Source organism: Chiloscyllium plagiosum, chromosome 42, assembly GCF_004010195.1.
Source record: "Chiloscyllium plagiosum isolate BGI_BamShark_2017 chromosome 42, ASM401019v2, whole genome shotgun sequence".
Taxonomy (NCBI): domain Eukaryota; kingdom Metazoa; phylum Chordata; class Chondrichthyes; order Orectolobiformes; family Hemiscylliidae; genus Chiloscyllium; species Chiloscyllium plagiosum.
The window spans coordinates 12,608,913-12,679,594 of NC_057751.1; the positions used below are offsets into that span (position 1 = coordinate 12,608,913).

At 41.5% G+C, this 70,682-nt stretch overlaps 1 protein-coding gene across 1 annotated transcript; it reads left to right on the top strand.

Annotated features, from left to right (window-relative positions):
• The first annotated feature begins 2,332 nt into the window (after positions 1-2,332).
• On the top strand, positions 2,333-33,941 carry LOC122543138 (golgin subfamily A member 7-like). The gene is made up of 6 exons (XM_043681484.1): positions 2,333-2,627; positions 13,706-13,831; positions 15,783-15,935; positions 19,051-19,152; positions 26,529-26,593; positions 29,579-33,941. Exons 1-5 carry the CDS (start codon positions 2,619-2,621, stop codon positions 26,574-26,576), a joined length of 438 nt encoding a protein of 145 aa, XP_043537419.1. The 5' UTR covers positions 2,333-2,618; the 3' UTR covers positions 26,577-26,593; positions 29,579-33,941.
• Positions 33,942-70,682: the final 36,741 nt, after the last annotated feature.

The window sequence follows — 70,682 nt, forward strand, 5'->3', positions numbered from 1 at the left end:
ACTGTCCTGGGGTCATTGGGAAAGAAAATGAACCACTCTGATTTCGCACAGATTCATCGGTCATAGCTGTGGGTGTACGACTGAGAGATCCCACACAGCTCACTGGTTGAACCCTGAAAGGAATCAGTAGCACAGAAGCTCAGAGTGACAGTCACTTTCACAGCCTGTGGAAGAGGGTGGTCTCGTACTGCTACAGTGCTCAGTTCCCACTCCAGCATCTGGCACAGTTCCATTATTATGCCCTGGAACATCTGAAGCCCATGTCGACACTGTGCCTCACTCATCCCTGGAAACAGAGTGGGAGTGAAAAATCTCTATTGCTCTTGCAGACTCACACATCTTGAGAGACCTTGCAACAGTAACCTCTGCCTGAGCTGGCCATGGTTCACCTGGATCTGCCTTCAACTTCATTAGTGACTCATGCCCCACCAGTGGGCAGGGAGCAGAACTCTCAGTGGAAATGAAACTACTTTGGAGTAGAAGGACATCTGAGAAGAGTCAATGGTATAATATCCTGCAGAAGAGGGCTGGTCATGATTTTCCCTACCTTCTGATAATACATCTCCATCATCCATCCAGTTCCAGGCTTAGCCTGTATAGCAACTTGGTGAAGATGCCACACTTTTTGAGTGAGCACCCAATATCATTGGAGAGGGAGCTCTGATATTGCTATCTATCCCAGACCGACATCCAACATTGAACTTTTCACTATTCAGTACAGAACATTTTTACGCTTACATGACAGATGATGAAGAAATATTTTGTATGTTTTTCCCCTTCAAACAGCTTTGGCATTTTGCAATGCCATTATTGCTGTCCTACCTTGCCTTCCAATGCTGTTCCACATCTCCCCCACCATTCACCTCATGTTATTCCCCATCAGCATCCTCATCCACACCACCGTAAGTGTCTTTGCTTTCCCCTGCTAGCCTTGACTCTCCCACTCCTTTTGGCAGTGAGTCCTTCCCTTCACCCACAGAGCCCCCTTAGACCCTCCTGAAGCATCAACGAATGATGCCGTGGGCTTCATTTGCTCCAGATATCTGACCAACTTTAACTAGCAGCTCCGAGATGTCACTGACCAGGCTCCTGAGTGCAGTCCTTATAGCTCTCTGAATGACAGTGCCTGACAGCTCATGATGGTCCTACAGGACTGACTGCTGCCCACTCCCCGAAATGTACTGCGACAGATTCCAAGACTACGAATGTCCTGAGCCCCTGGAGTGTGTGCGGATTGTGCCCCTGACTGATTGACTGACTGGCCAATAGTGACCCCATCCTTGACTGAACTGAGAATCTTTTGGTTGAATAAATGGATCACATGTATACCAAGTAGACAGCTGGCAAAAACTATGGCTGTTGTGGTTTGCCATACATCAAGATGCCCCCAACCCCCTGCCTCCCCAGACAGTTTCCTACTTATAAGCATGACAAACTGTCTCTGTGCGTGTGTGTGTGCTCAAGAGTACCTCAATAGGGCAGTCCTGACAGCCTTTGGTCCAGGCTGACCACCCAGCAGTCTAACAGTAATGAAAATGACAAGGTACAGCAAGGGATGATGGTGCAAGCATGCAGGTAGGTGCTAAGTGATGGGATTTAATAAGAGCGAGCAAGCAGTCCTGAGATGCAGCCTGGTCCAACTGTTGAGCTGTATGCCTGCAAACGTTTCCTTGCTGCAGACATGCAAGGCTAGTTTCCAGTCTACCCTACAATGGAAGTGTGTGCCAGCTAGTGTCTCAGAGGGAGTTGCACTAATGGCTGTGGGTAGTAGGTAAGTGGTCATGGGTGAAGTTTGGGTGTGGATGATGCCTGTGAATCATGCCCTGAGATGCAGATTGGCTGTAACAGGTCTAGACAGGTTACATGCAGGGTGGAATTAGGGTGTTGAGCTCAATGATCAGCTATGATCATGTTAAATAAGGGAGCAGGTCGCCATGGTCAAATGACCTCCTACTTTTTATGCTCCTACATCAGCAACCTGGAGGCCCTTTGGAGCAAACAGGGATTAAAATCCACCAGGTACCCGCTCTGATTTCCATGTCATGTTTTCTCAATGTCTCGATTGTATGGTGCATTAGAGAAGATAGAAAGTTGAATATTAATGAGATGTCAGCAAGCAGTTCCACAAACAAGAATTTCCCTTCAATATGCAACTTTTTTTCATGAGTTTTTTCCCTCTAGACAGTCACGCCGAATGGTCTGTTTCAGTGCTGCTCAGAAAAATGTTGTGTATGTTGTCACTCATATAGGAAAGTGTGTGAAAGTTAACATGTTTGAACAATTTGTACCAGTCTGGAGTGAAAACTGAGAACAATGTTAATTATATAATCTGCAAAAAGTTGGGGGTTAGGGTTTTCTAAAATGGGCTGCATAGGTTTTTGAAGAGTTTTGCGTGATTATCTTCCTCCAGACTATTTTCCTGATGTAACACATATACAAAATGTAAATAAAATAAAGTGACCGAGTGAGAATGACCAGCTCATTGATGAGCTTTTTGATATGAAGGATTAAACAGTGCAGACTGCACAAAGGTTGTGGGTTCTCTGAGAGGGACCTTTTGTTCCAGGCGGAACTCGGATCGTGGGACCCAGCAACCCGGAAGCAGGCGGCGGCACAAGATGGCGGAGGTAGGAGGAGGCGGCGGATCGGAGGAAAGGCTTCTCGGGCTCTGCGACTGAGGGGGTTTGGGAGCTGGGGGCTGGCGAGAGCGGTTCTGGGCGAGGCCGAGAAAGGGAGTGGGGAGGTGGCCGCGACCTGGTGCCCGCTCGGATGCCGGCGGCTCCCGTGGTTCCCCCGGGAAACCTGTCCGCCTTCACTGCCCCCCCACCACTACCCTTCACCCTTCCAGGAGGCGATTTGTTTATTTGTGTTTTGTCTGCCTGTCATAGGACAGGGCTGCTTACTTCACTCACCGATATATTCCGAGGGTTTTCTGGGAAAGGGACGGGGTGCTGGGGTTTGGGGGGAGGGGAGGGGGCAGGAGAGACAGACAAAGGGCGAGGGAGGGGAAGAGGGTTTGGCGGAACAGAAAGGATCAGGTTGGGTGTGGAAGAAAGGGGGAAATGTCTGGTGGGGGGGACGAAAGTTTGGACATTGGGTGAGGTCGCAGAAGGGAGGGGCTGTGTGTTTCCAATCACATCCGTCATCACAACTTGAGCATTGAACTCTCTTCACCTACCCCCCCCCAAGCCTTTTGGCTGAGATATAAAACAGAGGCTGCCCCTTTCCAGTGGATATCCCAGATTCCATGGTCACATGTTCAAGAAGTGGAGAGCCCTGAACCCAGAAAGCCGGACAACAGTTGTCTCTCAGCTAGAATTCCTTGAAAGTAAACGTAGCTGTTTGTTACTTTTTTGCTTGTCCTTGGAAGCTTGCTGTGTGTAAATTGGCTGGTATCATTTTAAGAATTATCGAAATAACTTCACTTTGAAAGTGACTGTGAAGTTGCACGAGTGGCTCAAGTTTGTGGAACGCACTCTTTTCCTTTTTGTTACGTAATTCTTTTATTACTATGGGCAAGGCCAGTATTCGTTGTCAGACCCTAATTGCTCTTGAGCTGAATGGCTTGCTGGGCCATTCAGTGGGCAGCTAAGAAAGAACTACATTGCTGTAGGTATGGGATCACCAGGCCAGATTGAGTGAGATTCGTCGATTTCCTTTTTTAAAGGACATTGATGAATGAGGTGCATTTTGACAACACTTCATGTTTATATTTGTTATCAGTCTGAAGATGAGCTTTCAATGGCAGATCTTTATTTTTTAAATTGAAGGTGAATTCCTCCGGTTGCCACTCTGTCTTCACTTGGAGCCTGGATTACTCATCTACTAACATTTGCGCTCTGCCAACCTTTTTCCCCCTTATTAATAACTTCCTTGTTTTGTATGCATTTATAAGGATGGAACATGTGTGAGGTCACTGAGTGTCATATCACAAGATTTTAGTTTTAAAAATAGGAGCACCAGAAGGAAAAGTAGACAAAAAGTTTTCCTCATGTTAATCAGCTTTATGAGGTTACAGTTGTTTCAACAGTCACTGGCAGCAGTGGATTCCAGATGCTGACATTTAATTCAGAGCTTTTTTAGGGAAAAAGCTTTACTTACATTTTGTTCCTGTTTTATATCCATGATATTTCTGGTCAAAAAATTGTTTTGTGCTGAAGATGCTGTACTTCATGTCAGAAAATGTGTTTATTAGATGTATTTATTTCTTTGAATTATTGAGACTCATTCAATCTTAACCCAAGTGGATTCCTGACTTTCTCTTTGGTTTTAGAGATGGATTCAGATGCCACTTGAACACTGACTGTTGGTCCAATGCATCCTCTTCTGAAGAGTGTTGCATTTCGCAACTGAATCAGATGTTATAATCTGCTCAAAGGGTGTGCAATTGTAATTGTCCAGTCCCTTCTGCATTTCTACATTTCCCCCCTCTCCCTCATTCCCAGCAGAATTCTGACCTTTTAACTGCCAGACGCACCAAACACTCAAGGCTGAGATTTGTTGGGCATTTGCATTCATTTGCTGGCCGCATGCCATCCTTCATATCTAGTCAGCAGTCATGGTATTGTTGCCTTCAGACATGACAGTTTTTGTAATGTGTTCATAGCACCATTCTTCATAGGTCCTCCTGTACTGTGAATACCAGCAATCATAGATTTAAAGTAACTCACCTAAAGATTACTTGGAACCTTGTGAAATATTTGGCCATAGCTCTGTAAGATTTTACAGTCTGCAACCACCAAGTCATGTTTTGGTGTTGATACCTTTGAGTGCATTCTATATTCACAGGAAATGGTCTGAACTCTTACTGTAGACTTAACTTTGTTGTTTGCTTAATTCTGTAATGTGATCATCTGTCCTTCTAAGCTGTCTGCACTCTTAGAGTGCTGCCATCCTGCACATTGCGTGTTTGGCACTTCAGTGATGGCACTTGGAATACCTGAGGCTGTCTGTTCTGCAATTCACTTCTATTCCTCTCCACCTACTTAAATCCCCTTCGTTGAAAACAACTCCTGAAACCTACCTCCTCAACAAAGCTTTTGGTTGTCAGTATTAATATCTCCATATGTGGATCAGTGCTAAATTTGATCGGACATTTCTGTGAAGCATCACAGGATATTTTGATGTGCTAAAACCTAAAGCTACTGGCTATTGTTAATTACCTGGGTAAGCTCTGTTACCTCTCCTTCAGTAGAACATAAAAATCTGGTGTCACTTTAAACCACCTGATTCCATATTTGACTCAACTTGGATTAATCAGAGAATTTCAAAAGAAAATATGATCTCCCTTTTCAAGTTCTGTTTTAATAATTCAATTGAATAAGTGGGGAACCTTGTTTTAAAGTCACGTGTGTCCTTTAAATCATTCTGATAACTTCTAATTTTTTTCCCTCCCTCTTTTGATGATATCTTGACTCGCTGTCAATCCTTACCTGCATTGTATGTTGCATTTGATGTCCGGTATCTTTTTCCCTCCAAGAAAGTAAAAGGACCTGTGGGCAAGCTGAGAATAGAGGGAGGGTATCAGGTCTATAACATCATCTATCTCTTCTTAGCTACAGTTCCTTTCATGGATGCCGCAGCTGAAGTGTGAGAGGGATCTGGTATCAAGCATGGTATTGAGTCGTCAGCAGGAAGTGAATCAGTCTCGTGTGTTTGTCAAACATTAAGAAATTGTTGAAGTTCCACTTTTGAAGGTTGTGATGTCACCTTGGTTGAGCTCCTGGCTTCTATCCACTGTTGACACTCGCTTGTTCAAATCAAACATGGTGTTGAGAAAATGGATAGCACCTGCTAATTTTCAGGAGTTCAAATTGTCACGCATGATAATTTTGAACGTACTTGAGTAGTCAAACCATTTTTATTGCAAACAAAAGTAGAAATCGCTGTAAAATATCAGCGGGACTGGCAACATCTGTGGAGAGAAATCAGCGTTAATGTTTCAGGTCCACTGACCCATCCTTAGAACAGTTCGGAGGAACATTGAGGAAGGTTCTATGGACCTGAAACGTTAACTCTGTTTCTCTGCACAGATGCTGCCAGATGTGCTGAGCTTTTCCAACAATTTCTGGTTTTGTTTCTGATGTCTAGCTCCACAGTTCTTTTGGATTTTAGTCCACTTTTATTGCAGTTTGAGGCAGTATTTTGTAGAGATGTTTTGTGCATTGTATGATAGAAACATAGTCATAGAGTCATAGAGATGTACAGCATGGAAACAGACCCTTCGGTCCAACTTGTCCGTGCCAATCAGATATCCAAACCCGATCTAGTCCCACCTGCTAGCACCTGGCCCATATCCCTCCAAACCCTTCCTATTCATATATCCATCCAGATGCATTTTTAAATGTTGCAATTGTACTAGCCTTCACCACTTCCTCTGGCAGCTCATTCCATTCACGTACCAACCTCTGAGTGAAAAAGTTGCCATTTTAAATCTTTCCCCTCTCATCATAAACCTATGCCGTCTAGTTCTGGACTCCCCCCACCCCAGGGAAAAGACTTTGTCTATTTATCCTATCCATGCTCCTCATGATACTGTCACCCCTCAGCCTCCAACCCTCCAGGGAAAACAGCCCTAGCCTATTCCTATAGCTCAAATCCTCCAACCCTGGCAACATCCTTGTAAATCTTTTCTGAACCCTTTCAAGTGTCACAACATCGTTCCAATAGGAAGGACACCAGAATTGCATGCAATATTCCAACAGTGGTCTAACTAACGTCCTGTACAGCCGCAACATGACCTCCCAACTCATGTACTCAATACTCTGAACAATAAAGGAAAGTATACCAAACACTTTCACTATCCTATCTACCTGCAACTCTACTTTCAAGGAGCTATGAACCTGTACTCCAAGGTCTCTTTGTTCAGCAACACTGCCTGGGACCTTACCTTGACAGATCTCAAAATACTTCTCAAAAACGAGTACTTTGATAGTTGCTACTTTTCCAGCAAATGCAGCAGCCAGTTTATATTACTCCACAGTCCGAAGAAAAAGTAATTTTATGTTGCAGTTGAGGGATAGATAATGCCATGACGCAGTGAGTATTGTTTGGATTTTCTTGGAATAGTATTGAAGGATTTTTGTTTGGTTTACTGAACAAATTGGCAAAATGGAAAATGAAGTGCAAGACTGTTAATTCTGTTGTGAAGATGTCGGTGAACTATCCCTTTTAAGAAAGTTAAAAGCTAGCAGTGACCACAACAAGTGTTCTCAATAAGACACAATATAATGTGCTGTACTGACTGGAGTAGCTGGTTGCCTGGAAATGACAAAAAAAAATGCCCTGAAAAAATACCAATTTCCAATCAAGTTTGAACAGAGAATATTGACAATCATCATAAAAGCCGATGACATAATTCGATGCCATGGGGTATAAGACCGTGGAAAAATTGAACAGTTGGGAGGAGAACTGCTAAGTCTCAGCGGGTAAAAAACTGCCTGAAAAATAGCTCCTTTAAAAAGTACTTTTCAGTCACTAACCTGTGAAGCAGAATCCCTAAGAAGAAAAGAAGACACAGGAAGATCCAAATAGAACTAAAAGCTGTCTGGTTTTGAGATGTCTTGTTTTGTAAATCTTAATTGGGAGTTTTATCGGATTAATATTACAGAAAGAAAGGTAAAAGATAGGTTAGAGTAAGGACTTGTGTGTAGTTGCTAGTTGATTATTCTTTGTTATACTTTAAGAAATAAAGTTGCTAATTTTTACTTTAAATAGTTCTTGACCACTTGAATTTTTACACATTACTGCACGGGATAAATCTTTTCTGTGTTGCTGGTTTTAAATTAAGCAGCAGAGTTTACCTCATGTTGTAACAATTTCAATCGTGTCAAATTCACTTCATATTGCACTGGAGTGTTAGTTTTAGTTTATATGCTGAAGGTTGGTCATGGGGTTTGAGCCTGCAGCCTCTGGCTCAGACAGTAGTGTACTTTAATTGTTTTGGTATTCGTGAAACAGCATTTTGATCTTTTTCCCACTTTATAATGTGGTGTTCTCACTGAGGTACCTACACAATAGAAACGTCATCTCCGACAAGATAGCAGCTGCTGGCAGAAGCAAAGTTACAGGTTGTCTCACCTTTTAGACAGGGTGGCCAGGAGGAAATGAAATTGGTTCAAATTTGTAGGAATGGAAGCAATGAGAAATGGTTTAAACATATTCACAAAGATGAACTAGTTGTGATCAAGTTCGGAGGAGGATTCCGTCGCTTGTGTTAACCACTGCTTTAAACTGCAACATGTCATCTCTTTCAGAGATGATAACTTATAGAAGCTGCCCGTTTGCACTTCCACACGGTTTTGGGTGTTCAGGATGTTCCTGAAAGTGTTTTTTTACGAGGTTTCTTCACTTCTTTGCAATGTGATCAGCCTGGTTGCATTCATGAAAAGAAAACACCATGATTTCCCCCACTGAGGTATTGCAACAGATACAAGGTAATGTGCAAATGTAAGCAGATCATTCCTTCCCTGTTTAGCATTTCGTGGGAGCTGTTCCTTCTGCAGCACCCTAATCTATTCCTTAATTGCACCCAATACTTGTATTGTGAGCCTTCAGTGCAGCCGTACAGAAATACAGATGAATTACTATCACCTGTAAGAACAGTTTAGGTCCCTGGATGATGGCAGGGTAGAGGTCACAATGGTGGGCGTTGTATTTCTAGTGCACACCATCAGAGGATAGGTACTTTCCTCCGTGTTCAGAAGGTGAAATGCAGGTCGTGTGAATACATTGCCATTCACCTCAGTTCAGTCTGCTGGTATGACCTTGAACTTTTGGTTACTCGCAATTTTAATTAGCCACCCAACACACTTCCTCCTTCTATGTTCCTTGTTTAAACCAAACTTGATGTATTCTTGAGCGAGACTTCATCTCATTATGGAACACTTGAAAATTGCAAATTCATTTTACAGTTCAAGTTACAGCTTGTAACCTCTGTTTTCGGGTTTCTATGAATTGCAGCTGTGTATGATTCAGCTATGCCTGTTTACATTTCCCAGACCCATCTTTTGTTTCTTTACTCGTCCCATAATCAAATCCCTTTGTGTTGAAACCTCAGCCCTGTTGTCACGTAATGTCCTGGCATCAATCATGGACGTTTGCTTTATTGCTTTGAACCTCAACCCCTTTGCCTGGCTCTGAAATTTCTGAAAAAACATCAGTTCCTTTTTGCATAGATGCTGCCTGATCCCCTGTATATTCAATTGTTCTGTGGCTGTTCCAGAATTGTGCACCTCTGCCACTATATGAAACTGTCAAATGAGGAACCTTTTATGATGGTAGGCCTTCCTTCCAGTGTTGAGAGCAGAAAGTACTGCTACTGGGCCTAAATGTTCTATCTTTTGAAAATAAAATCTAGGAAAGAAATATTTGCCTTGGCTTGGGCTCTTGGGATGTTGAATTTGGCAAAAGCAACATGTGGTGAAGCTGTGCAGATGAGAAGGCCCCAGGCTTGATTCTTATCTGAACTCAATCAGAGGCAACAAATGGGATGGGATAGTCAGGAGTTGAAAGTACGCCAAGGATGTGATTCCTGATCACTAGCCAGTGACCATGCTGAAAAAGCCAGGGGTGGGGAGCCATCATCTGTGAGCTCTCTTCCTCCCTCCCCCTTCAATCTCTTCATGTTCCAATAGCTAGCTAACACATTGCTTTTGTTACCAGAGGCCACATCTGGGATTGGACCCCATCATCCTTGGGTGTGTTATTGGCAAGAAGAAAAAGGAATTGACTGGAAGGCTTCTAGTTTTGGTCTGTTGTTCTCATGCTAACTTTGTGCAACTGTGATAATGTGAATGTTTCATCAGAACATATTTTGTAATAACTTTCTTGTAACTGCACCCAACAATCCTGTCAAAACTGCATTGTTGTTTAATTGGCTGCACAAGCCAGAATGAGGTCACTTTAAGCCTGCTTTCTTCCATGAATTCTTTTAGCCTTTTAGAGTGGTAATTTATCTGGCCAAACATCTTCTCAGTTTTATATTTCCAAGAGGAGGTGATGGTCACGCAACTATTAATGCAGAGATCCAGGTCATGTTCTGGGAATGTGGGTTCAAATCCTGCATCGGCAAATGTTGGAATTTCTGTAATTGAGAGTCTCACGATGACCACGAAACTGATGGCGATTGTTGAAAATGTCCATCTGGTTCTTTGTCCTTTAAGGAAGGACATCTGCTGTTCTTAATTGTCTGGCCGATGCATCACTCCAATATGGTTGATTCTGAACTGTCCTCTGGGGAATTAGGGTTCGGCAATAAATGGTTGCCCACATCCCATGGATGATTAAAAATAAAGTCTGAAATGTAGGCAACCAATTGTCCTGTTTAAAAAAAAAATCATGAGTCCATGTACATTGACAATAGAATGTTTTACTTTACCTATCTGGTCAAATTGGGTTACCAATAGTATTTTTCCATGAGTCACCATGTACCTCATTCCCTTCATTGCTCTGCTGTGGAGTGTTCTCTCTTCCTGTGCCTACATTCCAGGCAGCTCTCTGGGGTGGTATTTTAACCAAATGGCCAAAGGTCAAATACCAAGTGTTGGAGAGGCTTAACAATTGCTTGTCAGTTATCAGTTAATCTGATAATGTTAAGTTTAGCAGCAAAATCTGATTAACATGTGTTTTCTCTTTGTTTTTCGATTGGCCGCCAGTCGGATTGGTTAGATGCCTGGGAGTGTCTGTGGCACCAAGCCAAAGATTGTGGCTCCAAGGTACCAGGCTTGATGTCTGGAAGATTGCAAGGGTCACTTTGGTGGGAAATCTGTAACTTGGTGTGTCGTCATTTTGTTCTGGAGTTGGGGCATGGGAAGGATAGGGAGCATAGCAGGTCACTAATTCACCTGCCAAAGGGAGAATTCTCCATTTGGAATCATCACTTTCCTTCGCTTAGGCAAGTGGTCTACTAATTCATGTCATGACAGAATTGCTCTGAATCTGACTTCTGTTACAACTCAAAGTGTGAGGTTAGGGTTGAATTTAAAATCTAAGGATTTTTGAAATCTCACTTGACCCGAAATTACCTGTGCTTTCTGCTCTTCCACCCTCAAATGTCAGCAACTGATTGCATTGTAGTTCTTCCTGGTGAGATAAGTGTTCTGTGCATTTGGCAGTGTAAGAAATGGGCCAAAGAAAGAAGCCTACATCATACCTTTTGAATATGTTTTGTTTAATCTTCATGCATATGTTTGGTGTTCATTTATTGCTGAAGGGTTAGGTATGAGTAGACAATATGTGACTTGATAGTTTTTCACTGATATCTGAATTGTCATTAAATGGGGTGATTTTGTTGCATTCGGATGATTATGTTGGTTTGGGAATCGTCTGCTTTAGATATACTTAGCTCCAGTTTGCCAATGTCTTGTGGCGACCATCTTATAATGTCCACATGATATTCTTTTGAAATTATTTGTCCTTTGATTTGAAGATAGTCAACATTATGTTCTGAACCCATGTGACGCAACATTCGTCTTGTTAACAATTCATTTGCAACTGCATGATCAAACTGTATTCAACTGTGCATTATCTGCTGTACTTTTGATCTGTGTCTGAGAGATTTGTGTTGGATTGTGGTCCCAAGAATGTATGAATCCAGTGACACTTGGTTAAATGAATTGTTTGTGTCCCTAACTCTTGGAAATATTGATTTCCATGAAATCTTAATCACAGAAGTTTCTACTACTTCAGTTTTGTACTTTCTCTTTTACTTTGTTCAGAGATTCATACTTTTAATTGATACCTTTCTAAATTATTGCTTTGAAGAAGATGAGGAACTTTTTGAATAGCTGAGATTCCTGAAGCTTCATATTCCATTCTTTCAGAAAACATTCTAATTTGAGTAAATTTCACGTACAACACTTTTGCATTCAATGCAGAACTCCCTGTTTAGCCAGCGTGAGGCAAACATTGCTTCTGGAGGTTGAGCTCAATAGCAAGGAGGTAGCCTCCCTGAAGCTTTTAGTATTTCTATACTGTAAGTGGCCCTAGCGGGTCAGGTAAAAGGTCAGGAATTATGACTGGATCTGTTAGTGTAAATTTCAGTCTCTTGGTTGCACTGACCTACACCTTCGTGAATTTAAAGCAATAACACAGCTGACCTTTGATTTTCTGAAGTGCAAGCGATCTCTGCAGAATTTGGAAGTCGGCTTGTGAAACTAACATGTGCTGCCTCTGGGTTCAGTGAACTTCATGCAACTGATAGAAAAATTATGGGCTGGAAATATCCCTTTGGTTCTGAGAATTGGTTGGTTTGCACCCTGTGTTCCAATTTCAACTGGATACAAATTTGCCATCGTGAAGGGAATTTAGCACAGAAGTATCAATGTGATCAAATCAGAAATGGTGCAAAAGTGCATTTGCAAAGAATTTGGTTAAGGTGATTTTGGATTAGATTACTTACAGTGTGGAAACAGGCCCTTTGGGCCAACAAGTCCACACCGACCCGCCGAAGCGCAACCCACCCAGATCCATTCCCCTACATTTACCCCTGCACCTAACACTATGGGCAATTTAGCATGGCCAATTCACCTACTTGCACATTTTTGGACTGTGGGAGGAAACCGGAGCACCCGGAGAAAACCCACGCAGACACGGGGAGAATGTGCAAACTCCACACAGTTAGTCGCCTGAGTCAGGAATTGAACCCGGGTCTCTGGCGCTGTGAGGCAGCAGTGCTAACCACTGTGCCACCGTGCCGCCCATAATGATTTTGTGGGGCACAAAATGATTTTGTGGGGCACTGCAAACTTGTATTCGTCTCTGGCAAGGCCGCAGTTGTGTGTGCCAATTGCCTGTGGGAAAAGGGCGTATTCTGGACTTCATGTGGTATTATCAGCTTGTGGACCACAGGAGTTCAGTTCTCTTGCCCTAAATGTCCATTGACTTCAAGTTCCAGTGGAACCTGCTGATCTTGCGTTGCACTATTATTTTCATAATGTAAGTTGGCAGGACTTGGTCATCATCAAACCCTGGACATAACTGAGTGTTCTGCAAGTAGCAAAGTTTAGATTTAATCTGCGTACAAAATGTACAAGGATGCAAATATTTCTTTGATGCGATGTATGAGTTTGTGTGGTCGGTTGGGCTGCATTTCATAGCAAGTTCAGCCTTCAATGATACCACATCCAAATGCTACAGAGTTCACTCTTGTTGTTAGCCTTTTTCTTGTATGAATTTTGAATAACTCGAGCAACATCATCCAACCTAGCCATTTCCTGTTTTCGTTGCGAGGCTATACATGTTGATTACTGTCGATGAATTGGAGGTGTCGCTGTTGGACCGGGTGTACCAAGTTAAAAATCACCCAACACCAGGTTATAGTTAACAGGTTTATTTGGAAGCACTAGTTTTCGGAGTGCTGCTCCTTCATCAGGTGGATGTGGAGATGAAGGAGCAGCACTCCGAAAACTAGTGCTTCCAAATAAACCTGTTGGACTGTAATCTGGTGTTGGGTGATTTTCCAACTGATTACTATTGAGCTAGTCAAAATGTCCAGCTGACAAACTTGAGGATTGCTGGGAATGTGAATGTCTGTGAGACAAGATGTGTTATTTCTTTGTTTGTGTGATACCTAAAGAATGGTACCTGATTTTGTGAAAACACTACATCTCTGTTTTGGGGCTTAGTCATATTTTTGAAATGGCTTATTTTTATGGAGTTTACAGTCCTAATCTGTTGTTCCATAATTCTGTTTGCTGCTTTGTAGACCCACTGCTTGCAAGACCTGAGACAGAACACAGCATTGACATCTAAAGTCTTCATTCAGAGAGACTACTCCAGTGGGACCGTGTGCCAGTTTCAGACTAAATTCCCTTCGGAGTTGGAGAACAGGGTAAGCTGGAACCATAACTTTGTTTCAAGACACATTGATGTTTCACAATAGGTGCGGGCCACAGTAAAGCCCATAGCTTTTATTGTCTTATTTCTTGATCACTACTCTCCCATGAAATTTCTGTTATCTCTTTTGTTTCTATTGTGTTATGTCTTGTACCTTCCTTTTGTTCCTGTCATCTTGTGCTATAAATCTGTTTTAGCTTGGTTTTTGGAGAAAGTTATGCCGAAATAATGTTCTCATTCATGAATCTGTCTTTACTGGAACCCAAAACTTTTTCCATGGTGACTATTTTATATTCATCATGCTCTCTTGATGGTAAGCATTTTCCCCCTCTGCCTACTGTATGCAAAGGCTGTAAACCATTCTACTTGTATTTAGAAGAAAGGTAGTTGAAAGAATGTACTAAAATAGAGGTTGCAAAAACTGTAGGTATTTCAATCTGGGAGATGGTGTGTCCTGTGTGGTGCCAAATATTGTTGTTTTACTCTATAAAGACAATTAAACCAATAGGTTTGGTATGCAGTTGAAATGTGCTGTAGTATGACTTTGACTACTGAATGAAAAACTGGTCATGTATTTTGCAGGAAAAATTAATTTCCTGTGGACTAACCGTGCTGCTTTAATGACAGAACTAAATCATGTCCATGCACTGGAAGAGGGAGGCTAGCAAAACCTGGCAGAGATACATCTATGCTGAAAATGTGTTGCTGGAAAAGCGCAGCAGGTCAGGCAGCATCCAGGGAACAGGAGAATCGACGTTTCAGGCATAAGCCCTTCCTCAGAGATACATCTATGTCACAGCTGAGGATTGTAGTTAGCAGTAGTGTTTGCACTGTCCCACTCATCTCCACAGTTTGTATCTTGGTTAATTGTAAGAATAGAAATTGCTGGAAATACTTAACAGGTTGAGCAGCATCTACTGAGAAAAAAACGATAGCATTTCGGTGTGTGAAGTTTTGTCAGAATTCCTGCTGAGTTTCATGTTTTCAGTTCCAATTTTGTATTTGCCTTTTTCTTCATTCAGATGTTTCACTTGTGTGGAAACAGGAATATTTTTCGTAGCTGCATGAAATACTATTTGGGGAAACTGATCCCTCTCTGGGTAGGATCATTCTTAGCAAACCTTGCTTTCTGTTAATAGTAAAACCAAATGGCAATATTTGGTGCTGTTTCCTTCTGCCAGCTCCTAAACATAATAGTTACGCCACAAAGTACAATTTAGACAATTCCAGGCTCTCATATACTCACTCTTTAGTTCCCACAGGCTACAGAGGTGAGTGTGGACACAGTAGGTTCAGGATAGCTCTCAACTCTTAGCACAGTCTCACTATAGCAAACTGAATGGATAATTTAGGAAGTAGTGGGGGGAAAATTTAGAATGAATAGTGCTTGTTCAGGGTCAATATTTTTGGTTCAGGGTCATCAGTGCCTTGGTTCCCTGTGTTTATAATGCTGAATTGATTTTTCTATTCTGCTTTATAAGGTCTGACACTGGATGGTGAAATCTGCTTTGATAATATTGACAGAATGAGCTGGCATATTAGTACCAATTAGTGTGCTAGTGGTGCTTTCTATGGCTGCCTCACTTGGTTCTCTGGTCACAGATGTGGGGCTAGTTGTGAGTCTGCAATGTGAGCTTTTTCCCAAATGCTGGTAATCATGTACTCTTGTAGAAGTGAGAATTACATGCGCGCACACACAATGCTTCCTGTATCATATAAAAATCGGCTGTACTTGGGTGATTTTTCCTGATTATTTTCTTCGTGATGGATTTGGCAATAAGGGTTTTGGTTCTGGTTTTACTTGGGAGGTAAATTCTGAGAGGGAAGCCTGTGAAACTCCACTTCATCTGCATCAGTTCCCAGCCTGTTACGGAGCAGAGCTTGAATAAAAGTTGCCTTTATCATATTGCGTGTGATCTTTCATGTAAACACTGTCATCTCCACAGATTGATCGGCAGCAATTTGAAGAAACCATCAGGGTACTAAACAACCTTTATGCAGAGGCTGAGAAGGTTGGCGGACAGTCCTATGTGGAGGGCTGTTTGGCATGCTTGACTGCGTACACCATTTTCTTGTGCATGGAGACACATTACGAGAAGGTGAGTAGATTTTCTGCACAGCTCCACAAAACGATAAGACTGCTTCCAGCAAATTACAGTACTTTATTACTCCAATTTATATGGCACTAATGGAGTTGTAATCCAGAACCTTTTTTTTTACACTCCAGCATCCAATAATGGTTGTAGTACGTACTGGAAATGTCAGTGATCCTTAAAATGTTGGATGCAATGATGGATACTGGAAAGAGAGGCAAACAATCTCAAAGACTTGAATTCTCTCATATTTGATCCAGTTATAAGGTTTGATTTGATGTATTATTGTCGCATGTACGAAGAGATAGTGTAAAGTATTGTTTTGTGTGCTGACCAGACGAGTTGTACTGTACAGGGTTAAACAATAGAATGTGGAATATAGTGTTAACAGCTGCGGAGGAAGTGCAGCGAAAGATGAACTCCAATAGAGGAGAGATCCATTCTTAAGTCTATTAAGTGTGGAAGAGGTGTTCAGACTTTTCTATGTTCTGCTCAGTGGAAGAGAGTTTAACTGGTGTACGAGTGGTGTTCTTCTTTACTGAGGCAGTGGAAAGTGTAGACACAGACAGTGGAAGGAAGGTTAGTTTGCATGATGAATTGGGCAGCAAATATAAATCTAATTTCTTGCGACCATGTGCAGAGCAGTTATCATATCAAGCTGCAATGCATCTTGATGGTAAAAAATGGTAAGAGTCCTGGGTCAGGATAGATGGTTTGTGAAATTAACTCATTGGAACTTGAAGCTCTTGACCACCTCCACCTCAACATCATCTATACAGACAGGGGCATGTCCTCCACTCTGCTTCCTGTAGTCGATGACCAGCTCCTTAGTTTTCCTAACATTGAGGTAGAGATTGGTGTCTTGTCAAAATGCTACTAAGCCATCTTTCTCTTTCGTGTACTCTGTCTCATCATTGTTTGAAATATAATTGCATGTGTTCTTGATGTCATGGATTGTATTTTTAATTTATTCAGTATATTCATCAAAATATTTTAATTCTGCACTTGAAAATATTTAGGTTGCATTGTGCATGTATCAAGTCCACTTGCCACATGGCATTGATTGTAGAGGTTGTAAGGTCAGATGATAAGATATGTATCATGCCTGGAATGCAGAATGACCAGTATTTTTTAAATGATTGAATAAGCAGCTTATCAAAGCAGTGTTCCTGTCAGAAAACTGCTCTATCAGGTCTACATTTTTTCAAAACCTACTGTTTACACGAGAGGCGGTTGTGTAATATTACCACCTTATCATTAATTGGGTTGACTGAAAACTGGGTCACTTCCAACTTGTGTTTTTCAAAATAAATTTGATAAGGTGTAAGTATATGTTGAATTTATTTGCACTTATGAAAAGAGAACAAAAAATAGAGATTACATTTGGTTGCAGACCAAAACAATAGCTAGTCTGATCGCTGCAGATTCTGCCTAATCTGCTGCAGGTTTTCTCTCCTTGCAATATAGTTCTAGTGTTTGTGTTTTCTACCATCTGTTGTTCACAGACCCTTCTGGTTGTGCTCCAGGACAGTGGCTTGTTTGTTGTGTTAACTTCACATGGTGTGGATCAGCGGTATTAAAATAGCTGGATGGGCAAGCTGTTTAAGAACTTCTGGGCACGCTTTGTTGCATCAGTTTGTTGGATGGTCTGTGACTGTGGTCAGGGCCTTGAACAAAGCCTTTGCATGCAGTTTTCAAGTGCGTTCAGTGGTTGAAATATTCTATTCTTGTATGTGAAACCGGCTCACATTCTAGTGCTCAAAAAAAACCCTCTTGTCCCTCAGTTTACTGGTTATCATGCAAGTTTTTTTTCCCACAGAAAATGTAACGTTAGTTACTGAAGAATTTCTTTTTATAATGGGAAATCTATGGAAATTGTGTTTTTCTAAAATTTCTGGTTCATTATATATTTCTGGTTCATCAAATAAGTTTTCCACTGTTGGAAAATTATTGGGAACGCTGCAGCTCTTGACTGATGGTACTCATCTCTATTATGTGAAATGATATGCAGGATCTTAATAGGAGATGCAGATTCCCTTTATCAGCTGGTGAGTGTGTACAGGGCATAATCTTCTAAGAGAATATTGCAAATTGATTTTGAAAAATGGTCCAGCTTCTACCATTTTAAAGGTGGTTCAGTGGTTAGCGCTGCTGCTTCATAGCGCCAGGGAGCCAGGTTTGGTTTCACCTTTAGGTGACTGTCTGTGTGAAGTTTGCATTTTCTCCCTGTGTCTGCGTGGATTTCCTTCCACAGTACAAAGATGTGCAGTTAGGTGGATTGGACATGCTAAATTGTCAATAGTGTCCAGGAATATGCAGGTGAGGTAGATTAGCAATGGGAAGTACAGGGTTACAGGGATGGGTGTGGGTCTGGGTGGGATGCGTATCGGAGGGTTGGTGAGGACATGATGGACCGATTGGCCTGCTTTCACACCAGGGTTTCTACAATTTTACTTCACTTTTTTGACTCATCTAGGATATGGAGGAGAGTTGAAAGAAATTGATACTGTTGCTTTTCTATCATTTGCTGTCCATAACTTCGTCATCAGTGAAGAGATAATAAACTTTAAACGTTTGCTGTGAATGCTTGGTCCATTAGCCCCACCTTTGTATCCATCATGTCTAAAATAAATGGGTTAAATTAGTTGATTTGTGTAGTCCTTTATATTTTGTGTTTGATGATTAGAACTGGACCACAAAAGAAAATCATTATTTTTTTTGAGCAAATGACCGGACAGAGAATGTGCGACAGGATTTGTATTAAGCAGTTTTCTTTCTTCCTTCACCTGATGCTGGCCTCTGCTGAGAACCCAATTCTAATTTTTGTATTTTCCCAATCCTGAACAATTTGAGAGAACATCACTCCTGATTGTTTTAGTCTTTAGTTCCCAATGCTTTTGCTATTGCCTTCTCAAGGGACTTGAAGATGAGCAACAGTTACTATCTTGACAGCGAAACCCACATTTCATGAAAGAATTTAAAAAAATGTAAGTAGTTGCAGTTGTGTTGCATGGTCACTTTTGTTTGGTCATTCATTATGCTTACAGAGATCTATGTCCAGAATTGATTTATTCACATAGGCCCTGTAATATGTTATCACCACTTTCGATTTTGACTGCAGGTGTTGAAAAAGATTGCCAAATACATCCAGGAACAGAATGAGAAGACTTATGCTCCACGAGGCCTCGTTATAGTCGATCCAATTGAAAGAGGATTGAGAGTTGTATCCTTTTTGCTTTCTCTGGTTTTGCATCTCCTGTTTTTCAATCCATCTTCTTAGCTGCTTTGCATGCTGCCCATCTTCTTCACGTAGCCATATATGAAGAGACTTCAAGACTTTATAATATTTTTGTGGAGGTGTTGGACTGGAGTGGGCAAAGTTAAAAATCTCCCAACACTAGGTTATAGTTCATCAGGTTTATTTGGAAGTACCAGCTTTTGGAGCGCTGTTCCTTCTTCAGCTAGCTGTGGAACAGAATGATAAGACAGAATTTAAAGCAAAAGATCAGTGTCACGCAACGGATATGATATATTGAACAAACCTAGATTGCTGCTAAGTCTCCCATCTTTAGAATGGGTTCCAGGTTTCAGTTCATTATTATGTAAATCCCAGAACTACTTTTAAGTCATATTCTCAAGATAACTTAAGGTTTTATAAAAAATAAAAGTGACCTCTCAGCTCAGACAATGCATCAAAGACATGAGGTTAGGGTCTGTCTGTATCTCAATGTTGAGTCGGACTGGTTCTATTTCTAAAGTAGGAATTTATAAAATGTTACATGGATAGACTGACTGTGTGGAGTTTGCACCAGTCCAAAGATGTGCAGGTCAGGTGAACGGGCAATTTAGCATGGCCCATAGTGTTAGGTAAGGGGTAAATATAGGGGTATGGGTGGGTTACGCTTCGGCGGGTTGGTGTGGACTTGTTGGGCCGAAGGGCCTGTATCCACACTGTAATGTAATCTAATCTCATCTAAAATCAAAGGACAGACTTGTGTGTTTTTTGACCAAAATAGAATGTGCAATTACAATTCTGCAAATGCAAATTTACCCCAGAGACTTATACGTGATTGAGGGAGCAGCGCTGTAAAAGCTATACAGAACAACCTCGATTATCTGAAATAGACGGGCGGGGAGTATTTTCTTCAGAAAACTGAGAGTTTGATCACGGATTGTTCAGGTAATGGATAGCATTTTTACAGGACCCTAAGATCTTGTTCAGATAATTGGGGTTTTACTGTACTTCCAAATAAACCTGTTAGACTTTAACCTGGTGTTGTGTGATTTTTAGCTTCATAATATTGTGACAAAGCTGCCTCCAGCATGTTGTGAACTCAAACATATCGCCTCTCCTGCTGTAATTTTAACTTCAGTTCAAGCATTCTACTCCGTCTTGAACGTGATCTGGAGAAAGTTGAAAGTTTTCTTCTGAAAATCATCTCTAGAAGTTTGTGAATACAGAATGTATCTGGTTTTGTTATTTCAGCAGTTCAAAAGTCATGTTAATTGCTCCAAATCTTATTTTCCCCAGTTGAACCCCTGTGCATTAGTTATTGTTTTCTTTAGAGAGCAGATGAACACCCTGCTTGATCCACCTTGCTATTGTGGAGTGCGCTGTCTGCCCAGCTTAAATAGTCTTCGGTTAACGACCAGTCATCTAATGATCAAATTTTAGCCTTTTAAGACTGAGATGTGAAAAATATATTCACTCAGTGTTGTGAATCTTTGAAAATATATTGCAGTATATTCAAAATGGGAATTGTCCCAAATTTGTAATCATTGGGAAAGTGGAATTGAGGTGTTAGTTTAGTTACTGAATGTTAAAGGTTTGAGGGACTGATCCTGTTTCTTGCGGACATTATAAGGTGCTTTTGTTCTTGTCTTGGATTTTCTTTCTTTATCTTTTCTGGGATGTGGGCATTGATTTCATGTCTGACAATTGTTGCCCCTTCCAAATTGTCCTTGAACTGAATGGTCTGCTTGGCCACTCACTTGCTGCGGCCCTGGCATCACAGGGTAAGAATGACAGCTTTCCTTCCCCGAAGGATGTGTGAGAACCAAGTGGAGTTCAACTCCTGTCACTGGTGGTTCTGTGATCACTCTCACTGAGAAGATTTAAATTCCACCAGCACCATGACCACAAAGAATGACCCCGGGTCTCTGCATTACTAGCCCAACCATTGACACTCAGTTGCCACATCCTGCATTGTAGAACAGCAGTTTGAAGGTTTTGGAGAATATAAAGAAACTGCTTCTGTATCTTCCTTACTTTCTTGGTTTCACTAAGCTCAGCCTTCAGTAAACTCTTTTTTTTATTTGTACCCTTCAATGACCTACATGCCAAGATATAAAGTGTCTCTCTGAAAGGAGTCAACTTCATCTTATGTTTGTCAAGTTCATTGAAGTGACAAAGCACGGCTGTAAAAATTTGGCACGTATTGAAGCAATTGTATGCGAAAATCCCTGGCTACTCTGTTTTTAACCACTGTTGAAGTTTTTTGTGAAAGATTAATTTGGGAATCTAAGTCGATTACTTTGTTGGCACCCTGTAAATAATAAGTTATCAAATTCCTTTCAATGTGCCTGAATACAATGACCTATTTATAAGTTAAAGCTCAGTCAGAGACCACCTGCTACAATGACAAGCAGTCTTGGTGTGATAAGTGGTCAGAAACTTCTAAGCATTTGTCTGGTTTGATCACTTGAACTGTGAGAGTCCTTCTGGTAAATGTGATGGAAAAACGATCAACCTTAATTATAAAATTAGCAAAATTTGTGCTACATGTATGTGTACTCATGATAATAAGTGGAAAATAAACTGTAGTCTTGTGTGAACGTTGACTTCCTGTCTGGGAGTTTCATGAAGCCCTGCTTTGATTGAGCGAGTGGTAAAGCATAGCTGTCTGCAATTGCTCTTCTGAACTGAATTTAAGCCCTCTTGAGGTTTCTGAATCAATAGTTAGACAGAGTCACATCATTAAGTACCACAGGAGATCTCAGCAGGTTGCCTGTATTCCATGATCTGCAATGTCATTGGGTGATTCCTGATTAAAATGTAAGTTTTGTGCTAAGCCCCCCCATGGTTCCTGATTTTTACCATGTATTGTTTATCGAACACTGTTGTCCATCCTGTTGATGGATATTAATTCAGAGTGGCACTCGTCTTTCATGGATGCGGGTGTATTCGTGCAATGCTGGCTGTCTGGGACTCAGCCTGAGTTAAAAATGATCATGTAGTTCAGTGACAGGTCTCACTGCTATAGCTGTCAGATGAAACGTCGTGCAAGAAATTTAGACCCCACTGGGATTCAGGAATACCGAATTGTACTTGACTCAAAGTAATGTTTTAAAACTCTGCCAGGAAATCCAACAACTCTGAAGAAAGCAGAAAAGCTGTTATGAAATTCAGTTGTCTATTTTGGTGCTGACAATCTTAATGAAAACAATCAGTCATTTTCTCAGAGCTTGTGTCATCTGTGTCATGTTATCATTATAGTAAAAAGAAGCACAGAGATGAGCACTTTTATGCTGATGTATGATCTCCATGTTTAGATTGTAGACAATTGCCTCTTCGGTATGTGAATGGACTGCCTTTGTGTTTCTTTTGTGTAGTACAGTGTTAGAGGGATGGAACTCACTGTTATTTTCTGTCATACAGTGAGTTTTAGGGAAGAGTTCCTCAGGCACAAGCAGTGTGATTTGTTTTGGCCTCCATCTGAAGAGCAGCATTGTTTTTAAAATTGTACCTTTGCTTCATTCATGTTCCAAAGGTAACTTTAAAAACCTGAGAACATAACAAAAAATTAACCTGATTTTGTTTTGAATTCCTTGGTTGGAAAGTATTCACGCACTGCAATGAAACTACTTATTAACTTATTGCTCCTTTCCTGAAGATGGATTTTCTCTCTTGAGACCCCTTTCTTTCGATATGGAGTAAGGGCGTGGGTAGAAATTAAGGCATGAAACCAAAGGAACGGTTGAAGAGAGGTTTCTGAGTGAGGGAGGGGTCCAGTTGGCCAATGGCATCACTCTTTGTTTTCTGAGTTGCAGGGTCTTTGCGAGGTTGTAGATAAGAGCTTCCCATTCACTAACTTTAAAAAGCAAATTGCTGCCCCCTGTGCTCAACTCACAAAAAAACACTCTCTTGTGGGGATGATTACTGAAACTCTGGACTTCTATGAAGTTGCTAGCAAGTCTTCTGGATGTTTGTCAAACAACCATTTTTTGTGCTGTGTGTTAACGTAAGACTGTTAAGTCTGATTGTCTTCAGAAAGTTCGTACACATTTACTTCATCTGCTGCAGTGAAGCCTCTGTTGTGATCAGCCCAGTGGACCTTGTGTAAGCTCTGTAGTTCAGGAATGTTCGATTCTCAGACTTATCCTCTGAGAATCTAGGTTAGTTTTTTTTTGTAAATGGCAGATTTTTATAAGTGGTTTTAAATATTGTTGGTGAAATGGACTTGTTGCATTTACTATGGTTAGTTACCTCTGCAGCCCCTGCTGGTCTTGTTGAGATATGCCAATTACTTATGGCAATGTGCCTGTAACTACAGGGATTTTAATTTCAATTTTCTTGGACTTGAATTAGACACGGTTAGAAAAGTGACTGAAGCAATTGGATCATTTTGTGGTTTAGATTCAAATGTTTGCCTTATGCTGTCAGAATATGAAAATGTGTTGTATGTGCGTGTGTATGTCACACAGATGTTAGCACAGGATGATTGATGCTTGGGACACATTCAACACACTGTATTTATTTAATATTTAACTAAAATACCACAGCAATTTCATGGTCTCTGCTCTTTCACTTGGTGTGTTTTGAGTTATGGGTGTGTACAGCACAATGGATACAGGAGGAATGAGAAACTAGCTGAAAAGCTGGGCAGTTTGCAAGAAGAACCTCTTGAGGGTAATGGGCTGATGTAATTGATGGTGGCATTTTATTGATGTAGGTGCATTTCATAAAAATGGGAGAGCTTTGCACCTCAGGCACTCCGGTCTCAAGTTTGCTTGAATTGTGATCAGCTGTCAATGGAAGTGGAAAAAAGTACCCTTCCTTCAAGTTGCTTTGTTTAGATTGTTAGCCATGGCTTGGTAGGTCACAGTCTTGCTTGAGTTAGAAGATTGTTTAATCCCAATCCAAGGATTTGGGAATTTCGATGCTGCATTGTCAGAGGTGTCAGTTTTCAGAAGGGTGGTCCCGTATGTTCTCTCTTCAAAACTAAACAAAATGAAATGAACCCATTTAAAAGGTCCTTCCTGGTGTCCAGGCCTAAATTCATCCCTACAATAGCAGCTAGAAAAGAAATGATCTGGTCATTAATACAATGTTATTTTGGGACTTGATTTGGTGCAAATTGACTGGTGTGTTTCTGACATTACAAAAGTTTTAAGAACTTAAAAAAATATGGTTGTGAAATGTTTGAGGTTGTGAAAAGAGTACCATCTAAATGCCTGTGTTGTTCTTGAATTTGATGTGTTGTCGAAGGCTTTACATGCCATTCTTTTGTCACTTTAATTGTATCATTAGGAACCCAGTTTCGTCCCTGTATTCTGGTTGATAGTCAGGTAACTAATGCGGAAAGGCTGAATGGAGAAGAGAATTTCACACTTGGGTAAGGTTTTTTTTATTGGAATAAGTTCATCTGATTTTTCTTCATGTGTTGTCTCCCTTAGAGTCCTAAGGTCATGTTGGAGATTTTGATTAGGTTGCTTCTGTGCACACCGTATGTAAAATCAACCAGAATTGGTGTCACATTTGACCCTTCAGCTCATTACACTGCTGCAAAATCTGTACCGTTCCAAGATGCAAAACTTAATGCTCAAAATTTTAATGACTGCATATCGTTGCAAGTTGTGTACATGGTGAGCTAAATCCCTTGACTTGTGCACAATTTCTGATGTCTCACCAATTAAGAAAATTGTTGACCTTGCATTTATTGATTGAAAAATCTTGCCATTTTTCTCAGATGCCATTGTTTCATCCACTCAGTTAGTCTGCCTGTTTTCCATTGTGACCTAATGCTTTTATCAGCATAACTTAGAGGCAAGTTCAGAAGCAACTGTCTGCAGACTTTAAGAAGTGATGATATATCCATTGCGTTAGTTTTGTTCTGCATCTGGAGTTAATTGTGTTTGCACAGGTTTGGAGAGGGGTAGTACATGTTTCTTGCTAGAAGCTTAAGTTTACGGTATCTCCTTACCTGAAACTGCCTAATTTTGTGCCCGTTGACTTCATATATTTGCTCTTAGTCATGCTCATTTTAAAGCAGATTTGTGAGCACCTGTGGAGTGACACCAGAATTCAAGTTTTACCTTGTGGAAAGTGATCGGTTTGAAATATGATCTCTCTTTTCTCGCTCTGTCTCTCCTCCTCGCTCTCTCTGTGCTGTCATAACTTCTGAGTGTTTGTACCAATTTTCTAGCATTCTGTGTTTAGTTGTGTGTTTTTTAGCTTTATTTCTATCTGCAGTGAAGAGCACAGGATTTTGTCAGTTACTTTGGCCTAACCACATGGGTTACCCGCTATTTACAGCTGTCAGTAAGAAGCATACAAATGTAAAACTGCTTAGGAAATCAGACTCGACTTGGGGCACTTTCTCTTAATCGGTACATTCTCCAGCCAACTAAGCAGTTGGATATTTACGAATCAGTCTTTTCACGGAGGTTATGACACACCACTGGAACATATGGGAGTTGAACCCAGTCTTCCTGGTTCAGAGCAAGGGAGACTACCACCGTGCTACAAGAGCTCTCAAAGCATTCTGTATCTGGTATTCCCAGGCAGTCTCATATTTACTGGCTTTTTTAAGTTTGTGAAAAAAGCCTAATTGAATCAATTATAATTTTCTGGGTAAAGTTTTGTTGATATCCAAATTTTGTTTTTGAATGTCTGTTGGCCTTCAGTATTTGAAAAATGCTTGATAATCTGAAGAATCGCTCTCTGCAGGAAATGTCCATGGTCACAGTTACACTAATTTATGTGGAGTGCATTTATTTGTTAGCATTTCACTTTTGCCAACCTGTTGAGGTACTGAATGAATTGGCAGGTAGTTCACCTTGTATCTGCAGTCCTTGATGCTTCATTCAAATGGCTTTTCTGTTTGGATCAATGGGGAATTCCATTGTCTAAGACTTGAGTCCTCACCCAGCATCCTCAAGTGGTCATTGTCATTGTTAGGGCCCTTGGATGTTTTTTGTGTGCTTGCTGAGAAAGTATTGAAACTGCACCTAATCATTGATGAGGCACTGAATTGCTGATTTGTATCATAAACACTTAATTGGTGCACATAACTTCTGAGAACGGAGAATGGATTGCAGCCGTTCTTCAAATCAATTATCCTTATCATTTATGTTTTAGGGAGGTAGCAAGCAATTTGTCGTCTTTTGAGGTCTGTGGTTAGGACAAGTAGAAAAGCTAGAATTATGGTCTGAACCAGGGCTAGCATATACTGATTAAATGACAAAAGTTCATTCATATCTTTACCAACAAATTGTCACGTGTTTATGTATTTACACAAATGTCTGTAAAGGAAATGTGTTACACCATGTCAGAGATGCTTTGGATTGCATGTTTTGTACTTAACTCTGATTCGACAGATTGAGATCTCCATTTATGAAGACAGAAATTTCAGCAGTGGAAGATGAAGTGCAGAGAAGCTAAGGTATGAACTTGCTGGACTGTGGTCACATCTCTGTCTGAAGCAGCAACACATAGGATACTAATTTCTCATTCAAGATCCCTGAAGCTCCATGACCATGGAACATTGCCAACATCATACTTGATCATGAAATGACAGGTTGGAGTATCTCTCCCACAGATTTTTGAAAAGCCACTTGATATAGTATAGAAGCGATACAAAACAAAATCAGTTTCGTTTTCACCTGTTGTCAAGTTCCATTTATCTTGATTGTTATAAATTGTTCAGGCTGGTAATTAGGGGAAGAAAAGCAAGAGTCTTCAGTGTACAACAGTGCAAAGAAAAATTCAAGTACTTAAAATGTGCTTCAATGAGATGAGATTTCACACTAGCTTCGATTGAGAATTAAATTTAAATGTGCAGAATTGAATGCCAACATTTTTGAATTGGTCTAGTTTTCATCAGCATTTACTTTAAGATTTGGACATAGAATGTGTGCCCTGTTTGAAATCTGAATGACCAGAAATTTGGATTTCTATACCCAAACCACTTTTGTGTTTAATAAAGTGATAGATACAAGCAGTATTTGCCTATTGTCTCTCAACCTCAGTTTTTCTATGGGCAAGAAAACACATGGTTGTCCTTGTTCTTTGTGTTTACTCATGTTTCTGCTTCCTTCTCCCCAGTGTTCAACCTTAGCCCCAGAATCAGAAGGGCATACCCTGCTGCTGGCAGTGTCATTTTTATGACCCCTGAATGACACAGCTTAGATGTTTGTGTTGTGGTGCTGTGAAATCAGTCACTGATCACATTTTGGAATCTCAAAGGCCAATCTTACTGTGTGAGATGCCAGGCTTGTAGCCCATCAGCTTGTGCTGGGTTGGTGATTGTGTCTTGGAATTATAAAGTTTATTTTAAACAAGAATCGAAGTTGCTGGAAAAGCTAAGCTGGTCTAGCAGCATCTATGAAGTGAAATCAGAGTTAACGTTTCGGGTCTGAGGAAGGGTCACCGGACCCGAAACGTTAACTCTGATTTCTCTTCACAGATGCTGCTGGATCTGCCGAGCTATTCCAGCAACTTCAGTTCGAGTTTCTGATTTAGAGCATCTGCAGTTTATAAGGTTAATTTTAAGCCTGGTGAAATCCTGTTACAGCTCCATTCTCCAAGATTATTAGTTCACGTGCCTTGGGGAACTTTGTGTCCCACTGTCAGGAGCACTACTTGGCCGTGTGTTTAGGTTGAAGCTGGGCTTGAGGGAAACTGTATAGCCTGAAGCTTGGAAGTAGCATTGAATGTTGATGCAGACCTTTTCCACGAAAGGATTTGATGTAGGGTGATAAGATGAGGGATTGAGGGAAGAGACATGGAGTACAAAAGTGTTTTATGGAAAAGACTTTTAGAGATGCATCAAATGTACTTTAGCCCTATTCGCACATAGGCAGAGAAAGTGATTAGCACACCTGCAGAACATGAATTCCTTTGCGTGCTGCTTTTAAATTTGTTTTAAGTTGCAGCTGGCTCCACAATATTTTCTTCTTATGTGTTGCAATGACTCAGTTTAACACCACTAATTCTGTCTAATCTGTTTTCAGTGTGATTGTATTTAAGTCTGCTGTTCGAGGTTTTTCTTAACATTCAGCCCACTCACTGTTTCATTGTTTGATTTGGAAGTGTATTCACAAGGACTTTAGTCTGCCTCACCAAGTGCTGATATATCCTTCCGATAGTTTGGCTCAGCAGCACAGTGAGATTTGTAAATGTGATTAAGTAATTACATTTATACAGGTTATGAAAAGGTGGCTCCTTGTTTTACGGAGCACTGCTTTATGGGTTTGTGCATTGCGCTTTGAACAAGTTATGATTTGTGCCTGCATTTCGCAGAAACTTGGACTTCGTTTCACAGGGTAATTACAGATGAGTAAGGCCCTTCATTGCTTTGCTATTCCATTCAGAAAAATGTATGGATATTTATTTTGTTTCATCAAATACACAACACAGAGAAAAGGCCACTTTGCCCAACAGTTCCTGTGAGCATTGACGCTCTACCCTACCCAGAAGGATATTGCAGCTATTGATCATGTGTTTTGGGATTAAATCTGTTGGAAAAAGGAATAAAATGACTGGTGCAACTGGTGATTGTCAGCCATCGGTATAAGTGTTCCGTTTGAATCACCAAAATGGCCAACTACTTCAATTTTTCTTGTACTGTCTTGAATACACAAACTTACACCATGCTTTTTAAATGGACTTAATCTGTTTTTAGAAAGCAAAACTCCCTCCAAAATGAAGTGGCAACACTGGTTAGCATCTAAACTGTATCCTGAATTACAAATGCTCTCCTTTTACTCCGAAACAGACATCATCATGCAACACAATCCAACAAAGTGTGCAGAGATGATCTTTTGCTTATAATAAATGATGGGATGAAAACTCATAGCCCACTCTGTTTCTTGTTGACAAAGTCCGATTACTGACAGCGAGAGACAGATGGGGAGGATCTTTGGCTTGGATGAAAATCAAGCTGGACCTAAGATTTGGAAACTCGTCACAGTTCAACTTTGTCATGTTTCCAAGTCTGAGAGGAGGGTTCTGGGATTTTCTTCCTTTATGCTTACCTAGTTTTCTGAAAACACAAATCAAGTCCAGAAAGGATTGCTAAACAACCATCAACACAAAAATCCCCATAATCTGTTCAAAAGACAGCTTTTGCAGAAATTAAGTTCAGTCAAATCATCTCTTGCCTCCTAAAAAGATTTGTTTTTATTTTTCCAAAGTAGTTTGATTTTATGTAATCAGCAGGTAGATCATAGCACACATTTAGCTGTTGACTTCATTACCAAGAAATAGTGATTTAAAGATCTTTCTTTAATCCAAAGTGTCCAAACAGTTCAGTTTCTTCCACTTATTAATCTAGTCCATGCATATGTACTCCTCACCATGGACCAGAATTGTATTATGATGTTTAGACAAATTCTAATAAATTTCATTTTATTTTGTTTATTTACAGTGGGACCAAGGCTGTAAAGGATACAGGCGAATTCTGCTGGGTATCATTTCTGTACCAAACACGTACCCTACCTCGTCTCTGGACTATCATTCCACAAACTCTTGAGGACCTTGGTGCCACTTTAAACATTGGATGTTTTGTAATCTGCTGTATCCTCAAATAATGTATGCTATGTGAGGGGTAGGTGGGGGTAAGCAACTAACTATTGTGATCAAATTAGTATTTTCTTTCTGAAATGTTTTCTTCAAAAAAATCAAAAGAATTTCTAAATTAACATCACTAGAAGACCACAAGAAAGAGTTGAAGGAAATGTTTAGAGGTATATGGTCATGATACTCTCTGGGAGCATAAGTTAATCGCTGTCAGAAGCCTTGGATATTTTTCCAGGATGAATTGAAGATGCTTTTGTTTCTTGCTGTGTTGGGACAAGTGGATGTGCCAGCACAATACATTTAGCCCTAAGAGTACTGGAGATTTTTGATGCCTAAATCAAAACTCTCATTTGGTTTACCTGATGTTTAATTCCACCAAGCTATGTCTAATTGGCTTGATAGACAGTGTCACTGCCATGTATATCATGCTGTCAAATCTAGGAAGTCTCAGGATATCTGGGGAGTCTCGGCTGAGGCATCAGTAGGGGCAGAAAGCAGTATCCAATTATAGTTGGTTTGGATTCCTGGATCTCTGTCCCTGATGGACCTGCTTGTCCAAGTTTTGGATCAGATCAGGTTAATTTGAGAGATGATGAAAGCCTTGCAACATTTAGCAACTGAGCTCAGTGATCCTATAGTTGAGCGTGAGGTGAAGCCTGCTGAGAAGTGCACGGAACAGACTGAAGACAGCAGCAAGTGAAAGAAGGTGCCTTATACAATTGGGGAAAAAAGAAAATTTGGGTTACTTCAGGATATTTGTAACAGTATGTTGTTAAGTAGAAGTAGAAACTGGTAAGGAGCATGCTTTAAAACAGCAAAGACAATAAAAGTGTTCAAGCGGCACCCCAACTACAAATATAAAATGTTCAGCAATATCTTCAGTCACCAAACTCGTGTTGGCACAGACCCCAGTTGTGGTTTCTTTAGTGATGCATGCAATTCAGATTTTTAAAATAAAACATTCTAGGAGTGTTCTTAATATAAGACTCCATGTTGGCAAATGCTAGCGACACCACAAGGGGCTATTGCATTACATGATTAGGTTGGCTGATATGGGTGTAGTGCTAGGAAAGTATGAGTTTACAGAGAAATAAATGCTTTACTGACTATTTTCGAACTTTACTGTGTCTATGAAATGAAAAGTTGAAAGCTTTTTTGCAGAAACGGACACTTTGGCAACTCGAATTTTACTTTGCTGAGCAAGATATTTTGCTCCCCTTGTCACTGTTCACCTCCCTACCACCATCGATCATGTTCATGGCCAGCAGCAATTTGCAAGATCATCACAAAGTGGAGTTTTGCTGACCAAGGGCAGTCACAGAACCACACAGATGCATTTCAAAAATTTGAGAAAGGAGAATTCAGTACTCTTAGTGGTTAATAACTTCGCCATGCACTGTCATTATGTGTAGCTTTTGGCTACTTGGGCTTATTTCCCAGGGTTCCCTTGTGGCTTTGTAAGATTAGCTAATTTACATGTTAGTGTCCTTGTGTTTCTCTTGCAATAAAATAATGTAGTATGTGACAATTTCAACAACTTCTAAATCTACTGAGTTTATAAACATTTGATATTAATGACTTTTTTTTAAACAGTCATTTAGGTTTTTCAGAGAATGTAAGAAGTGAGAAAATGTGAGTTGTGCTTTGTCACAAACCGAACTGTTCTGCGTTGTGCAGACTGTTCTGAGCAGTTTTGCTGCTTGTTAGTGCATCTAAAGAAAAATACAAAGCCTGACCTTGATCCCGGGCAAATAATTTGAACAGAATCTGAGACAATTTGCTGTCAATCATGTCTGACACTAAATCTGACCTTGTATGACCTCAGGAGCGCAAAAGGGAAGAGGTTTGAGTTGTGCAGTGGAGTAGAACGAACAAAATGTTGACCTTTGCGGTTGCAAAAACCTGCATTTCAATCCAGCTCAGACAGGCAGACTGGAGGTCTCTTCAGGGTGACTGTGAAGGGGAAGCTAGTTTGGTTGAGGGGGGATGGTGTGGATCTTGTTCCCAATGGACACATGTCCACAGTACAAAACTGGCTGTAATTTGACTGGCACTAATTGGGCAATCTCGCTCTGAGAGGCCACAGGCAGGGTCAGCAGAAATCAACAGGAGATTTTTGTTTAAAATTCTACAGGACTTTTCAATTTAACTCCCCATTGGTGTGTACTCTCTTTCACGTTGCTTATTTTCAAAAATGTTATATAACCTAGTGAAAGAGCCAAAGCAGCCATTACTCACTGTGTTAATTATTTTTCCCACTAAATAATGATCTGGATTCAGTTTTGACATTTTTTTGACTTTGTTTGAGCTTTTCATAGCAATCATCAAATGCCTGGGAAGTTATGAATTATTTGTCCCAACCCTAACATGTTTTGACTCTGGAAATAGACTTTTGTTAATAGTATCAGGTTTTGTTATTTCATAAAATGGTTTAACTTCTTACACTACTAGTGTTGGCTGGTGGAAAATTTGATCTTTGACAAAGTCTTGTCTTAGTGGCGGCCCAAAGGAGAGCGGAGGTGATGTAGGAAGTAGAAATCTCTGCACTACTTTGAGGATGATGGGACTTGGTTTGTGGCTAGTGTGTCAGAATGTTTTCATTACCTCAGCTTGGGAACTTGGGAAAATATATCTGGAAGACTAACTTTCCTCTCCATAACTGATATCCCTTATGCTTTTACACCTTCTTTATTACAAAAGAAAGTTCACCTGAAAATAGAGTACAAACATCATGGCCGAATTGATGGCTCATTTGTATTTAGCTTGTTTATCTTGATACATCAATTTTTGAAAGATGGTATTCCATGGGAGTTGAAGGCTGCGTGTCTTTGGACACTTGTTTTAAGTCTTTGGGAGCATTTTCAGAAATGCACAATCAAATAATGTGAAGCTTAGTTTTTGCATTTCTGACATGCTTTGGTCTATTTGTGAAAACCAAATGGTGTAGGTGCCAGTGATAATATTGAATGTTGTGCAACAGGAACCATTACAAGTTAGGGTGTTAATGTGTATCTACATTTAAAATTTACTACCCTCGAGTCATGGCTCTTCAATTAAAGAAAAGGCAAACTGCCTGTCTTTTAGGGAACCCAGAAGAATTCAAGCAGCTTGCATCTCATTCCATAAGTGACAGCAGCAAGCAGCAGAGATATTAAAACTGCATGCAGGATTTAATATGTCTGACGGGTCTGAAACCATACTGGCTTTGAAGAAGTCCAGAAATAGTTAACTTCACAAATATTTTTTCTGATCTTGTGGTGGGCTGGAAATTGAAACACATCTGACTTTAAACCTTTGTTCTGATTTCTGACTTCCTATGTTTGAGGATGTTAGCACTGTCTAGAATCTGTTGGGCTGCTCCTTATGGGGGAAAGGGCAATAAATTATTGCTTAGTCCTTTTTTTGAGAAGTGGACCTTTTTTTTTAAAGCTTGCTGTCTTGTCCTGTTCGTGGGGCACACCTGAAACTTGTTTCCCAAGGAGGGGAGGTGACAATTTCAGTTCCAGAAATAGGCCACTGCCAACTTGTGCTTCAGTTCAAGTGTAATCTTCACTTATGTTAACGTGGTAAGTTGACAGTACTTCAATTTGAGTTGCACAACCAAGCCAGATGTGCCGGTTGCAGATTTTTATATCCATCAAGTGTACTAGTTGATGGGACTAATTCCTAGGAGCTTTTAATGGAAACCAATGTAAAATAGGGGAGCAATTTTCTTGAGTGCAGGTTCGATTTGAAGCCCTGTTTCTAGGATGGTGGTACTGTTATAGAGGCAAGCTAAACAAGAGAGGAAGCTTTGTGGGTTTTGAAAGAAAGATTAGTGGACACCTATTTAACAGAAACAAGGAAGCAAAGTCATACTTATTTATACAACATAATCCGTACGGATACCCCTTCAGCTGGCATTGAATTTGATACTGATGTGGAATAACTATAGTGTATGAAAATGCTCTGTCAAATCTTAGACACTTATTCAATGACTTGGGTAAAATTAGTGCAGCACCTTCTGAAACCTACCATTATTCGAAGAATCTCTCTTTATATTGTGTGCTGTCTCTCAAATGTTTTGGACCTATTTTATTACTGTATGCTGGAGTCAAACAAGCTGTTTTTAAAACCTGTCCTTTGATACAAATTCATGTGCTTGTTAATATTGTTTTTTTGTTTTCTATCTTTATTGATTAAAAGAAATAAAAAAGCTTCAACAAAAAGAATGCTTCTTGTCACTTTCGCTGTTTCCACAATTTTTTTTTTATTTGGGGTTGGTGGTGAGGAAGATTACAACAAAAGCTCATTGCGTTTCCTTCAAACATTGCTTAGTTTCAAACTGGTAGTGGAGGGGTTTTGCATCTTCAGTTTCTTTTGAGACATGTTTGCCTCAGTGTTCAGGTCAATAATAAAGACAGTATGGTACAAAGCAAAGGACATAGAATGGCAACTGACTGTATTGCAGGCTATGCACCGAGGAGTTTGTGTGTTAATTTCAATTCAATGTATACTTAATGTGCACATCAATTTGCATCCTTTTAAATTTTACCATATAGGGATGCTGCCTAACATTGGGTAGATCGAGTGACCTAAAACAAATGCCGAAATATTGGTTTAACCTTGCATTTTGTGAATTTCATAACCACATACACTTGTTGGATCTTGAATGACTTATTAAATATTTGTTTCAGGTTGGTGTTATACCATTTTTCACAGCTTGTGCCTCCTGTTTTGTTTTTCATGAACTTGGGCCAGATGCATATATTTTCAATCTCACAAGATATAAGCAGCAAGAGTGTGTACCAAGATTTGCGCAGCAAAAATATTGTACTAATTGTGGACATTTGATAATTTGTTTCATTTGGCAACTTCTGAAATGCCAATTGTGCCTCTGCCTGAAAATGGGGAATGTCTGTATGGAGCAGCAACTTTTCAGTTGTTATCTGTGGTTGATGCTTTCACTCATTCTTTGGAGTCAGCAGTTTCAGCCCTACCTCAGACTTAGTCATAGAGATGTACAGCATGGAAACAGACTGTTTGGTCCAACCCATCCATGCCGACCAGATATCCCAATCCAATCTAGTCCCACCTGCCAGCACCTGGCCCATATCCCTCCAAACCCTTCCTATTCATATACCCATCCAAATGCCTTTTAAATATTGCAATTGTACCAGCCTCCACCACATCCTCTGGCAGCTCATTCCATACACATACCACCCTTTGTGTGAAAAGGTTGCCCCTTAGATCTCTTCTATATCTTTCCCCTCTCACCCTAAGCCTTTGCCCTCCATTCTGGACTCCCCGACCGCAGGGAAAAGACTTTGCCTATTTACCCTATCCATGCCCCTCATAATTTTGTAAACCTCTATAAAGTCACGGTGGCACAGTGGTTAGCACTGCTGCCTCACAGCGCCGGAGACCCGGGTTCAATTCCCACCTTAGGCGACTGACTGTGTGGAGTTTGCACGTTCTCCCCGTGTCTGCCTGGGTTTCTGCCGGGTGCTCCAGTTTCCTCCCACAGTCCAAAGATGTGCAGGTCAGGTGAATTGGCCCCCGTAGTGTTAGGTAAGGAGTAAATGTAGGGTTATGGGTGGGTTGCGCTTCGGCGGGTCGGTGTGGACATGTTGGGCCGAAGGGCCTGTTTCCACACTGTAATGTAATGTAATCTAATCTAATCAAAATCACCCCTCAGCTTCTCGTGTTCCAGGGAAAACAGCTCCAGCCTGTTCAGCCTCTACACATAGCTCAAATCCTCCAACCCTGGCAACATCTTTGTAAATCCTTTCTGAACCTTTCAAGTTTCACAACATCTTTCTGATAGGAAGGAGACCAGAATTGCATGCAATATTCCAACAATGTCCTATACAGTCGGAACATGAGCTCCCGACTCCTGTATTCAATACTCTGACCAATAAAGGAAAGCATACCAAACATCACCTTCACTATCCTATCTACCTGCGACTCCACTTCCAAGGAGCTATGAACCTGTACTCCAAGGGCTCTTTGTTCAGCAACACTCTCACCAGGACCTTGCCATTAAGTGCATAAGTCTTGCTAAGGTTTGCTTTCCCAAAATGCAGCACCTCTCATTTATCTGAATTAAACTCCATCTGCCAATTCTCAGCCCATTAGCCCATCTGATCAAGATCCTGTTGTGATCGGAGGTTACCTTCTTCACTGTCCACCACACCTCCAATTTTGGTGTCATCTGCAAACTACCTCTTATGCTCGCATCCAAATCATTTATGTAAATGATGAAAAGTAGTGGACCCAGCACCAATCCTTGTGACACTCCACTGGTCACAGACCTCCAGTCTGAAAAACAATCCTCACCACCCTCTGTCTCCTTTGAGCCAGTTCAGTATCCAAATGGCTAGTTCTCTTTATTCTGTGAGAACCAGTCTCCCATGGGGAACCTTGTCGAACGCCTTATAGATCATATAGATCACATCTACTGCTCTGCCCTCATCAATCCTCTTTGTTACTCATTCAAAAAATTCAATCAAGTTTGTGAGACATGATTTCCCACACACAAAGCCATATTGACTATCTCTAATCAGTCCTTGCCCTTCCAAATACATGTGTATATTATCTGAGCTGGCACTGCACTTAAGTGGTGTTGCACTGTCATATGTACCATTTCCTCTCCCTTGCCTGCTTAAAAGATGCCATGGTAGTATTTGAAGAACAGTTGTCTCGGGAGTCCTAACCAATGTATATCACTCGAGTACCAAGACTGCAACAACAATTTTTATTCTTCCTTTTTACTGTTGTAATGGATCTTCTCCAATTGAGTCATCACTAAGCAAACGCAGAGTTATTATGACAGAAAACTTGAAAAGAGTAGTTTTACGTAGAAAGACGTGGCCGTTTACAGGCAAATCGCTGTGTGTTAGGGCATTAATGGCCAATGGTATAACTTCCAAGAGCTCCAAAAGACAATGCTGAAGAAATCTAAATTGGACAGCTGCTTGTATCTTAAACACTGCAAACAAGGAAGCTTCAATCTTGAGATGGCTGCAGGGAAACAAGTTGAGCATTTCAAATCTCAGGCATGACAAACTTATGGTGAATTGACTTTTGTATAAATTAGGAAATGAGCAGTGTGTTATAGATCAACTCAAACTCAATTTTATGGGAAATTCAAAGCAGATGAGAATACATTGCAGCCATGAATTCTCACAATGGAAATATCAGTGTGATTTTTGGGGCCAGGTGAGCTGACGTCGTGCAGCTGGTTAAAAATCATTTTGATATTAAAAAAGTTATGAAAAATATGATTCAGCTTCATAAGGACATCAGGGAATGATGGAATTGCTGAATGGGAACCCATATTTATGGCCAGCATAAAGACGAGCTTTGCTCTCGATTTCAAGCAAGTTGCTGCTTTAGTGTTATGTTTGTCGAGAGGTCTGACAACTAGTGTTCATCTAATGTACTACATTTTGTGCTGCATGTTTTGGCTGTTCTATTCCCTACACTAATTGGTGGACATCAAAGGTAATTGCTTGTGTTTCGGAAGTTGTAAAATGTTTGGAAATCCACGAAATCTTGGGGAATTTATTAATTTTCTTGTGTGTTGCGACCTTCCTACCAATGTTGCGCATAATTTGAACGAAGCGGGAGGGACTATGAAGCAAAAATGGTATCGCACCAGAAAGAAGCTATGCGTCCACAATTCCATCAACCTGCGATTTTGTTGTGTGACTTGTACGGAACTTTTCTGTATGGTCACAGCTTTTATTCTGAAGCAGCTAAAAGAAGCCATAATTGATGGATAAGCGCGCTTTTGTACATGAGCTTACATGTACGGGAGTTCAAATAATATCCTCAAATACCTGTAATTTGGAAGTGAAAGGGAGATAGGGAGGAAAACAAGGCACTGGGATTACTGGTGAGTGACTAGTACCTGACGGAGTAGTTAACTAGCTACAGAAACAGTCCATGCATTGTTTATATGTTTACAAAATTCCCTTGACTGTTGAAAAGTGCTATGAGACTGGAAAACAACAAATATAATTCCTATATTTAGGGAATGAGGGAGACAAAATATTTAGTGAAAGGCCAGTTCCCTTCATTTCTACTTGAAGATGTGCAAGAATATTATTAAGGAGCTTGTGGCAGGTGACTTAGAAAATCTTAGTGTGATCAGGAACAGCTAACATGGTTTTGTTAAAAGGAAATTGTTTGACTTAAGTTACCAGTGTATTTGAAGCAGTATAATCATAGAATTCCTGTCATGTGGAAGCAGCCCATTCGAGTCCACACTCACCCTCTGCAGACCTTTCCACCCAGGCCCACCCCACTTCCCTATAATTCCCATAGCTAATCCACCTCACCTGCACATCCCTGGATAAATTGGGCAACTTAGTGTAGCCAATCCACCAAGCCCACACGTCTTTGAACTGTGGGAGGCAACAAGAGCACCTGGAGGAACCCACGCAGACGTGGGGAGAGTGTGTAAACTCCACAGAGACTCTAACCCAAGGCTGGAATTGAACCTGGGTACCTGATGCTGTGAGGCAGCAGTACTTACCACTGAGCTACTGTGCCACTGTACAGTACAGTAACCTGTAATGTGCACCAAGGGTCACCGATGTGTGTGGTGTTTTTAAATTTCCAAAGGATGTGTGCAATATGACATATCAAACATAAGAGATAGTGGTGCAGGGGATAACTTAGTTTTGTGATTAAAGGATTGGTTGGTAAACACAAAATAGAAAGCACAGAATAAATTTTGTGGCTCACGTTTGGGTTGGCAAGCTGTAAACAGTGGAATGCCCCTGGGATCATTGCTGAGGTATCAACTTTTTACATTCAACAGAAATAACTTTGGGCAAACAGACTGAACATGTTGATAGTAAATTTGCCGATTACAGGAAATCTAGATGGCAAGTTTAAAGAGTCTTTCACATTTGATTGAGGCTTTAGATAAGTAAGTCAACAAAATACAGAACAAAGAAAGTTACAGTACAGGAACAGGCCCTTTGGCCCTCCATGTCTGTGCCAATCCAGATCCTCTATCTAATCCTAATCTACTCAACTTCTCTTCATAGCTAGCATCCTCTATACCAGGCAACATCCTGGTAAACCTCCTCTGCATCCCCTCCAAAGCATCCACATCCTTTCGGTAATGTGGCAACCAGAATTCTGTGCAGTGTTCCAAATGCGGCCGAAGCAAAGTCCTATGCAACTGTAATGTGCCCTGCCAATTCTTGGCAGAAGAGGGTACTGCAGATGCTGGAGATTAGAGTCAAGCTTAGAGTGGTGCTGGAAAAGCACAGCAGGTCAGGCAGCATCCGAGGAGCAAGAAAATCGATGTTCCGGGCAAAAACCCTTCATTGGGCTTTTGCCTGAAACGTTGACTTTCCTGCTCCTCGGATGTTGCCTGACCTGCTGTGTTTTCCAGCACCACTCTAATCTTGATTGCCAACTCTTGTACTCAATGCCCTGTCCAATGAGGTTAAGCATGCTATATGCCTGCTTGACCACTTTATTAACCTGCATTGCCATCTTCAGATAACAATGGACCTGAACACCCAGATCTCTCTGTACGTCAATTTTCCCCAGCAATTTTCCATTTGCTTTATAGTTCGCTCTTAGATTGGATCTTCCAAAATGCATCACCTCACATTTGCCTGGATTGGACTCCATCTGCTATTTCTCTGCCCATCTGTCCAATCTATCTATATTCTGCTTTATTCTCTGACAGTCTCCTTCACTATCTGCTACTCCACCAATCTTGGTGTCATCTGCAAACTTGCTAATCAGGCAACTGATAACTTCCTCCAAATCATTTATTTATATATATATATATAATATATTTTTATATTTATATATTATATATATATATTATATATATCACAAACAACAGTGGTCCCAGCATGGATTCCTGTGGAACAACACTGGTCACAGGTCTCCATTTTGAGAAATTCCCTTCCACTACTCTCGGTCTCCTATAGCACCGCCAGTTCTCTATCCATCTATCTATAACACCCTGGACGCCATGTGACTTCACCTTCTTCATCAGCCTACCATGGGGAACCATGTCAAACACCTTACTAAAGTCTATGTACATGACATATACAGCCCTTCCCCCATCAATCAATTTTGTCACCACCTCAAATAATTCTAAAGGGTTGTAAGACGTGACCTTCCCTGCAGAAAACCATGCTGACCATTACTGATTAGCTCTTGTTCTTCTAAATTGGAATAGATCTTATCCCTCAGTATCTTCTCCAACAGCTTCCCTACCACTGACGTCAGGCTCATTGGTCTATAATTACCTGGAGTATCCCTGCTACCTTTCTTAACAAGAGGATAAAATTAGCAATTCTCTAGTCCTCTGGGACATCATCTGTGTTCAAGGATGCTGCAAAGGTATCTGTCAAAGCCCCAGCTATTTCCTCTCTTGTTGCCCTCAGTAGCCTGTGGTTGATTCCCATCTGGACCTGGGGACTTGTCTACATTAATGCCTTTAGAATACCCAGAACTTCTTCCCTCCTTATGCCAACTTGACTGAAAGATCTATCCCTAACCTCAACATCCATCATGTCCCTCTCCTCTGTGAATACCAATGCAAAATACTCACTAAGAATCTCACCCATTTTCTCTGACTCCATGCATAACTTGCCCCCTTTCTCGAGTTACCCTCTTGCTCCTTATATATGGAAAAAAAGGGCTTTGGGATTTTCCTTAAACCTGTTTACTAAAGATATCTCATGACCTTTTTTAGCCCTTCTTAATTCCTCGTTTCAGCTTGGTCCTACATTCCCAATGTTGTTCCGAAACTTTGTCTGTCTTCAGTAGCCATTTGAATGCATAGGCAGATGAAGTTTGATGTGGGAAAGTGTAAACTTGTGCCCAAAAGAAATACCTTTTCCGTTAGTAGCACAACATTACAAAATTTAGCTGTATCCTGATCACAAAGCATTCGTCTGTGGATTCAACAAATGTATCAGAAAACAAAGCAAATTCTTCCGCTTTCTTGCAAGGGGCATGGAATATAGCAGTCGGGAAGTTTTGCTACAACTCTATACATGGTGTTGCTGAGACCAAAGCTGAAGTCCTTGATGCAGTTTTCATCTTCTTCTGTGGAAAAAGGATGTAATAACACAGACAGCAGTAGACAGTGTCATTGAAGATTTTTGTGAGTTAGATTCTTGACTAATGCGGGAGTGAAAGGAGAAGGCCAAATGTTGAGGTGAGGCCACAACCACACAGCTATGATCTTAGCAAGTGGCAGAGCAGAGGCAAGGGGCCAAATGGCCTATTCATGATCATAAATCACAGATTTGCATGGCTTCTTTGTTTTGAGATCCTAATTGAATAACCGCTCCATGGTGGTGTGGCAGCAGCTCGCAGCAGCCTCTCTCGACCTAGGGCTATTTAATTTCAGTTTTCTAAGGCACAGAAGGAACAGGAACAGGAAACGATGTTTGCAGATACTGTTAGAGTCTGCAAACACTGCTACAGTGCACAAACCGGCCAAAAATGAACCTGAATGGAGAGCCGTTGAAGGGGTTACGCAATCTTGGCTTGCTGCGGAGACCAGGACTCCAGTCCTCTGCTTTGCCTGATGCTGGTAGCCTGGGTGTTTAGCCATCCAGAAGTGCTGTGTGAGAAAGTGGAAGCACGGTAAGTGGGCAGGACTTCATGCTTGGCCAAAAACAAACTCATCTAGCCAGATCTTCATCTATTCTGCTCTCCAATGTCTGCTACCTGGGCAACAAGTTGGACTGCATCCAACTGCGGCAGGTATCTCAGCGTGAGTTTAGAGACTGCTGCGTCCCTGTTTTCATGGGAACCTGGCTTAGTGACAGAGTTCCAGACACCGCCATCCAGCTAGATGGGCTCGCCTTTTTTCGCGCCAGCAGAAAAGCAGCTCTGTGCAGTAAAACACGAGGTGGGGGTCTGCGTGTCTACATCAAAATAGTGCAAGGACTCTGTGCAAGTCTCCAGTTACTGCTCATCACTGGTGGAGTTTGTGACTGTTAGATGAAAACCAGTTTATTTGCTACTGGAATTCACCACTGTCCTTATAGTCGTAGTGTAAATTCCTCCCAATGCTAATGCTCAGGAGACACTCTGTGAACTGTATGGGGCTATTAGTAGACTGCAAAATGTCTACTAATGGACTGTTTATTGTTGCTGGAGATTTTAACCATGCTAATCTCAAGTCGGTGCTCCCTAAATTCCATCAGCATGTGGACTTTGTGATGAGAGGGCGAGCACGCTGAATCTTGTTTATACAAATATCCCAATGCATACAGGGCAGAGTCTTTGCCCCATCTCGGCTCCTCAGATCACATCTCTGTTATGCTAATCCCAGCAAACAGACCATTCATCAGATGTGTCAATCTGGTTCTGAAGCAGGTGAAAACCTGGCTGGCAGGAACCATTTCTGCTCTTCAAGACTGTTTTGAGCGCACTGATTAGCACGAGTTCAGGGAAACCGTAACTAATGGTGATTCCATCAACTTGGTGTCGGTGATTTGCGACATTAACAAGTGTATTGGTGACGGTGCTGTGTCCAAGACCATCACTTCTCGCCCCAACCAGAAGCCGTGGATGACTGCGAAGGTGCGCACACTGCTGAGGACCTGTGATTCCATCTTCAGAGCTGATGACAAGGCAGCTCTAACAACAGCAAGGGCCAACCTGACCCAGGCCATCAAAGCGGCAAAGGCATGCACACACATTCACAGAATACGCAGCCTTCTTCAGGACAGCAGTGATATGCGGAGCATGTGGAAGGGCATTCAGGTCAACAGCAACCACAGAATAGCATCGCCTGCTCATGCTGGTGATGCCTCCCTTCCGGATAATGCATGGTTTGAGGCACAAAATGATGTGGCAGCGAAGAAGTCCAACCCCTGCTCCCCCCCCCCACCCCCCACCTTCTCCCCGCAATGACCAGGTGCTGTGTCTTGTCACAGCTGGCATGAGGAAAACCCTACGCAAAGTCAACCCACGTAAGGCTGCTGGACCAGATAACATCCCTGGCAGAATGCTCAGAGGATGCTCTGACATGCTGGCAGATGTTCTCCAGGACATTTTTAACATGTCTCTGAGCTGCACCATAGTTCCAACGTGCTATAAGGCCACTGCCATCATCCCCATCCCAAAGAAGTCTTCAGTGTTCTGCCTCAACGACTGCCGCCCTGTTGTGTTAACACCCATCTTCATGAAGTGTTTTAAGATGCTCGTGATGAGGCATATTAAGATGTTGCTGCCCCCCACTCCTCCACTGGACATGCTGCAGTTCGCGTATCATCCCAGCCACTCAACAGATGATGCCACCTCCACCACCCTCCATTTGGCCCTCACCTACCTGAAGAAGAAGGACACTTAGGTCAGGTCACTATTCATAGACTTCAGTTCTGCATTTAACACTATCAGTCCTCGGCACCTGACTGGAAAGCTGAGCCTGCTGGGCTTGAATACCTCCTTTTGTAACTGGATCCTGGACTTCCTGACTGGGAGACCTCAGTCAGTCTGGATTGGGAACAGCATCTCCAACATCACCACACTGTGCATGGGTGCCCCTCAGGGCTGTGTGCTCAGTCCACTGCTGTTCATCCTGCTGACACACAATGATGCAGCGATACACAGTTCAAATCATATTATTAAGTTTGCTAATGACACGACAGTAGTGGGTCTCATTAGCAGGAATGATGAGTTAGCATACAGAGAGAGGTGCAGCAGGTAATGGATGGTGCAGAGCCAACAACCTGTCTCTGAATGTGGACAAAACAAAAGAGATGGTTGTTGACTTTAGGACGGCATGGAGCAATCACTCTCTGCTGGACATCGTGAAAATTGTGAAGAGCACAAAATTTCTTGGTGTCCACCAGGTGGGGAATCTCACCTGGTCCCTCAACACCGGCTCCATAGTCAAGAAAGCCCAGCAGCATCTCTACTTTCTGCGTAGGTTGAGGAAAGCCCACCTGCCATACCCCCATCCTCACCTCATTCCACGGAGCAGCTGCATTACTGTTTGCTTCGGAAATTGCACTGTCTCAGATCCTAAGACCATACAGCGGATAGTGAGGACAGTTGAGAAGATCATCAGGCTCTCTCTTCTCTCCATTACACACATTTACACTACACATTGCATCCGCAAGCCTAATGTCCGAAGTGACATTAGCATCTTGATCTCCACAAAGTATTCAAAGGTTTATTTGAAGAATCACAATGTTCAAAAGAAAATGTCCAATTCTTTGAAGGAAATCTCCCAATAACACTTTATTATGGGTTTGGGGGTAGAATTCTTTGCTTCAAATTTGTTCAAAGAATGTGGTCATAGCCTGAGCTCTCAAGTTAGTGTTGCAGTTTCTTACGTTATCATGTCTGTTTTCATTTCCTACTCAAAAGAAAGAAGACCTTGCATTTATACAGCATCTCACAGCAGTTCAGGATGACGCAAAGTCCTTTACAGCTAACGAAAAGCTTTTGATGTGAGGTCAATTTCTGGACAGCAGAACATACAGCAACTGATTTAGAAACAACAAGGTCCCATGAACATTAATGGAGTTAGAACCAAATAATCTTTTCTGTAATTATGTTGTTTGAGGAATCAATAGGGGGAAAGAACTTGGGGATAACTACCTTGCTCTTCTTGGAATTAATACCATGGGATCATTCGTATTCAGTTAACAGGACAGATATGGTAAGGAAAAAGCACTTCTGACAGTGCAGCTCTCCCCCAGCAGTGTCAGCCTGCAATCAAGTTTATCCTGATGCAGACATTTAGCCACAAAGGAGAAATGCATAATGTATCTCTCACAAAATGTGTAGGAGTGTTCAATTAACCAATGGCTGCTGTCTCATTCTAAGTTTCTTGGGCATTAATGATATTTCCCACTTGGAGCATTTATTAAAATGCCCAATTGATCTTCAAGTGGGGCATTGCTTCAGAAGCAAATTAAAACCAGACCTAAATTTTCACAAGGCACATCATTTATCAACTGAATTTACTGAAGCAATTCATACTTGCAACTTAAATAATAAAAGTACTCACAAAATGAGTCAATCTTTACAAAGTTGTGTAATTAGGAGCAATGATGTATAAAATTACTTCAGCTTGTTTGTTCAGCACGCTAAACATCTGGCCTGCCAATTCCCTTATTAGCCTCCAGTTCTGAACAATATGCTTGTTAACTCATCACTTGTTATCAGCATGGGCTCCTCTGTTTCTTGAGTTCATCACCCAAGAAATCTGGGGCTGTCTGCCAGGCTGGTCCCAATACAAAGAAAGCCTGCCAAATACCATGTGCATGGTTTCATTTGTTCTGATGTTACAGTACATGCTAATCCAGCCAATCCTCATGAATTGGCAGACTGCTGTATTGGACCCTTTTCCACAAAGGAATGAGGTGGTAACATGTGGAGTCTTCAGTAAGCCACACCAGCATGTTAATTGTTTTTGACTCATCAATGACCTTCAGAATCATCAGTTCACAAATCTTCTACATAGTAGTAATTCTGTCTTATCACTTGGGATTGATGCCGTCATGGTGATTAGAATGCAGCTCTTGATGTATGTTACCAAAGGCACCAAATTCCTCGAGGGAAACTGCTGATGTGTAAACTTTGAGCACCCAAGGGCATGATATGTTGGAAACATTTAGGGATGACTGCTCTTGAATCTCCTTGTCCTGTAACCAGACAACATGATTATTTTCTTCTAAGGACTAATACAGTAACAAAACATAACATTGAGTTGTGGTGCCACAGTAGCCTTCACAAAGCAAATGAGAACATTTAATCTCTCAGAGATTGCCTTTCCAAGAGGGAGATTTGTGGTAAAGTTAAGACATGAAATTGTGCCTCCACTCACAGCCCAAGCTCCCAGAATTCCCTCCCTAGCCCTTTGCACCTCTCTTTGCTTTAAAAACCCTTTGCTCTCACCAAACTTTTAGTGCCTTAGTTTCAGATTTTGTCTGCTAGCATTCCTGTGCAATAGCTTTAACAGGGATAAGAGGCTGGAGTCTTTAGTTTCAGTTGCAAGATTTGAAACTTTGGTAATCTTTCTACCCTCCTACCTTTATTGTCTTTCTAGTACAACTTTGCATCCCAGTGCTCTATTATTATGATTCTCTTAAGACCACTGTTTTAATTACAGAGCCCAACATTCTTCGTATTTCAGTGCGTTCCTGCCCAGTTTTGCCCATACAGTACTGCCCTCTCTCAACACTCTAAGCACCTACCTTTGGTAGTGGCAGCTCGGTGTTGGTTTCTGGTGAACGAGGTTTAAAATTCTAATGCTTGTTATCCCCCAGCAGAATCTTCACTGTGGATCTTGTCTCCTATCTCAGTCCATCTTCCCTTCCTGCACGGAGTACTTTCAGCTTGCGCCGAGCAATCCTGGTATGAGATTTAAAAATGTGAAAAATTCAAATCAAAGTAACATCGACCGAGGACCAGCAGCGAGCAAGATTATTGTCATTCTCGACCTGACTCTTGGACTCTCCGGCGCCCTCGGTTTCTGCAGAGCTCGCAATCCATTTTGGGATGACCACACGGACAGAAAAGAATTTGTCTGGTGTTAATCACTTTGCTTCCTTGTCCATTGTGTTGGAGACATTTGAAAACACGAACCCCAGCTTTTACCTGAGCGCGTCCAAAAAGATGAAAAAGTTGCAGTTTGCTGTGACACGTTCTGACTAATTACCATCGACCATTTATTGCCTTCCAAGGTTTACTCCTTAATAAAACACAGATGACTTGCGTTGACCGCAGAAATGTGGGGAATTCGCTGCCGTCCCATTGTGTTTCCAAGACGCCGTGCTCTCTGCAAAGTTTAAACGGAGAGTGAGATCCATCAGTGTTCAGTGCGAGCCAGCAATGCCAGAGGTGAAAGTTTCACCTCAGCATGCCTCATATGAGCAGTCACTAAAGTGGCGACTGAATCTTTACAAGATGCCCCTATTTAAAAATAATGTCTTTCTGTTGGAGGAAGGGGGACTTTGTTGGACAGAGCATTCTGCGGGGAATTAAGGCCACATGTTAAATGTTGCCCGATAATGCCAGCATTGCACTCCGTTCTGGGCCAGAGTTCCACTCTGTTGAGAGATGATTTTTTAAAAAACTCATTCACAGGATGAGGGCATCACAACATTTATTGCCCATCCCCAATTGCCCAGAGGGCAGTTAAGAGTCAACTACATTGTGTGGGTCTGGAGTCACATGTAGTCCAGACCAGGTAAGGATGGCATATTTCTTTGCCGAAAGGACAGGATTGAATCAGATAGGTTTTCCTTGTCAATAGACAATGGATTTGTGGTCATCATAGAGTCATAGAGATGTACAGCATGGAAACAGACCCTTTGGTCCAACTCATCCATGCTGATCAGATATCCTAACCCAATCTCGTCCCACCTGCCAGCACCCAGCCCGTATCCCCCTAAACCCTTCCTATTCACATACTCATCCAGATGCCTTTTAAATATTGCAATTCAACCAGCCTCCACCACCTCCTCAGGCAGCTCATTCCATACATGCACCACCCTCTGCATGAAAACTTGCCCCTTAGGTCCCTTTTATACCTTCTCCCTCTCACCCTAAACCTATGCCCTCTAGTTCTGGAATCCCCCACCCCAGGGAAAATACTTTGTCTATTTATCATATCCATGCCCTTCATGATTTTAAAAACCTCTGTAACGTCACCCCTCAGCCTCCAACGCTCCAGGGAAAACAGCCCCAGCGTATTCAGCCTCTCCCTAGAGCTCAAATCTCCAACCCTGGCAATATCCTTGTAAATTTTTCTGAACCATTTCAAGTTTCACAACAGCCTTCCTATAGGAAGGAGACCAGAATTGCACGCAGTATTCCAACAGTGGCCTAACCAATGTCCTGTGCAGCCACAACATGACCTCCCAGCTCCGGTACTCAATACTCTGATACTCTCTAGGACCTTACCATTAAGTATTTAAGTCCTATTAAGATTTGCTTTCCCAAAACGCAGCACCTCACATTTATCTAAATTAAACTAAATCTGCCACTCCTCAGCCATTGGCCCATCTGATCAAGATCCCGGTGTAATCTGAAGTAACCTTCTTTGCTGTCCACTACACCTCCAATTTTAGTGTCATCTGCAAACTTACTAACTATATCTCTTATGCTCACATCCAAATCATCTATATAAATGACAAAAATTAGTGGACCCAGCATCAATTCTTTTGGCACTCCACTGGTCACATGCCTCCAGTCTGAAAAACAACCCTCACCACCACCCTCTGTCTTCTACCTTTGAGCTAGTTTTGTATCCAAGCGGCAAGTTGTCCCTGTGTTCCATGAGATCTAACCTTGCCAACCAGTTTCCCATGGGGAACCTTGTCAAACGCCTTACTGAAGTCCATATACATCATGTCTACTGCTCTGCCCTCATCAATCTTCTTTGTTAATTCTTCAAAACTCAATCACGTTTGTGAGACATGATTTCCCACAAAGCCATGTTGACTATCCCTAATCAGTGATAGACAGGTCACCACAGATCTGATGGGCTAAAGGGCCTCTTTGTCAGTGCTATATGACCCCTGTACCCTACCGAAGTGCACAAAGTTATTAGAGATATGGACAGGTATATCAGAGAAACGTCTCCACTTAATGGAGGGGTCAAGACTATTTAACAGGTTAGGGAGTTTCTGAAACTTACTGCTTGAAAGGATGATTGATGTGAAAACCCTCAATATATTTAGGAAGTATTTGGATGAGCTCTTGGTATGTCCTCGCATACAAGGCTGTGAAGTGGGATTAGAATAGATATTTGCTTGATGATCCAACACGATGGGCCAAACAGCCTCTTTCCCTGGTGCAAAAATGCTGACTCCAGGTCTTTGAACAGTGTTGGAAAGATTCACCATCTTTCAAATTTGTAGCAGGTATTTCATCTTTTGACAGTGTGGAATGATATATCTGTGGAGGTCTGTGAAAATTAGCCACAGTATTCCTCAGGCACCCAGGAAGATGAAGCCTCAAAGTTGATATGAGAAACTGCCCAGCAAAGAGGCAATTCCTGAGCTTGTTTTTCTCTTCTGAAGGGAAAACAAATGATCTGAGACGGTAAAGACAACTCCTGAAGGAGTTCATTTTTTGGATGTTCTGATAAAGAATGAGTTAGGATGATGGGATATAATTTTAACAATAGTGGGGATCCAGAGAGGAAGGTTCACGTGATGAAATTTGCATTCAAACAGTTCCTAGATCCCAGGAGCTCTGCAGTACCTGTGTGCACAGAGCACACTTACCCTCATCATGGGGACAAATAATTTGCACCCAGCAAGGTCCCACAAACGGCAGTTAATCTCACTTGTACTGACATTATTGAGGCAGTTCTTCAGGACATTCCCACCTCTTCTCTGAGTACCACCAGAAAATGTTCTATTTTTGTCCAGTTCAACAAGGAGGGACCTCAGTTTAACACATTGGACTTAAGTGGGCATGTCCTTCAGATCAGCACTTTCTTAATCATGAGGAGTGGGCGTTTGCCCTTCTCACTGCGGCCACTGCCAAAATTAAAAGTTGAGGTTTCACACCAACAATTATGATGATTACTTTACCAGAGAAACAGGAAGGATTGAAACTGAGATTAATCTTCAACTGTGATTGAACTGACACAATGCACAGACACAATTAATGTCACATCAAGAGGATAAGACACTGATGATTAAATGTGCCTGCAATCTAAAACTGATTTGAAACTTGACATTGTTGCTGTCTGAATGCAATGAAGTCACCATGACACAAGAACACGCTTGTGAATCATGCTATTGTCTGAGATCTAACGCATTGAGCGGAAAACAAAATGACAAGGCCAGCAGCAGTCATTTTTAATCACAAGCGGAGAACTTTGAAAACCCATCATATCCTGATTGCTGCCTTCCAGATAAAGCAAGTCAAAGATAGCATTTAGCATTCAAGTATGATTAATGGCAGCAATGGACAGCATTGAGTTATTGTTGGAAAAATATCAGGAATGTAAAGACACAAAAAACTTCATTACAGCGAGAACACATTCTGGGATTCTGGACAGGATAAACAATAGATGCTTTTACTGCTGAATCTTTTCTTTATTTGTTCATGCGATGTGGACATTGCTGGCTGGGTCAGCATTTATTGCTGTCCGGAGGATCATTGAGAGTCAACCACATTGTTGTGGGTCTGGGAACATGTGGAGGGCAGACAACATGTGGACAAAAGATTTCCTTGCCTCAAGGACAACATTGAATCAAATGAGTTTTTCTGATAATGGTTACATGGCGACCACTTTAATTTGCTATGGTGGGCTTGAACCCATGCTCCCGAAAGGTTAGTCTGAAATTCTGGACAACGAGTCCATTGATTTTGGCTCCCATTGAATCGTAGTCTAGAACCATAAGTTCTTTTGCTGATTGGAGTTTGTAACTCTTCTGCTGAAAGAGAGATAGAGTGCATTTCCACTCTATGAATCTGAAATAAAAACACAAGTTAGTCATTAGATCCTTTGAGCCCACTCTGCCATTTGATAAGATTGTGACTGATGTGGTTGTGACCTCAATACTAGTTTCCTGCTTCCACCTTTATCACTCAAATCCCTTGTTAGTCAAGAATCTATCCTCTGCTGCCTTGAAAATACTTAATGATGCCACTTTCACAGTTCTGTGAGGAAGAGATTTGTACTGAATTCCTCCTCTCTGTCTGAAATGCAAGCTCCCTAATTTTTAAACTGTGTTCCCTAATTCAATACCCTTTCAGAATTCACCCTGTCAAGTCCATTAAGGATTATATATGTTTCACTAAGACCACTCTCATCCTTCCAAACTCCAATGGGTACAGCCACAGTTGTTCCTCATAAGACAACCCCTCAATCTCAGGTATCATTTGAATGAACATTTTCTAACCTGTTTCTGATGGAATATTCATCTTTTTGATTTAAAAAGATCAAAATTTCTAACACAGCATATCCAGATATGCAACACCTGTGCACTGATAAGGCTCGGTGTAGATACTTCCAGGCGTGCTGTTTAACCTGAACCAGTATTATATTGCGACCTTTCAATGGAGATGGTCAGTTGAAATCCCATGTGGCTGTTGACACGGAAGCAATCTATCGAATGACACTAGTCGGAGAAAAGGGCAATTGCCCTTGTGTACTGGTCAGTGTTTAACCATTCAACCAATACCAAATTAACTGGCCATTTACATCACCTCATCGCGCACACATTTGCTGTTCAGTTTGCAAATATGTATTCCAAGTACATTTCATATTAATGTAAAAAATATTTGCTGGGTTCAAGATATTGTAGGTCAGTCAGCACCTGAAAACAAAACAACTTAAAACATTGCTTTGAAATGTTTTGGGGGGGTATAGTTAGGAACCTTGGGGGCTTGATTCTCAGTTAACAGACAAAAATTCAGGACCTTCGTGCACTCAGCAAACCTGGCCTCCTGTTTATAAAAAGAGAGGCAGGATAAATTACTCAAGGTTGAAATTGGAGGCAGACATCACAGACTTTATTTGAACACTACTGTCATTGAGCATGATTGAGTTTTAGGTTTCAGTAGGATTGCTGATCAAAACTTGGAAAACTCCAAGACAGTGGAAGAAAATGAAAAGTGCAGAATCTCACAGGTCGAGATGAAAATCCACTGTGTGTCTAAATTATAATGGGAGTAGAAAGTATTTGCATCATCTCGGTTTCAATGGTGTTGTTGTGACCCTTCTAGCAAAAAAAATGATTTGTCAAAAGTGGCTCAGAAGTCTCATGAGATGCAAATTCTCAAATCCTTGGTCATTGTTCCTCAGAGAACTTTCCCTCTTGTTTCACTCAAACCTCTGAGATGACTGGGCAGCACAGTGGTTCTGTGGTTAGCACTTCTACATCACAGCAGCAGGTACCTGGGTTCGATTCCAGCCTCAGGCGACTGTCTGTGTGGAGTTTGCATGTTCTCTTTGTGTCTGCGTGGGTTTTCTCTGGGTGTTCCAGTTTCCTCCCACTATCCAAAGATGTGCAGGTTAGGATGGATTGGGAATGCTATATTACTTATAGTGTCCAGGAATGTGCAGGCTAGATAGAGTAGCCAAGGAAATTGCAGGATGGTAGGGGATCTGTCTGGGTGGGATGCTTTTCAAAGGGTCAGTGTGGACTTGATGGGCTGAATGACCTGTTTCCACACTGTAGGAATTCTATGATAGTCTATAATCTATGCACCAGAGAAAGTGGGATTTAAGTGTTGCTGTCATTCCATCTGTGTACGGACCGATGGGCTGTGGTGAGGGCAGCATGGGGGGAGGAAATGGTGATGGTGGGGAGGTTCTTGAAGGTGGTTTGATATTTCATCCAAGAAGGAGGTGCAGTGTTGCATAGAAGTATCAGCCACAACTTTCTCCGATGTGTGCCACTTTGTGTGTCTGAATGATTCTGTCACAAGGTAGGGATTTCATGATATTAGTGACCATGATATGTGACCAAGCGATGATAGTTTGAGATGAGGAATTGTTTCTTATAAAATAAGGTTCAGTCCTCTGGAAGCTTGAGTAGCCTAACCAAACTGGTGTCATGTCGAATGAAGAAGATTGTCTTAAAGTAGAACAGGACATGATTGGATGGGCTGATGTGCCAAGGAGTGGCAGAAGGAGTTTAACTTAGATAAATGTGAGGTGCTGCATTTTGATGAGACAAATCAGGGCGGGACCTATATCCTTAATGGTCAGGTCCTGGGGAGTGTTGCTGAACAGAGAGACCTTGGACTACAGGTTCATAGTTCGTTAAAAGTGAAGTCACGGGTAGTTGGAGTGGTGAAGAAGTCTTTTGCAGTGCTTGCCTTCATTGATCAGTGCATTGAGTTATAGGAGTTGGGAGATCATGTTGCGATATTGGTTTGGAATACTGTGTTCAATTCTGGTCTTCCTGCTAAAGGTTTTGAAAACTTGAAAGGGTTCAGAAAAGATTTACAAGGATATTGCCAGGGTTGGAGGATTTGACCTACAAAGAGAGGCTGAATAGGCTGGGACTGGTTTGCCTGAAGCATCAGAGATTGACGAGTGACCTTATAAAGGTCTATAAAATCATGAGGGGCATGGATAGGCTGAAGAGACAAGATTTTTTCCCTAGTATGAGGAGTCCAAAACTAGCGGGCATAGGTTTAAGATGAGAGGCGAAGGATATAAAAGGGACCTGAAGGACAACGTTTTTACACAGAGGGTGGTGCGCATATGGAATCAGCTGCCAGAGGAAGTGGTGGGGGCTGGTACAATTACAACAGTTGAAAGGCATCTGGATGGGTATATGAATAGGAAGGGTTTAGAGGGACATGGACTAAGTGCTGGCAAATGGGACTCAATTAGTTGGGATATCTGATCAGCATGGATGAGTTGGACCAAAGGGTCTGTTTCTGTGCTGTTTAACTCCATGACTCTATGACTGTATGGACTGCAGCAGTTCAAGAAGGCAGCTGTCCACCACCTTCTCAAAGTCAACTCCAATAGGCAATAAATGCTTGCTGCCCACAAGACCATGAATTATGAACTTTAAAAATTGGAATAAAAGATATTACCAGGTTCTGAACACAGCTCACACACTTCCCCCTTTCAGTAGCTGAACAAACAGTCACTGTTGGTCATGCTTCACCATGTAATAGTTTAGTATAATGAGCAGAGTATCTCTGCACATTGTGTGACTGTAATCTTTCACTATAAATTCTGTGTCTTATGATCCTGTTTCACAGTTACCCGATGAAGGAGCAGCGCTCTGGAAGCTAGTGCTTCTGAATAAACCTGTTGGATTATAACCTGGTGTTGTGTGATTTTTAACTTTGTCTAGTTCAGTCCAACACTGGCTCCTCCACATCTCCGCACATTGACCAATTCAAGAAATTGAGGCTTCTGTGATGGAAGTTTCCAAACATGAATCAAAGAGCCACAAAGTACCACTGAAAGATTGAAAAATGCATGAATCAAGATGGAGCTGACAGATGTGTTCCCTCCAGCTGGATGTCCTTACATTGCATTCACTGTTCAATAAACAGCACTGGTAATGGGTTTTGTCCGTCATCTGCTGGTCATGCCAGGCATCTTGTAGGTAAAGACTTCAGGACAAGCAAAATCCTTTGCAATTTGATAAGCACTGGTTTCCAGTGTTGGTGTGCATAGGTGCTACGTCATTCATGTCCCAGCAAGTGACTAGGATGACCTGAAGCAACAGTGGGACACTAAATGTTCGGACTGGTGGAGGATCTACACTGTTTCTTAGCATTTTGCTTGCAATGCAGAGTCACACAAGCAGCATAGGTTCAATGCCCCTATTGGCTGAGGTGACTGTTAAGCTCCTACCTTCTCAACCTCTCCCCTCTTCTGAGACACAGAAATCCTCATCTTAAATTCACCACCAGTCTCTTCCATGAGCCAGCAGCCCTGCTTTTCAAGGGAGATCAACTTTGATTGTATTGAATGAACACAAAGAACTCTGGATGCTGGAAATCTGAAATAAAAATAGACAATGTTGAAGAATCTCAGCAGATCTGGCAGCATCTGTAGGGAGAGAAATAGAGTTAATATTCCAAGTCCTTGGACATGAATGACGACCGGCCCATCCTTTAGTCCTTTGCTTGAACAATCTTTATCCTTGGTTTCACCGTGACTGTGAGGAGAAAGTGAGGACTGGAGGTGCTGGAGATCAGAGCTGAAAATGTGTTGCTGGAAAAGCGCAGCAGGTCAGTCAGCATCCAAGGAGCAGGAGAATCGATGTTTCGGGCATGAGCCTTCTTTTCCTGAAGAAGGGCTCATGCCCGAAACGTAGATTCTCCTGCTCCTTGGATGCTGCCTGACCTGCTGCACTTTTCCAGCAACACATTTTCAGCTCTTCTCCGTGACTGTGCCTGGGCAGAATTTGGTCTCATTGCTGGTGGAATTTGTTCTGCTTTTGATTAGTGCACCACATTGCCATATAGACAGAGGAAATGCAGACTTCCTGGAGGCACAAAGCATGTGATATGATGGACATGATGGGTTGGTTCTTTTGAACAGTGTGGATAAAACTATCATAAGGGCAATTAATTTTGCATGGTGTGTATGTTCACGTTTTCATGGAGATCATGGACAGGGTTGGGAAAGCAGTCTGGAAAGGTGGACGGTGTGAATAAGAGGGTGGATTTAGAAGGGAGGTGTTAAAGGCACGGTCACAGTCAATGATAAGTGAGGATGCCATTGCAGTTGTGTGTTTATTCCAATCAATTATGATTAGCATTGACTCTTAAAGATTCATCCAGGATGGCTGCTCACTGTTGTTTTCAACAGGATATCATGGAGAGATGGGACCCGCAGCAGATGACAAAATAGAAATGTAGGAAAGAAGATCAGGCCCTTTGAGCTTGTTCCACTGTTCAACACTGACATGTGATCATTTTGAATGTAGGAGCAGGCTCAAACTGCTCAACGTCCTGTTCCTACACTTTGTATGTGTCTGCTTTTCAATCTAATCATAGTTGATCATCCAACTTAGTTATCTATTCCTGCTTTCACTCCAAGCCCTTTCAGTCATTTAAGTAGTCTATCCAAATTCTTTTTGAAAACATTCAATATTTTGACATCAATTGCTCTCTGTGTTTGAGAATTCCACAGGCTTGCGACTCTCTGGGTGAAAAGAATTCTCCTCATCTCGGTCTTATATTATCTGCTTTATATCCTGAAACTGTAATACCTGGTTGTGGACTTCCCAGTTATCACGAACATCCCTCCTTCATTTACCTTGTCCAGTCCTGTTAGAATTCTACAGGTTTCTATGAGATCCTCCCTCATTCTGCTAAACTTTAGTGAATCCTAACTGATCCAGTCTCTCTTCATACATCAGTCCAGCCATTTCAAGAATCGGCTTTCGTGATGAACCTTTGTTACACTCGCTTCATAGACAGAACATCCTTCCTCAGAGAAGGAGTCGAAAACTGAAACAATACTCCTGGTGTAGTTTCACCAAGACCCTGTACACTTGCAGTTGATGTCCCTGATGCTGCATTTGATTCCACTCATTATGGACGCCAACATACCAATTGCCTTCTTCACTGCCTGCCACATCTGTTCACTGAAATTTGATGACTGGTGTAAAAGGATACACTCGCAATTGCTTTTATCAACCGATTGCCATTCAGAAAATAGTCTGCCTTCTTATTTTTGCTACCAAAGTGGATAACTGCACATTTATCCACATTACACTTAATCTGGCATGCCTTTGCTCACTCACTTAACTTGTCCAAATCGCACTGAAGCATCTCTGCATTCTCCTCACAATTCATCCTCCCACACACCTTTATGTTATCTGCAAGCTTGAGGTTATTACAATTAGTTCCCAGATCTAAGTCATTAATATATATTGTGAATAGCTGGGGTCTGAGCATCAATCCCTCTGGTACCCCACATGCCATTTGAAAAAAGATCCATTTATCCTCCTCTTGGTTTTCCACCTGCCAGCCAGGTCTCTAACCATGTCAGTACAGCACCCCAATTGTCATGCACTTTTAATTTTACATGCTGATATTTTATGTGGGACCTAATTGAAAACCTTCTGGAAGTCCAAGTAAACCATATCTACTGGCTCCCTCTTATCAACATGACTTGTTACCTCCTTGACAAATTCCAGTTGATTTGTCAAGCATGATTCATCTTTCCTAAATTGATGCTGACTGTGTCTGATTCTTTTGCTGTTTTCCAAGTGCTTTGCTATTCAACCTTTTATAATGGACTCCAGCATTTTCTCTCCTACTCAGGCTAACCAGTTTATAATTCTCTGCTTTATCTCTATCTCCGTTTAAACAGAGGGCTTACATTGGCTTATGTCCAATCCATAAGAATTGTTCCAGTGTCAAGAGAATCTTGGAAGATGACTGCCAAGGTATCTCGCATTTCTGAACCTCTTTCTTAAATATTCTGGGATGTCGACTATTGAAACCTGAGGATTTAATGGTCTTTAATCCTGTCAATTTCCCTACCAGTAATAATTTTGTTTAGTTTCTCCCTATAACTAGACAGGGAGAACATTCCCCACCCCCCTACCCCATTTTTGGGACATTATTTGTGAAGAGTGATCCTTATGTATTTAATTATCCTGTTACCGCTTTGTTTCTCATTATACCTTTCCCTGTTTCTGACTGCAAGGGATGTATATTTGTCTTCAACAATCTTTTCCTTTTCATGTACCTATAGGAGCTTTTACAATCAGTTTGTATATTCTTCACAAGCTTACTGTCAGAGCCTGGTTCCCCCTCTTCATCAATCCTTTAGTTCTCCTTCGTTAAAATCTTAACTGCTCCAAATTTTCAGATCTACTGCTGTCTGGATGGAGGAACTGGCCATACAAAACCATGAATGTGTGCCTTCATGTTATCAATCACAGTTTCAAGGTGGAAACACATTAAGTGGGCAATAAGGAAAAGAAAATGAAGAATACATTGTTGTCTGGGGAGGTGTGGTAGTGGATGGCAATTAATAGAGGGTGAGAAACATTTCCTCTTACACATGAGAAGATAACAACACAGGTCAATGCAACCCAGTAGAAGTCCATATAAACACTTAGATCAAATTAATGGCGTAAAGACCACCTGAAAATGCAGCATTTGTCTCTGTCTGAGTTTGGCAGATCTAAAGACAGACTGAATTGGAAAAGTAACTCCTTTGCGGTCTAATTAATAGGATGATCCATCCACATCAATTGTGATGAAGCTGCTCCTTCAAAAACGTTATGCTGTTTGTCCTTGACTTTTTTTTTCAGAGCGGTTGTAAACACCACAGACTCCAAACGTCTGGGTTTGACAGTTTTAGGGCCAATTTGTTTCTCATAACAGATACTGCCTCAGGCTTTCAAGTAAAAACTACACTTGTACAATGAAAGGGAAGTGGCCAGTTCGCCCAGCTCAGCTTTTCTCTGGTTTGGTTTGGTTTTCAGTAATAGTGTGGAAAAAGCTGCTGGACCCAAAGAAGCAGGTCCAGGCTGGTACTCTCTCTCTGACTGTAAGAACCTGTGTTTGATTTTACCTTTTGTTCCAAGAGGTGTTTATGGAAATTGTTGCAAGTATTTGGAACAGCATAATTAAGTTGGAATGATCTGTTGGGTTTTCGGAGAGGCTAAGTTATTCAGTATTCAGTTTTCTTTTGTTTGTGTTTCATTTGGTAACTTTGTGAATAAATTCTGTTTTGTTTAAAACTAAGTGATTTTTAACAGCTGCATCACTCCTGCAATATCTGCAGTACACCTGCTGAAATCAACTAGCGAAATTAGGGTCTGGGCTACTTTCTTGAAATGTTTTGAAGGGACTGGCCTAGTCCATAACGCAATGAATTGTAAAAGAGAAGAAAGATTACCATCATTTCATTCCTCTCAAGAAACAGAGGCCAAGGGTGGTCAGTGCTTCTTGGGTAAAAAACAGCATTGACCTTGTCTTGATCACACGCACTAACTACCATCCATGGAGTCTCATTTAGAGGAACTAACATTAGGTTTTGTTTGAGATGCTTGTAGAGTATTATACTGTTGGAAGTGATGACTTTCAGAAGCAATGTTCAACCAATGCTCTAGATATTCTTTCTAGTGGATGTAAAGTTGCCTTCTCAGTCTGTCAAACGAGAGCAGCAGAACTATTGGCCAATATTTATCGCTGAAATATCTCAACCAAGGTCACTCTCTGGGGGTGGTCTATGCTCGCAGCTGCCCTCGTGTGGATAATGGTGGTTTAGCAGATTGATTCACAATAAGTGGAATTCTGTTTACGTACGGTATCTTTGAAACCACTTGCCACCAAATGTCTGTAAATCCACTTCGTAGCCGTCATTTTATAGTTTTGCAGTATTTTCTGATTTTAATATAATTAGTTTTTATTCTCACTTCTTTCAGTTTTTAACAAAAGAACTGATGGATCTGACCATCAGTTGCAGAGGCAGTTCGTGCTCACAGCCGCCCTCATGTGGACCATATTAGTATGGCAAATTGGGTTCACACGAAGTGGAATTCTATTGAACGACCTGTAAATTCATTTTGGTTTGATTTTATTTACTTATTCTCTGATTGTATTTACAAAATACAGTGAAAAGTGTTGACCAGTGTCACCACTCTCTGGCGCTATCTTAAAACACAGAAAAATAAACCAAAACATACACTATAGAGGTGGAAAAATGAATAAAGTGTCCAACTTTTCTTGTTAAGCGCTCAGTCATGGCCAGGCACAAGCACCTTTTGCCATGCTGCCACCTCAGGAATTAAAATTGCCTACTTTTTTGTGCCAATTGGCCTCCATCAATGCTGTCATCACTCTGAGACCTTGCTATAGCTTGCTAAAGCAGCCACCCCAATGCTGCTGGACCCTGAATCAACCCAAATTCAACACCACTCCCGCCATGAGTCTGCTTTGGGCTCACTTGCCAATGAGCTGCTGCTGATGCCAGAAGGTTTTAGACTGGGCCCAAACATATCTGCTCCGTGTCTTCCATGTATCTGTGCTGGGAACAGACGTCACTGGGAACCTAAACTCGCCTCCGCAGCAGCAGCCATGAGTCAGCACTTGGGGCTGCCTCAACTGTGCAGAAGCCAGTGGGAACCCAAACTCACTTCAGATGCCACTACCACGTGTTTGTGCTGCTGGGCCCAGTCATGCCATCACACGACCAATGCCATCATCACAATGGAGCTTTTCACCAACAGGTAAATAAAATAAAATAGAACAGCAGAAAAAAACAAGAGAGGACTGAAAACAGAAAAGAAATGAAAAGTGGACAGCATAGATGAGCCCTGGGCTCAGAAGCCCTACTCCACTGCCATCCTACCAGAAGATTAACCAGTAATGTTTGAAAGCCCATTTTAATAGATGTACAACATCTGCAGAATTTTCTAATGTCAATATGATTCAGTTGCAATCAAACCTTGCTTATTCTGGGGTTTAGACGCAAGTGGGTGTGACTTGTTTAAGATGTTCTTGACAAGGTGGACGTGGAAATGATATTTCCCCTTGTAGTCGGTATAGAAGAAGGGGTAGCATTTTAAAATTAGGAATTCAGCTTTTACGTCAGAAATGAAGGGCTTGGCAGGGACAGTGTTTTTGTCCCTGCCTCTGAGCCAGAAAATCTCTGCATTCACATCACATCTAAACAGGTTGATTAAAATAGTTACTATTCTATACTAGATGATTGGAATCTTTTTCCTTAGATGGTTGTTTGGCTTTAGCACACTCCATCTCAGAAGGCAATAGAGGTGGTGCCATTGAATATGTTTTAAGACACAGGTGGATAGATTATTATTTGGAAGGGAAATCAATGTTTAGTTGGAGTAAGCTATTAATATGAAATTGGAGTTTAGATTCGAGCGGTGCTGGAAAAGCACAATAGTTCAGGCAGCTCCTCGGATCTAAACTCTGGTTTCCAGCATCTGCAGTCATTGTTTTTACCTAATATGGAATTGGAGACAACCTCAGCTGATGGACTGAATGGCCTACTCCTGCATATATCCTATGCTGGGTCATGGTCTTTTTGAATGGTGGAGCAGGCTGGAGCAGGACCTGACCATCAGTTGCTGAGATGGCCCATGCTCATAGGTTCCCTCGTGTGGACAATGCTGGTATAGCAGCTTGATTTACAGGTTTGTGGTTCAGTGATGCATCATTCAAACTACAGAACAAAATCGATTATCCGAACATCAATTAGCCGAATCTTGGATTATCTGAACAAGATCTCAAGGTCCCATTAAAAACAGCATTAGGCAACTCAGCATTCAGTTATCAGTTAAATGGCATTATGATGTGTATTGCCCATATATCCGAGGCATGTTTGTTAACTGGCACTCAGATGACATCTTCTTTATGATCAGATCAGTTATCAGTTAAATAGCATTACGGCATGTATTGCCGGATAACCGAGACATGTTCGGATAACTGGCACTCATAAATTAATGCTTGTTTATGATTAATTCAGTTATCTGAACAATCAGTTATCCGAACAAAATACTCCCTAACCTTCTTGTTCAGAAAATCGGGGTTGCTCTGTACTTCCACCAAATGTCAGAAATATTCCTTCATAGATTTCATCTTACAGTCTTGTAGAGTTTTTTTGATGTGAATATCGCACACTTTTATTAACTTTCAGCACAGGAAACCTGGAGATAGTGAGGAAATTTCCAGCATCTGGATCTGGCCATCAGATGCTGAGGTAGTCTGTGCTCACGGCTGCCCTCGTGTGGACTGTGGTAGTTTAGCAGATTGATTCACAAAAGTGGAGTTTTGTTTAACTCCTATGTATTTGAAACCACTTGCCAGCAAACGTCTGGAAAACGCTTTCATAGATTTAATTTTATTTAATTGCAGTATTTTTTTATTTCAATATGATCGTAACTTTATCAGTTTTTCGCATCTTTAGCATCAATACTCTTCAACATCTGAATCCGGCCATCAGTTGCTGAGACGGAAAACAAAAAGTGCTGGAGATCACAGCGGCTCAGGCAGCATCCATGGAGAGAAAACACGCCAACATTTCGAGTTGAGAGCAATTTTTGTTTTCAGTACAGATTCCAGCATCTGCAGTAATTTGCTCCTCATTGCTGAGGTGGTCTGTGCTCACAGCTGCCCTCGTGTGGACTATGATGGTTTAGCATACTCATTCATGAACTTTGGGTTTTGTTGAACTTCGGTGTATTTGAAACCAGTTGCCATCAAATCTGTGGAAACCCATTTCAGAGACTTCATTTTGTTGCATTTCAGTTTTAAAAATTTCAATATAATTAGTTTTTAACCACGCGTTTATTAATTTTCAGCATTTACAGCATCAATAACTTGCGGAGGTGCTCTCAGCTCATGGATGCCCTCGTGTGGACAATATTGGTTTAGCAGATTGATTCATTTGGAAGTGGCGTTCTGCTCACTGGAGATAGAACTGCAGATGCTAGAGAGACAGAGTCGATCAACAATTGAGCTGAAAAAAGCACAGCAGGTCAAGCAGCATCAGAGGAGAAGGAAAGTCGATGTTTCAGATCGGAATCTTTCATCAGTTCTGTTTAATTACTATTAAAGCCACCTCACATTACTCTCTTCAAACTGCTGAAATTGCTGAAATCACCTGCCCACAGTTGTTACACCTAGAGTCTTGGACCTTGTGTAATATCCCAGATTACGATTAAATTTATGATCCTAAATTGTCACCAGAACAGCAAAGTCCCACAGGTAATCATTACTCTTGTACACTGGGGAAGAAATCAGAGTTAACTGTTAAACATGGAAGCATTATAGAGTCATAGAGATGTACAGCACGGAAACAGACCCTTCGGTCCAACCCATCCATGCCGACCAGATATCCCAACTCAATCTAGTCCCACCTGCCAACACCCGGCCAATACTATGTAAGGGAGACAGTGTTAACCTGTAAAGAGATAATAAAGACCCAGTTAATCGATAAACATTATTGTATAAGCTATATGCAGGATAACCCTAGCTCTTTGTTAAATATGATTCATTAACCATGGGAGAATAAAGACAAAAGAGAATAAACTTTTTTGAAACAAAGGGTTCATAAATCTGTAATGTAAATGCAGGTCTGGCTGCATCTGTGGGGAGAAAAATGATGTTTATGTGATCAGTAATCAGCACTGGGTCAGTTCAAAATGTCATGACTCAGTTGCAAGTGAGGGGTTTGATGCAGGGAGATAGTAGAGGACAGGAGAGATTCAATGACCGTGAGTTAATGGCCTTGACACAGACAGGGATGAGGGATTTTGAATCCTTTATATTCGCAAAGCTTTAGGGACCTGGATATAGGTTTGATCGCTGAGCTGGAAGGTTCATTTTCAGATGTTTTGTCACCATACTCGGTAACCTCATCAGTGAGCCTCTGGTGAAGCACTAGTGTTATGTTTCACTTTCTATTTATGTGGTTAGGTCTCCTTGGATTGGTGATGTCATTTCCTGTTCTTTTTCTCATAAGGTGGGAGATGGGATGCAAATCAATGTGTTTGTTGATAGAGATCTGGTTGGAATGCCATGCTTCTAGGAATTCTTGTGTGTGTCTCTGTTTGGTTTGTCCTAGGATGGATGTGTTGTTTCAGTCAAAGTGTGTCCTTCCTCATCTGTATGTAAGGATAGTAGTGAGAATGGGTCATGTGTTTTTGTGGCTAGCTGATGTTCATGTATCCTGATAGTTAGTTTTCTGTCTGTTTGCCCTATGTACTGTTTATTATAGTTCTTGCAAGGTATTTTGTAATGATGTTCATTTTGCTTGTTGTCTGTATAGGATCTTTTAAGTTCATTAGCTGCTGTTTTAGTATGTTGGTGGGTTTTTGGGTTACCATGATGCCAAGAAGTCTGAGTGGTCTGGCAGTCATTTCTGGGATGTCTTTGATGTAGGGGAGAGTGGCTCAGGCTTCTGGACAAGTGTTGTCTGCTTCTTTGGGTTTATTGCTGAGAAATCGACGGACTGTGTTCATTGGATTCTCATTCTTTTCGAATACGCTGTATAGATGATTTCCCTCTGCTCTTCATAGTTCCTCTGTGCTGCAGTGTGTAGTGGCTCATTGAAATAATGTTCCAAAGCAGCTGCGTTTGTGGGTGTTGGGATGATTGCTTCTGTAGTTCAGTGTTTGGTCTGTATGTGTCGTCTTCCTGTAGATGTTGGTTTGAAGTTCACCAATGACTGTTTGCTCCACTGTGACATCGAGGAATGGCAGTTGGTTGTGATTTTCCTTCTGTTTTGTGAATTTAATGCTAGTAAGGATATTATTGATGGTCTTGAAGAGTTCCTCTAATTTTTTTGGTTTAGTGATGACAAAGGTGTCATCCATGGAGCGGACCCAAAGTTTGGCTTGGATGGTTGGCAGAGCTGTTTGGCTGAGCCTCTGCATTACTGCCTCTGCCACAAACGCTGATATTGGAGATGTCATGTATGTTCCATTGGTTTGTCTGCAGGTTATGGTTAGGATTAGAGTTTTTGGACTGGCTGTACTTTCCACCTTTTCCTTTCTCAAATTCCCAGAAAGCTGGAATAGCCTTTATCTCTGTGGTATGCATTGCTGTGACCCTCAGTTCCTTTTCTCCTTGTGTAGCATCTCACTTTTCCTGCCCCATTTACCAGTCATGTAAAATCTTTAGCACACACTGAGCTACCTTCTCTAACTTCCTCTTTCAGCCGACTTCTTATCACTGGGTGTTTACAATCTTCAATTCAACTCATCCTTCTCCTTCTGCTTTGAGATTGCTGCCCTCCTCCATTCTCTGGCTTTCTCTGTATGGAAAGTCTCCTCCACATATTCAACTCTTTTTATCTACTGTGGTCTCCTTAATGCCACAGTAACTATCCCGGATAAAGCAGTTTCTGTGAATTTGAGATCCCTCACCACATTTTCCCCTTCCTCATTCCCAACTGCATTCCTTTCTGTGTTTGCCCTGGAAAGGTAACCCTGGCCGAAGTTTTCAAGTCTTGCTCTTGCATCTTCAAGTTCACAGTGATCTAGCTTCAGCCCTATAATTCATCATGACATTTCTATAGACTGTTTCACTAAATCAAATCATTATCTTTGCTGCCCTCATGTTCAGTGAAACTAACACTTGTCCTCACTTTCTTATTCCCCTGTAACAATCATTGGTGAACACATAGTGAGTTTGACTGCAGAGAAATCTTCAATATGTCTTCAAATGAACATTTAGGTAACCTCTCCTGGTGTGAGAATGTTAGGTTTGTATTAAGCAACAGAGCAATTACATCAGTATCAAGTTGAGATGTACCTGGCTGTCATCTACTGTTGCACATACTAATTGAATCCATATCAATGCAAGGGAATTGTATCAAAGAATGACATTTTAAGTCTTTGCTGTTGAAAATTTGGGGAGGAGCACTAGACTTGACTGTTCAGGTGGTGACAAGTTGAGCACTGTTACAACTGACTGCAGTGAAATTTCTCAAAATGCTGCAGATTCTGACTGTAGGTGGTGGAAAGAGTGAATGTGGAGCCAGTCACGATGGCTGCTTTTTCCTGGATGGTTTCAAACTTCTTGAACCCATTCCCGGCATCTGTTCAGGCAACTAGGGACTTCTCCTTCTCACTCTTGACTCATGCCATTTAGATGGCGGGCAGGCTTCGGTGAGTTATGTGTCTCAAAATTCTTCAACCTTTGACATTCTTAAGTGCTCACAACATTTAAATATGATTTGATGTGATTAATAATTGTCACATGTGCCATGATGCAGTGAAAAGCATTGTGTGCTATCCAGGCAAATCAGACTTTACATGGACACATCGAGATACGAGAACAGAATGCAGGATGTGAAGTGTTACCGCTGCAGGTATGCAAGTATATGGCTTCTATAATGTAATACAAAAGATGGGGGAAAATGTAGCACTAAAGAAAACCAGCCGGCGAACAAGTGAGTGATGTTTTAAAATGACAGTCATAATTAATTTGACCTGGAAAAGGAGACGTTTTTCATGGCATGGGTCTGATATAATAACGTGACCTTGACTTTTGACAGAAAGGTGTGGTTTTGCAAATGGTGAGAGTTTGGCATTAATGCAGTGAACAAGTTGTACTGGGTGGAAAAGTGTAACTCCAAATGGAAAAGCTGGTGACTTTGCATCCATCAAGTGCGAATCAAGTGAGATTCTGCCAGCAGGCAACTAATTATAACAATCGTGGCTGTACAGGTTACTCAAGAAGGAAGAGACAAGGTGAGTGTTTGCCTCTTGACAATGAGAATGGGAAGTTCATCAGGAAATTCTGAATGAATCGAACAAATAGTTGGCCAGTCTATATACAGAATACAAAAAAAACCTTCCAATAATAACAGTTGGTCAGGAGGTAGAAGAGAGAAGGGAACTCAATTGACAGGGAAGCAAAGTCATGAGACTATGGGCTGACAAATCCTAGGCTCCTGATGAACTTCAGTCTGCAGTCTTAAAAGGAGTATAGAACGAGTAATGGATGCATTGGAGTTCATTTTCCACAAATCGCTAGGTTATGAGCAGGCAGGTTCTATCGGGTTAGCACTATCAAGTTGTTCTCTTGAGGAAGGAAGGAAGGGGAGACAGAAATTGAAATCTATAGAGAAAGGTGTAAATGATCCCGAGGGAGGTGAGAGATGGAGATGAATAAAATCTGAAGGTAATTGGAAAAGTCAGTATGTTTTGTCACAAGAGAAAATACTTGTCACCAACCTTTCAAATTTCTGTCTTGAAGCCTTAGCTTTTTACAAATTATTTCAGTGACTATGATGCAGGGAGCGAAGATAAAGTATGGAAGTAGAATTTTTAGGGGATGATGGAGATTGCTGATGGATAGAGAAAAACATCACCACAGGAAATGACATCACCAACACGAGGAAACCGAAACACATAAATAGAACATGGGTCACTGCCACCAGTGTTATGTCAGAGGGTCACTGATAATGAAACGTCTGAAAATGAACCTGGTCAAGCTCAGTCTTTGACATTTCAAACCCGGTGTAAATTTTCATATAAAATTTGAAAGATGATACGCAGACAGGAAATGTTACGTATGAGCCAACAGGCTCCCTCCTGGAATCCAGCTTGAATGACTTAGAGAGGAGAGGCTGGTGGGAGAGAGGAGGGAGGTTGTGCGTTTGGATTCCTCAATGAGCTTTTTAAACAGGCTACAGCAGGGTCCCTGTTTGGGCTCAGCGAGGATGTAAAGTATAACATCTGAATGTTGAGTAAGCACGGGAGGCTGAGTCGCTGAAATGATGTATGCTCGCTTACCTACAATCCAACCCAGTCAGTGACAGGTTCAAGGCTAGAGGGAAAGGAGGCTGGTGGGAGTCATCATGGGGTTAGAATTAAGGAGGGCTGGAGAGTACAGGATGGTAAGTAGAGCAAGGCGTAGGAGACCTGCATGCATTGGGGAGTGCCGTGGATTATGTTTCAGGAGGGGATCCTCTGCTGGGGGGAGAGAAAGAAGTCTTACTAAAACTTTTTACCCCGACAAAGAGGGTCACTTGCTTCTTTCTCTCCCCCTGCACACAATACTCAAAATACATCTTTTGTGTCAACATTAAATGCGGGGCCTTCAACTTGTTGGAGACTGAGGTGGGAAGTTTCACCTACGAATTTCTCTGCTCGATTCAGGGCTGGCTAAAAGGCTGAACGGGGGATTCAAGCTCACAACCTCGTCTCTCCAATAGCCTCCCACCATTGACCCAGAGCTCCTGCTCTCTGTTATTCATACCAGCTCCATACTGGCTAATAGTTAACACAGCATCTTTCAAACTGCAGCCTTTATCTAAATCCACCATGAAAATTAAATATAAAGCTTTAACTGTTGGAGCTCGGAAGTATTGCTCGATTTAAAACTTTGAAATTCATTGCCGTTCTTGTGAACCATAAAAGTAAGGGTGGGATGTGAATTATCTCCCTTCCAACATCAAGAGCCAATACTTGCACAACACGTCACTCTCTCTGACAAGATGCAGACTCTGTCCCCCTGTCTCCTGAGTTGACATCCCCAACTCCATGCGTCATCTTGTCAATGAGAACCCCCTGCTTCATCGGAACCACACAGCAAAGAGTTTCTCATGAGGCCGCTCCTTCAATCCTCTCGGGCCCTCACAATGACTGAGTTGGCATTTCCGTCTGAAGCGAATCAAACAGGAGCCACAGGGAACCACTCAGCCGATACTGTTGGATCCTGCCTGATTTCTTTATGTATTCCCATCCCGCCCCCCCCTCCCTTTGTATTCCCATCCCGCCCCCCCTCCCTTTTCCTGCTGAGAATTGAGCTCTGCTGAGCGAGACTGAATGCATAACTTCCTTGTCTTTAGAGTGCCCTCCTAATCACACCATGCACTCCATCAAACTCTCTGCAGTGCTCTTGGTCCAGCAATGGTTACCTTGGCACTTATCATACACATATAATCCTTATATTTGACAGCAGAACGAAGAAGATGGGCTAGCAATGAGCACAATTCCTGAGGAAATCAGATGATCAAAGTGGGGGGAAGCAATGGGTTCACAGCAACCTTTATTCCAGCAGTGCTACTCGAGTCAATGACGTTCAATGTTAGCATTTGGCGAGTAATGTCATGTATCTGGAGGAAATGGTTCGTGACAAACAGTTTCTCATGTCTGATGGCTTTATAATTTGGCAAGTCCACCCCTGTTCCTGAGACAAGTGCATCCCACTGAGGAGAACAAGATTCCAATGTATTCAGGCATGTCCCTCTGATGATTGTTTAGATCCATATATCTGGCTGAGATGTGAAAGTGGATGCTTACAGGGTGACACATGCTCTAGAAACTCTTGTACATTGGCAATGTGTAGTTGGGATCCGTTATCTTTAAGCTTCTGACTGTCAGAAACATTCCAATCAGTAAACCCAAAGGTAAATTCCATCTGAAAGATTGGGCAGAAATGATTCATCAAAACTTTAAAGAGAGAGGAGTTCGGAGGAAAAAAAGTGTTCTTTTTAAAATTCAGTCTGGCACATAGAATCCCTACAGTGTGGAAACAGGTCCTTCGGCCCAACAAGTCTGTACTGTCCCTCCAAACAGTAACCCACCCAGATCCATTCCCCGACTACTCTACATTTACCCTAACTAATGCACTTAATCTACACACCCTGAATACTATGGGCAGTTTAGCATGGCCAATTCACCTAATTGGTACATCTTTGGACTGTGAGAGGAAACCAGAGCACCCGGAGGAAACCCACGCAGACACAGGAAGAATGTGCAAACTCCACACAGACAATGACCCAAGGCAGGAATTGAGCCCGGGTCCCTGGCACTGTGAGGCAGCAGTGCTAACCACTGAGCCACCGTGCTGCCCTTAATCTCTCCTCATGGGACAAGAGACAAAAAAAAGCATAGGTCGCAATGATTTGAGATTTAATGACGATAATGCTGAGTAAAAGTAAAGTACTCTGAATTCTGGGGATTTGGAATAAAAACTTAAAATGCTGAAGAAACTCAGCAGATCTGGCAAAACAGTGATAAAGTTGTGATGACTTTGTGCCAAAATCCTGTTTTTCCTTCCTCACCCCATGCATCATTTAAATAATTGTACTTTTGAAACAGCAGTGCATTCCAGGCAGTGCATTCCATGTTCTAACTATTTGCTGTGTGTTATTGAGTCATAGAACTATACAGCTCAGAAACAGATCCTTGAACATGGCTGAGTGTATTCCCAAACTTAACTAGTTGTACCTACCTGCATTTGACCCATATCCCTCCAAACATTTCCTATTCATGAACTTATCCAAATATCTTTTAAATGTTGCAACTGTACCTGCATCCACCAGCTTTTCTCACAGTTCATTTCACATACAAACCATTCTCTGTGTAAATAAAGTTGATCCTTGTGTCCTTTTTAAACCTTTCTACTCTCACCTTAAAAGTTTGCTTCCTAGTTTTGAACTCCCTCACCCTAGGGAAAAGACCCTTATCATTCACTTTATCTATGCTCCTCATGATGTTATAAACCTCAAGGAGATAATGGATCCCAACTACACATGGCCAATGTACAAGAGTTGCTAGAGCATGTGTCAACCTCTGACACTCCAGTGAAAAAAGACCCAGTCTTTCAGTTCATGTTGATAACTCAAACCATCCATTCCCAGCAACATCCTGGCAAATCTCCTCTCAACCCTCTCCAGTTTAATAATATCCTTCCTTTAAAACATCACAACCAGAACTGCACACAGTACGCCAGAAGATGCCTCACCAACATCCTGTTTTGTCACATTGCATTTGCTTTATTTTCAAAGCATTTTACACTCTGTTCAGTGGTTATTGATCTGTTTGAGAGTGGAAATATTTTCTCCTGCATGTTCTGTCCAGAACTCTCAAGAAGTTTAGACATCTCCTCCCCAATTTCGCCAATCTTTCCCTGTAATTGAAGTGTCTCATCCCTGAAACCTTTCTTACAAACATTTTATGTACTCTTTCTGATAAGTTTACATCCTTCAAATAGTATAGATTAGTGACTCAGTATTAGTGCCTGCCAGATAAACGCTGGGAGCTGGTCAGATCTTTAAGCTAGTGGAGATTTAACCATGTCTTTCCAGTGACTTCTGATGTATCATCAGTTTTATTTTTGATTTGGAGATGCTGGTGTACAAAGTTAAAAATCACACAACACCATGTTACTGTCCACTAAGTTTATTTGGAAGCACTAGTAGTGAAAGCTAATGCTTCCAAATAAATCTGTTGGACTATAACCTGGTGTTGTGTAATTTTCAGCTTTATTTCTAAATGGAGTAAGTGAGTCATCTCTCCACAGGCTTGAGTAGGATCCCAGAAAGCTATCTAGTTGTGTGCGGAAAATCAACCAATGAGGTTGGCATAACTTTGCCTGGCTATTTGTTGAAGAAAACCTAGAGAGGAAGACCTTGAGCATTAACCAGTTTATTACTTGATGCATCTGGGGAGACCACTGTCCCACACTATGGCATGGTAAGACTCCAAAGTGCAGCAAAAGGTTACAGGATTATATAGAAAACAAGACGGGGCTGAGACACAGGCTGACCATTAATCAGAAAGTGTCAATATGGTCCAAGGAGATACCGAATCAGGGGTCAGCTCTTTGTGTCAGCCCTAATTGATGCTACATATTCCACAAGTTTGTCACTATTTAAGAAAGATGGTAGTAAAAAGCCAGGGAACTACAGACCAGTAAGCCTGATATCAGTGGTGGGCAGGTTGTTGGAGGGAATCCTGGGGAACAGGATGTATATGTATTTGGAAAGGCAAGGACTGATGAGGGATAGTCAACATGTCTTTGTGCATGGGAAATCATGTCTCACAAAAGAAGTAACAAAGAGGATTGATAAGGGCAGAGCGGTAGATGTGATCTATATAGACTTCAGTAAGGCGTTCAACAAGGTTCCCCATGGGAGACTGATTAGCAAGGTTAGATCTCACACAATACAGGGAGAACTAGCCATTTGGATACAGAACTGGCTCAAAGGTAGAAGACAGAGGGTGGTGGTGGAGGGTTGTTTTTCAGACTGGAGGCCTGTGACCAGT

Coding starts and splice junctions, on each gene's coding strand:
- LOC122543138 (XM_043681484.1), top strand. Junction 13,832..15,782: donor CTTCGGAGTTGGAGAACAGG/GTAAGCTGGAAC, acceptor TCATCTCCACAG/ATTGATCGGCAGCAATTTGA. Junction 19,153..26,528: donor TTGAAAGAGGATTGAGAGTT/GTATCCTTTTTG, acceptor CTGATTCGACAG/ATTGAGATCTCCATTTATGA.